We start from the raw sequence: 70,478 nt of genomic DNA, 5'->3' as shown, positions 1-70,478 counted from the left end.
GCGTGAGTTCGAATCCCACCTCAGACAGTGCCCATTGAAACTACCAAGCAAGAACAAAGCAAACACAGTCAAGAGAGCATTACCAGTTGCCAGGATGGCGGAGCGGTCTAAGGCCTTGCGTTCAGGTCGCAGTCTCCCCAGGAGGCGTGGGTGCGAATCCCACCTCAGACAGAGCCCATTGAAAGTACCAAGCAAGAACAAAGCAAACACATTCAAGAGAGCATTACCAGGTGCCAGGATGGCGGAGCGGTCTAAGGCGTTGCGTTCAGGTCGCAGTCTCCCCAGGAGGCGTGGGTTCTAATCCCACCTCAGACAGAGCCCATTGAAAGTACCAAGCAAGAACAAAGCAAAACACATTTAAGAGAGCATTACCAGGTGCCAGGATGGCGGAGCGGTCTAAGGCCTTGCGTTCAGGTCGCAGTCTCCCCAGGAGGCGTGGGTGCGAATCCCACCTCAGACAGAGCCCATTGAAAGTACCAAGCAAGAACAAAGCAAACACATTCAAGAGAGCATTACCAGGTGCCAGGATGGCGGAGCGGTCTAAGGCGTTGCGTTCAGGTCGCAGTCTCCCCAGGAGGCGTGGGTTCTAATCCCACCTCAGACAGAGCCCATTGAAAGTACCAAGCAAGAACAAAGCAAAACACATTTAAGAGAGCATTACCAGGTGCCAGGATGGCGGAGCGGTCTAAGGCGTTGCGTTCAGGTCGCAGTCTCCCCAGGAGTTGTGGGTTCGAATCCCACCTCAGACAGAGCCCATTGAAAGTACCAAGCAATAACAAAGGAAACACGGTCAAGAGAGCATTAGCAGTTGCCAGGATGGCGAAGCGATGTAAGGCGTTGCGTTCAGGTCGCAGTCTCCCCAGGAGGCGTGGGTTCGAATCCCACCTCAGACAGAGCCCATTGAAAGTACCAAGCAAGAATATAGGAAACACAGTAAAGAGACCATTACCAGTTGCCAGGATGGCGGAGCGGTCTAAGGAGTTGCGTTCAGGTCGCAGTCTCCCCAGGAGGCGTGGGTTCGAATCCCACCTCAGACAGAGCCCATTGAAAGTACAAAGCAAACACAGTCAAGAGAGCATTACCAGCTGCCAGGATGGCGGAGCGGTCTAAGGCGTTGCGTTCAAGGTCGCAGTCTCCCCAGTAGGCGTGGGTTCGAATCCCACCTCAGACAGTGCCCATTGAAAGTACCAAGCAAGAACAAAGAAAACACAGTCAAGAGAGCATTACCAGTTGCCAGGATGGCGGAGCGGTCTAAGGCGTTGCGTTCAGGTCGCAGTCTCCCCAGGAGGCGTGGGTTCGAATCCCACCTCAGACAGTGCCCATTGAAAGTACCAAGCAAGAACAAAGCAAACACATTCAAGAGAGCATTACCAGGTGCCAGGATGGCGGAGCGGTCTAAGGCGTTGCGTTCAGGTCGCAGTCTCCCCAGGAGGCGTGGGTTCGAATCCCACCTCAGACAGTGCCCATTGAAAGTACCAAGCAAGAACAAAGCAAACACAGTAAAGAGACCATTACCAGTTGCCAGGATGGCGGAGCGGTCTAAGGCGTTGCGTTCAGGTCGCAGTCTCCCCAGGAGGCGTGGGTTTGAATCCCACCTCAGACAGTGCCCATTGAAAGTACCAAGCAAGAACAAAGAAAACACATTCAAGAGAGCAATACCAGGTGCCAGGATGGCGGAGCGGTCTAAGGCGTTGCGTTCAGGTCGCAGTCTCCCCAGGAGGCGTGAGTTCGAATCCCACCTCAGACAGTGCCCATTGAAACTACCAAGCAAGAACAAAGCAAACACAGTCAAGAGAGCATTACCAGTTGCCAGGATGGCGGAGCGGTCTAAGGCCTTGCGTTCAGGTCGCAGTCTCCCCAGGAGGCGTGGGTGCGAATCCCACCTCAGACAGAGCCCATTGAAAGTACCAAGCAAGAACAAAGCAAACACATTCAAGAGAGCATTACCAGGTGCCAGGATGGCGGAGCGGTCTAAGGCGTTGCGTTCAGGTCGCAGTCTCCCCAGGAGGCGTGGGTTCTAATCCCACCTCAGACAGAGCCCATTGAAAGTACCAAGCAAGAACAAAGCAAAACACATTTAAGAGAGCATTACCAGGTGCCAGGATGGCGGAGCGGTCTAAGGCGTTGCGTTCAGGTCGCAGTCTCCCCAGGAGTTGTGGGTTCGAATCCCACCTCAGACAGAGCCCATTGAAAGTACCAAGCAATAACAAAGGAAACACGGTCAAGAGAGCATTAGCAGTTGCCAGGATGGCGAAGCGGTGTAAGGCGTTGCGTTCAGGTCGCAGTCTCCCCAGGAGGCGTGGGTTCGAATCCCACCTCAGACAGAGCCCATTGAAAGTACCAAGCAAGAATATAGGAAACACAGTAAAGAGACCATTACCAGTTGCCAGGATGGCGGAGCGGTCTAAGGCGTTGCGTTCAGGTCGCAGTCTCCCCAGGAGGCGTGGGTTCGAATCCCACCTCAGACAGAGCCCATTGAAAGTACAAAGCAAACACAGTCAAGAGAGCATTACCAGCTGCCAGGATGGCGGAGCGGTCTAAGGCGTTGCGTTCAGGTCGCAGTCTCCCCAGTAGGCGTGGGTTCGAATCCCACCTCAGACAGTGCCCATTGAAAGTACCAAGCAAGAACAAAGAAAACACAGTCAAGAGAGCATTACCAGTTGCCAGGATGGCGGCGCGGTCTAAGGCGTTGCGTTCAGGTCGCAGTCTCCCCAGGAGGCGTGGGTTCGAATCCCACCTCAGACAGTGCCCATTGAAAGTACCAAGCAAGAACAAAGCAAACACAGTCAAGAGAGCATTACCAGTTGCCAGGATGGCGGAGCGGTCTAAGGTGTTGAGTTCAGGTCGCAGTCTCCCCAGGAGGCGTGGGTTCGAATCCCACTTCAGACAGAGCCCATTGAAAGTACCAAGCCAGAACAAAGCAAACACATTCAAGGGAGCATTACCAGGTGCCAGGATGGCGGAGCGGTCTAAGGCGTTGCGTTCAGGTCGCAGTCTCCCCAGGAGGCGTGGGTTCGAATCCCACCTCAGACAGAGCCCATTGAAAGTACCAAGCAAGAACAAAGCAAGCACATTCAAGAGAGCATTACCAGGTGCCAGGATGGCGGAGCGGTCTAAGGCGTTGCGTTCAGGTCGCAGTCACCCCAGGAGGCGTGGGTTCGAATCCCACCTCAGACAGTGCCCATTGAAAGTACCAAGCAAGAACAAAGCAAACACAGTCAAGAGAGCATTACCAGTTGCCAGGATGGCGGAGCGGTCTAAGGCGTTGCGTTCAGGTCGCAGTCTCCCCAGGAGGCGTGGGTTCGAATCCCACCTCAGACAGTGCCCATTGAAACTACCAAGCAAGAACAAAGCAAACACAGTCAAGAGAGCATTACCAGTTGCCAGGATGGCGGAGCGGTCTAAGGCGTTGCGTTCAGGTCGCAGTCTCCCCAGGAGGCGTGGGTTCGAATCCCACCTCAGACAGAGCCCATTGAAAGTACCAAGCCAGAACAAAGCAAACACATTCAAGAGAGCATTACCAGGTGCCAGGATGGCGGAGCGGTCTAAGGCGTTGCGTTCAGGTCGCAGTCTCCCCAGGAGGCGTGGGTTCGAATCCCACCTCAGACAGAGCCCATTGAAAGTACCAAGCAAGAACAAAGCAAGCACATTCAAGAGAGCATTACCAGGTGCCAGGATGGCGGAGCGGTCTAAGGCGTTGCGTTCAGGTCGCAGTCACCCCAGGAGGCGTGGGTTCGAATCCCACCTCAGACAGTGCCCATTGAAAGTACCAAGCAAGAACAAAGCAAACACAGTCAAGAGAGCATTACCAGTTGCCAGGATGGCGGAGCGGTCTAAGGCGTTGCGTTCAGGTCGCAGTCTCCCCAGGAGGCGTGGGTTCGAATCCCACCTCAGACAGTGCCCATTGAAACTACCAAGCAAGAACAAAGCAAACACAGTCAAGAGAGCATTACCAGTTGCCAGGATGGCGGAGCGGTCTAAGGCGTTGCGTTCAGGTCGCAGTCTCCCCAGGAGGCGTGGGTTCGAATCCCACCTCAGACAGAGCCCATTGAAAGTACCAAGCCAGAACAAAGCAAACACATTCAAGAGAGCATTACCAGGTGCCAGGATGGCGGAGCGGTCTAAGGCGTTGCGTTCAGGTCGCAGTCTCCCCAGGAGGCGTGGGTTCGAATCCCACCTCAGACAGAGCCCATTGAAAGTACCAAGCAAGAACAAAGCAAACAAATTCAAGAGAGCATTACCAGGTGCCAGGATGGCGGAGCGGTCTAAGGCGTTGCGTTCAGGTCGCAGTCACCCCAGGAGGCGTGGGTTCGAATCCCACCTCAGACAGTGCCCATTGAAAGTACCAAGCAAGAACAAAGCAAACACAGTCAAGAGAGCATTACCAGTTGCCAGGATGGCGGAGCGGTCTAAGGCGTTGCGTTCAGGTCGCAGTCTCCCCAGGAGGCGTGGGTTCGAATCCCACCTCAGACAGTGCCCATTGAAACTACCAAGCAAGAACAAAGCAAACACAGTCAAGAGAGCATTACCAGTTGCCAGGATGGCGGAGCGGTCTAAGGCGTTGCGTTCAGGTCGCAGTCTCCCCAGGAGGCGTGGGTTCGAATCCCACCTCAGACAGAGCCCATTGAAAGTACAAAGCAAACACAGTCAAGAGAGCATTACCAGCTGCCAGGATGGCGGGGCGGTCTAAGGCGTTGCGTTCAGGTCGCAGTCTCCCCAGGAGGCGTGGGTTCGAATCCCACCTCAGACAGTGCCCATTGAAAGTACCAAGCAAGAACAAAGAAAACACAGTCAAGAGAGCATTACCAGTTGCCAGGATGGCGGCGCGGTCTAAGGCGTTGCGTTCAGGTCGCAGTCTCCCCAGGAGGCGTGGGTTCGAATCCCACCTCAGACAGAGCCCATTGAAAGTACCAAGCCAGAACAAAGCAAACACATTCAAGAGAGCATTACCAGGTGCCAGGATGGCAAAATTGGTCTAAGGCGTTGCGTTCAGGTCGCAGTCTCCCCAGGAGGCGTGGGTTCGAATCCCACCTCAGACAGAGCCCATTGAAAGTACCAAGCAAGAACAAAGCAAACACATTCAAGAGAGCATTACCAGGTGCCAGGATGGCGGAGCGGTCTAAGGCGTTGCGTTCAGGTCGCAGTCACCCCAGGAGGCGTGGGTTCGAATCCCACCTCAGACAGTGCCCATTGAAAGTACCAAGCAAGAACAAAGCAAACACAGTCAAGAGAGCATTACCAGTTGCCAGGATGGCGGAGCGGTCTAAGGCGTTGCGTTCAGGTCGCAGTCTCCCCAGGAGGCGTGGGTTCGAATCCCACCTCAGACAGTGCCCATTGAAACTACCAAGCAAGAACAAAGCAAACACAGTCAAGAGAGCATTACCAGTTGCCAGGATGGCGGAGCGGTCTAAGGCGTTGCGTTCAGGTCGCAGTCTCCCCAGGAGGCGTGGGTTCGAATCCCACCTCAGACAGTGCCCATTGAAACTACCAAGCAAGAACAAAGCAAACACAGTCAAGAGAGCATTACCAGTTGCCAGGATGGCGGAGCGTTCTAAGGCGTTGCGTTCAGGTCGCAGTCTCCCCAGGAGGCGTGGGTTCGAATCCCACCTCAGACAGAGCCCATTGAAAGTACCAAGCAAGAACAAAGCAAACACATTCAAGAGAGCATTACCAGGTGCCAGGATGGCGGAGCGGTCTAAGGCGTTGCGTTCAGGTCGCAGTCTCCCCAGGAGGCGTGGGTTTGAATCCCACCTCAGACAGTGCCCATTGAAAGTACCAAGCAAAAACAAAGCAAACACATTCAAGAGAGCATTACCAGGTGCCAGGATGGCGGAGCGGTCTAAGGCGTTGAGTTCAGGTCGCAGTCTCCCCAGGAGGCGTGGGTTCGAATCCCACCTCAGACAGTGCCCATTGAAACTACCAAGCAAGAACAAAGCAAACACAGTCAAGAGAGCATTACCAGTTGCCAGGATGGCGGAGCGGTCTAAGGCGTTGCGTTCAGGTCGCAGTCTCCCCAGGAGGCGTGGGTGCGAATCCCACCTCAGACAGAGCCCATTGAAAGTACCAAGCAAGAATATAGGAAACACAGTAAAGAGACCATTACCAGTTGCCAGGATGGCGGAGCGGTCTAAGGCGTTGCGTTCAGGTCGCAGTCTCCCCAGGAGGCGTGGTTTCGAATCCCACCTCAGACAGAGCCCATTGAAAGTACAAAGCAAACACAGTCAAGAGAGCATTACCAGCTGCCAGGATGGCGGAGCGGTCTAAGGCGTTGCGTTCAGGTCGCAGTCTCCCCAGTAGGCGTGGGTTCGAATCCCACCTCAGACAGTGCCCATTGAAAGTACCAAGCAAGAACAAAGAAAACACAGTCAAGAGAGCATTACCAGTTGCCAGGATGGCGGCGCGGTCTAAGGCGTTGCGTTCAGGTCGCAGTCTCCCCAGGAGGCGTGGGTGCGAATCCCACCTCAGACAGAGCCCATTGAAAGTACCAAGCAAGAATATAGGAAACACAGTAAAGAGACCATTACCAGTTGCCAGGATGGCGGAGCGGTCTAAGGCGTTGCGTTCAGGTCGCAGTCTCCCCAGGAGGCGTGGGTTCGAATCCCACCTCAGACAGAGCCCATTGAAAGTACCAAGCAAGAACAAAGCAAACACATTCAAGAGAGCATTACCAGGTGCCAGGATGGCGGAGCGGTCTAAGGCGTTGCGTTCAGGTCGCAGTCTCCCCAGGAGGCATGGGTTCGAATCCCACCTCAGACAGTGCCCATTGAAACTACCAAGCAAGAACAAAGCAAACACAGTCAAGAGAGCATTACCAGTTGCCAGGATGGCGGAGCGGTCTAAGGCGTTGCGTTCAGGTCGCAGTCTCCCCAGGAGGCGTGGGTGCGAATCCCACCTCAGACAGAGCCCATTGAAAGTACCAAGCAAGAACAAAGCAAACACATTCAAGAGAGCATTACCAGGTGCCAGGATGGCGGAGCGGTCTAAGGCGTTGCGTTCAGGTCGCAGTCTCCCCAGGAGGCGTGGGTTCGAATCCCACCTCAGACAGAGCCCATTGAAAGTACAAAGCAAACACAGTCAAGAGAGCATTACCAGTTGCCAGGATGGCGGAGCGGTCTAAGGCGCTGCGTTCAGGTCGCAGTCTCCCCAGGAGGCGTGGGTTCGAATCCCACCTCAGACAGAGCCCATTGAAAGTACCAAGCAAGAACAAAGCAAACGCATTCAAGAGAGCATTACCAGGTGCCAGGATGGTGGAGCGGTCTAAGGCGTTGCGTTCAGGTCGCAGTCTCCCCAGGAGACGTGGGTTCGAATCCCACCTCAGACAGAGCCCATTGAAAGTACCAAGCAAGAACAAAGCAAACACATTCAAGAGAGCATTACCAGGTGCCAGGATGGCGGAGCGGTCTAAGGCGTTGCGTTCAGGTCGCAGTCTCCCCAGGAGGCGTGGGTTCTAATCCCACCTCAGACAGAGCCCATTGAAAGTACCAAGCAAGAACAAAGCAAACACATTCAAGAGAGCATTACCAGGTGCCAGGATGGCGGAGCGGTCTAAGGCGTTGCGTTCAGGTCGCAGTCTCCCCAGGAGGCATGGGTTCGAATCCCACCTCAGACAGTGCCCATTGAAACTACCAAGCAAGAACAAAGCAAACACAGTCAAGAGAGCATTACCAGTTGCCAGGATGGCGGAGCGGTCTAAGGCGTTGCGTTCAGGTCGCAGTCTCCCCAGGAGGCGTGGGTGCGAATCCCACCTCAGACAGAGCCCATTGAAAGTACCAAGCAAGAACAAAGCAAACACATTCAAGAGAGCATTACCAGGTGCCAGGATGGCGGAGCGGTCTAAGGCGTTGCGTTCAGGTCGCAGTCTCCCCAGGAGGCGTGGGTTCTAATCCCACCTCAGACAGAGCCCATTGAAAGTACCAAGCAAGAACAAAGCAAAACACATTTAAGAGAGCATTACCAGGTGCCAGGATGGCGGAGCGGTCTAAGGCGTTGCGTTCAGGTCGCAGTCTCCCCAGGAGTTGTGGGTTCGAATCCCACCTCAGACAGAGCCCATTGAAAGTACCAAGCAATAACAAAGGAAACACGGTCAAGAGAGCATTAGCAGTTGCCAGGATGGCGAAGCGGTGTAAGGCGTTGCGTTCAGGTCGCAGTCTCCCCAGGAGGCGTGGGTTCGAATCACACCTCAGACAGAGCCCATTGAAAGTACCAAGCAAGAATATAGGAAACACAGTAAAGAGACCATTACCAGTTGCCAGGATGGCGGAGCGGTCTAAGGCGTTGCGTTCAGGTCGCAGTCTCCCCAGGAGGCGTGGGTTCGAATCCCACCTCAGACAGAGCCCATTGAAAGTACAAAGCAAGAACAAAGCAAACACATTCAAGAGAGCATTACCAGGTGCCAGGATGGCGGAGCGGTCTAAGGCGTTGCGTTCAGGTCGCAGTCTCCCCAGGAGGCGTGAGTTCGAATCCCACCTCAGACAGTGCCCATTGAAACTACCAAGCAAGAACAAAGCAAACACAGTCAAGAGAGCATTACCAGTTGCCAGGATGGCGGAGCGGTCTAAGGCCTTGCGTTCAGGTCGCAGTCTCCCCAGGAGGCGTGGGTGCGAATCCCACCTCAGACAGAGCCCATTGAAAGTACCAAGCAAGAACAAAGCAAACACATTCAAGAGAGCATTACCAGGTGCCAGGATGGCGGAGCGGTCTAAGGCGTTGCGTTCAGGTCGCAGTCTCCCCAGGAGGCGTGGGTTCTAATCCCACCTCAGACAGAGCCCATTGAAAGTACCAAGCAAGAACAAAGCAAAACACATTTAAGAGAGCATTACCAGGTGCCAGGATGGCGGAGCGGTCTAAGGCCTTGCGTTCAGGTCGCAGTCTCCCCAGGAGGCGTGGGTGCGAATCCCACCTCAGACAGAGCCCATTGAAAGTACCAAGCAAGAACAAAGCAAACACATTCAAGAGAGCATTACCAGGTGCCAGGATGGCGGAGCGGTCTAAGGCGTTGCGTTCAGGTCGCAGTCTCCCCAGGAGGCGTGGGTTCTAATCCCACCTCAGACAGAGCCCATTGAAAGTACCAAGCAAGAACAAAGCAAAACACATTTAAGAGAGCATTACCAGGTGCCAGGATGGCGGAGCGGTCTAAGGCGTTGCGTTCAGGTCGCAGTCTCCCCAGGAGTTGTGGGTTCGAATCCCACCTCAGACAGAGCCCATTGAAAGTACCAAGCAATAACAAAGGAAACACGGTCAAGAGAGCATTAGCAGTTGCCAGGATGGCGAAGCGATGTAAGGCGTTGCGTTCAGGTCGCAGTCTCCCCAGGAGGCGTGGGTTCGAATCCCACCTCAGACAGAGCCCATTGAAAGTACCAAGCAAGAATATAGGAAACACAGTAAAGAGACCATTACCAGTTGCCAGGATGGCGGAGCGGTCTAAGGAGTTGCGTTCAGGTCGCAGTCTCCCCAGGAGGCGTGGGTTCGAATCCCACCTCAGACAGAGCCCATTGAAAGTACAAAGCAAACACAGTCAAGAGAGCATTACCAGCTGCCAGGATGGCGGAGCGGTCTAAGGCGTTGCGTTCAAGGTCGCAGTCTCCCCAGTAGGCGTGGGTTCGAATCCCACCTCAGACAGTGCCCATTGAAAGTACCAAGCAAGAACAAAGAAAACACAGTCAAGAGAGCATTACCAGTTGCCAGGATGGCGGAGCGGTCTAAGGCGTTGCGTTCAGGTCGCAGTCTCCCCAGGAGGCGTGGGTTCGAATCCCACCTCAGACAGTGCCCATTGAAAGTACCAAGCAAGAACAAAGCAAACACATTCAAGAGAGCATTACCAGGTGCCAGGATGGCGGAGCGGTCTAAGGCGTTGCGTTCAGGTCGCAGTCTCCCCAGGAGGCGTGGGTTCGAATCCCACCTCAGACAGTGCCCATTGAAAGTACCAAGCAAGAACAAAGCAAACACAGTAAAGAGACCATTACCAGTTGCCAGGATGGCGGAGCGGTCTAAGGCGTTGCGTTCAGGTCGCAGTCTCCCCAGGAGGCGTGGGTTTGAATCCCACCTCAGACAGTGCCCATTGAAAGTACCAAGCAAGAACAAAGAAAACACATTCAAGAGAGCAATACCAGGTGCCAGGATGGCGGAGCGGTCTAAGGCGTTGCGTTCAGGTCGCAGTCTCCCCAGGAGGCGTGAGTTCGAATCCCACCTCAGACAGTGCCCATTGAAACTACCAAGCAAGAACAAAGCAAACACAGTCAAGAGAGCATTACCAGTTGCCAGGATGGCGGAGCGGTCTAAGGCCTTGCGTTCAGGTCGCAGTCTCCCCAGGAGGCGTGGGTGCGAATCCCACCTCAGACAGAGCCCATTGAAAGTACCAAGCAAGAACAAAGCAAACACATTCAAGAGAGCATTACCAGGTGCCAGGATGGCGGAGCGGTCTAAGGCGTTGCGTTCAGGTCGCAGTCTCCCCAGGAGGCGTGGGTTCTAATCCCACCTCAGACAGAGCCCATTGAAAGTACCAAGCAAGAACAAAGCAAAACACATTTAAGAGAGCATTACCAGGTGCCAGGATGGCGGAGCGGTCTAAGGCGTTGCGTTCAGGTCGCAGTCTCCCCAGGAGTTGTGGGTTCGAATCCCACCTCAGACAGAGCCCATTGAAAGTACCAAGCAATAACAAAGGAAACACGGTCAAGAGAGCATTAGCAGTTGCCAGGATGGCGAAGCGGTGTAAGGCGTTGCGTTCAGGTCGCAGTCTCCCCAGGAGGCGTGGGTTCGAATCCCACCTCAGACAGAGCCCATTGAAAGTACCAAGCAAGAATATAGGAAACACAGTAAAGAGACCATTACCAGTTGCCAGGATGGCGGAGCGGTCTAAGGCGTTGCGTTCAGGTCGCAGTCTCCCCAGGAGGCGTGGGTTCGAATCCCACCTCAGACAGAGCCCATTGAAAGTACAAAGCAAACACAGTCAAGAGAGCATTACCAGCTGCCAGGATGGCGGAGCGGTCTAAGGCGTTGCGTTCAGGTCGCAGTCTCCCCAGTAGGCGTGGGTTCGAATCCCACCTCAGACAGTGCCCATTGAAAGTACCAAGCAAGAACAAAGAAAACACAGTCAAGAGAGCATTACCAGTTGCCAGGATGGCGGCGCGGTCTAAGGCGTTGCGTTCAGGTCGCAGTCTCCCCAGGAGGCGTGGGTTCGAATCCCACCTCAGACAGTGCCCATTGAAAGTACCAAGCAAGAACAAAGCAAACACAGTCAAGAGAGCATTACCAGTTGCCAGGATGGCGGAGCGGTCTAAGGTGTTGAGTTCAGGTCGCAGTCTCCCCAGGAGGCGTGGGTTCGAATCCCACTTCAGACAGAGCCCATTGAAAGTACCAAGCCAGAACAAAGCAAACACATTCAAGGGAGCATTACCAGGTGCCAGGATGGCGGAGCGGTCTAAGGCGTTGCGTTCAGGTCGCAGTCTCCCCAGGAGGCGTGGGTTCGAATCCCACCTCAGACAGAGCCCATTGAAAGTACCAAGCAAGAACAAAGCAAGCACATTCAAGAGAGCATTACCAGGTGCCAGGATGGCGGAGCGGTCTAAGGCGTTGCGTTCAGGTCGCAGTCACCCCAGGAGGCGTGGGTTCGAATCCCACCTCAGACAGTGCCCATTGAAAGTACCAAGCAAGAACAAAGCAAACACAGTCAAGAGAGCATTACCAGTTGCCAGGATGGCGGAGCGGTCTAAGGCGTTGCGTTCAGGTCGCAGTCTCCCCAGGAGGCGTGGGTTCGAATCCCACCTCAGACAGTGCCCATTGAAACTACCAAGCAAGAACAAAGCAAACACAGTCAAGAGAGCATTACCAGTTGCCAGGATGGCGGAGCGGTCTAAGGCGTTGCGTTCAGGTCGCAGTCTCCCCAGGAGGCGTGGGTTCGAATCCCACCTCAGACAGAGCCCATTGAAAGTACCAAGCCAGAACAAAGCAAACACATTCAAGAGAGCATTACCAGGTGCCAGGATGGCGGAGCGGTCTAAGGCGTTGCGTTCAGGTCGCAGTCTCCCCAGGAGGCGTGGGTTCGAATCCCACCTCAGACAGAGCCCATTGAAAGTACCAAGCAAGAACAAAGCAAGCACATTCAAGAGAGCATTACCAGGTGCCAGGATGGCGGAGCGGTCTAAGGCGTTGCGTTCAGGTCGCAGTCACCCCAGGAGGCGTGGGTTCGAATCCCACCTCAGACAGTGCCCATTGAAAGTACCAAGCAAGAACAAAGCAAACACAGTCAAGAGAGCATTACCAGTTGCCAGGATGGCGGAGCGGTCTAAGGCGTTGCGTTCAGGTCGCAGTCTCCCCAGGAGGCGTGGGTTCGAATCCCACCTCAGACAGTGCCCATTGAAACTACCAAGCAAGAACAAAGCAAACACAGTCAAGAGAGCATTACCAGTTGCCAGGATGGCGGAGCGGTCTAAGGCGTTGCGTTCAGGTCGCAGTCTCCCCAGGAGGCGTGGGTTCGAATCCCACCTCAGACAGAGCCCATTGAAAGTACCAAGCCAGAACAAAGCAAACACATTCAAGAGAGCATTACCAGGTGCCAGGATGGCGGAGCGGTCTAAGGCGTTGCGTTCAGGTCGCAGTCTCCCCAGGAGGCGTGGGTTCGAATCCCACCTCAGACAGAGCCCATTGAAAGTACCAAGCAAGAACAAAGCAAACAAATTCAAGAGAGCATTACCAGGTGCCAGGATGGCGGAGCGGTCTAAGGCGTTGCGTTCAGGTCGCAGTCACCCCAGGAGGCGTGGGTTCGAATCCCACCTCAGACAGTGCCCATTGAAAGTACCAAGCAAGAACAAAGCAAACACAGTCAAGAGAGCATTACCAGTTGCCAGGATGGCGGAGCGGTCTAAGGCGTTGCGTTCAGGTCGCAGTCTCCCCAGGAGGCGTGGGTTCGAATCCCACCTCAGACAGTGCCCATTGAAACTACCAAGCAAGAACAAAGCAAACACAGTCAAGAGAGCATTACCAGTTGCCAGGATGGCGGAGCGGTCTAAGGCGTTGCGTTCAGGTCGCAGTCTCCCCAGGAGGCGTGGGTTCGAATCCCACCTCAGACAGAGCCCATTGAAAGTACAAAGCAAACACAGTCAAGAGAGCATTACCAGCTGCCAGGATGGCGGGGCGGTCTAAGGCGTTGCGTTCAGGTCGCAGTCTCCCCAGGAGGCGTGGGTTCGAATCCCACCTCAGACAGTGCCCATTGAAAGTACCAAGCAAGAACAAAGAAAACACAGTCAAGAGAGCATTACCAGTTGCCAGGATGGCGGCGCGGTCTAAGGCGTTGCGTTCAGGTCGCAGTCTCCCCAGGAGGCGTGGGTTCGAATCCCACCTCAGACAGAGCCCATTGAAAGTACCAAGCCAGAACAAAGCAAACACATTCAAGAGAGCATTACCAGGTGCCAGGATGGCAAAATTGGTCTAAGGCGTTGCGTTCAGGTCGCAGTCTCCCCAGGAGGCGTGGGTTCGAATCCCACCTCAGACAGAGCCCATTGAAAGTACCAAGCAAGAACAAAGCAAACACATTCAAGAGAGCATTACCAGGTGCCAGGATGGCGGAGCGGTCTAAGGCGTTGCGTTCAGGTCGCAGTCACCCCAGGAGGCGTGGGTTCGAATCCCACCTCAGACAGTGCCCATTGAAAGTACCAAGCAAGAACAAAGCAAACACAGTCAAGAGAGCATTACCAGTTGCCAGGATGGCGGAGCGGTCTAAGGCGTTGCGTTCAGGTCGCAGTCTCCCCAGGAGGCGTGGGTTCGAATCCCACCTCAGACAGTGCCCATTGAAACTACCAAGCAAGAACAAAGCAAACACAGTCAAGAGAGCATTACCAGTTGCCAGGATGGCGGAGCGGTCTAAGGCGTTGCGTTCAGGTCGCAGTCTCCCCAGGAGGCGTGGGTTCGAATCCCACCTCAGACAGTGCCCATTGAAACTACCAAGCAAGAACAAAGCAAACACAGTCAAGAGAGCATTACCAGTTGCCAGGATGGCGGAGCGTTCTAAGGCGTTGCGTTCAGGTCGCAGTCTCCCCAGGAGGCGTGGGTTCGAATCCCACCTCAGACAGAGCCCATTGAAAGTACCAAGCAAGAACAAAGCAAACACATTCAAGAGAGCATTACCAGGTGCCAGGATGGCGGAGCGGTCTAAGGCGTTGCGTTCAGGTCGCAGTCTCCCCAGGAGGCGTGGGTTTGAATCCCACCTCAGACAGTGCCCATTGAAAGTACCAAGCAAAAACAAAGCAAACACATTCAAGAGAGCATTACCAGGTGCCAGGATGGCGGAGCGGTCTAAGGCGTTGAGTTCAGGTCGCAGTCTCCCCAGGAGGCGTGGGTTCGAATCCCACCTCAGACAGTGCCCATTGAAACTACCAAGCAAGAACAAAGCAAACACAGTCAAGAGAGCATTACCAGTTGCCAGGATGGCGGAGCGGTCTAAGGCGTTGCGTTCAGGTCGCAGTCTCCCCAGGAGGCGTGGGTGCGAATCCCACCTCAGACAGAGCCCATTGAAAGTACCAAGCAAGAATATAGGAAACACAGTAAAGAGACCATTACCAGTTGCCAGGATGGCGGAGCGGTCTAAGGCGTTGCGTTCAGGTCGCAGTCTCCCCAGGAGGCGTGGTTTCGAATCCCACCTCAGACAGAGCCCATTGAAAGTACAAAGCAAACACAGTCAAGAGAGCATTACCAGCTGCCAGGATGGCGGAGCGGTCTAAGGCGTTGCGTTCAGGTCGCAGTCTCCCCAGTAGGCGTGGGTTCGAATCCCACCTCAGACAGTGCCCATTGAAAGTACCAAGCAAGAACAAAGAAAACACAGTCAAGAGAGCATTACCAGTTGCCAGGATGGCGGCGCGGTCTAAGGCGTTGCGTTCAGGTCGCAGTCTCCCCAGGAGGCGTGGGTGCGAATCCCACCTCAGACAGAGCCCATTGAAAGTACCAAGCAAGAATATAGGAAACACAGTAAAGAGACCATTACCAGTTGCCAGGATGGCGGAGCGGTCTAAGGCGTTGCGTTCAGGTCGCAGTCTCCCCAGGAGGCGTGGGTTCGAATCCCACCTCAGACAGAGCCCATTGAAAGTACCAAGCAAGAACAAAGGAAACACAGTAAAGAGAGCATTACCAGTTGCCAGGATGGCGGAGCGGTCTAAGGCGTTGCGTTCAGGTCGCAGTCTCCCCAGGAGGCGTGGGTTCGAATCCCACCTCAGACAGAGCCCATTGAAAGTACCAAGCAAGAACAAAGCAAACACATTCAAGAGAGCATTACCAGGTGCCAGGATGGCGGAGCGGTCTAAGGCGTTGCGTTCAGGTCGCAGTCTCCCCAGGAGGCGTGGGTTCTAATCCCACCTCAGACAGAGCCCATTGAAAGTACCAAGCAAGAACAAAGCAAACACATTCAAGAGAGCATTACCAGGTGCCAGGATGGCGGAGCGGTCTAAGGCGTTGCGTTCAGGTCGCAGTCTCCCCAGGAGGCATGGGTTCGAATCCCACCTCAGACAGTGCCCATTGAAACTACCAAGCAAGAACAAAGCAAACACAGTCAAGAGAGCATTACCAGTTGCCAGGATGGCGGAGCGGTCTAAGGCGTTGCGTTCAGGTCGCAGTCTCCCCAGGAGGCGTGGGTGCGAATCCCACCTCAGACAGAGCCCATTGAAAGTACCAAGCAAGAACAAAGCAAACACATTCAAGAGAGCATTACCAGGTGCCAGGATGGCGGAGCGGTCTAAGGCGTTGCGTTCAGGTCGCAGTCTCCCCAGGAGGCGTGGGTTCTAATCCCACCTCAGACAGAGCCCATTGAAAGTACCAAGCAAGAACAAAGCAAAACACATTTAAGAGAGCATTACCAGGTGCCAGGATGGCGGAGCGGTCTAAGGCGTTGCGTTCAGGTCGCAGTCTCCCCAGGAGTTGTGGGTTCGAATCCCACCTCAGACAGAGCCCATTGAAAGTACCAAGCAATAACAAAGGAAACACGGTCAAGAGAGCATTAGCAGTTGCCAGGATGGCGAAGCGGTGTAAGGCGTTGCGTTCAGGTCGCAGTCTCCCCAGGAGGCGTGGGTTCGAATCACACCTCAGACAGAGCCCATTGAAAGTACCAAGCAAGAATATAGGAAACACAGTAAAGAGACCATTACCAGTTGCCAGGATGGCGGAGCGGTCTAAGGCGTTGCGTTCAGGTCGCAGTCTCCCCAGGAGGCGTGGGTTCGAATCCCACCTCAGACAGAGCCCATTGAAAGTACAAAGCAAGAACAAAGCAAACACATTCAAGAGAGCATTACCAGGTGCCAGGATGGCGGAGCGGTCTAAGGCGTTGCGTTCAGGTCGCAGTCTCCCCAGGAGGCGTGAGTTCGAATCCCACCTCAGACAGTGCCCATTGAAACTACCAAGCAAGAACAAAGCAAACACAGTCAAGAGAGCATTACCAGTTGCCAGGATGGCGGAGCGGTCTAAGGCCTTGCGTTCAGGTCGCAGTCTCCCCAGGAGGCGTGGGTGCGAATCCCACCTCAGACAGAGCCCATTGAAAGTACCAAGCAAGAACAAAGCAAACACATTCAAGAGAGCATTACCAGGTGCCAGGATGGCGGAGCGGTCTAAGGCGTTGCGTTCAGGTCGCAGTCTCCCCAGGAGGCGTGGGTTCTAATCCCACCTCAGACAGAGCCCATTGAAAGTACCAAGCAAGAACAAAGCAAAACACATTTAAGAGAGCATTACCAGGTGCCAGGATGGCGGAGCGGTCTAAGGCCTTGCGTTCAGGTCGCAGTCTCCCCAGGAGGCGTGGGTGCGAATCCCACCTCAGACAGAGCCCATTGAAAGTACCAAGCAAGAACAAAGCAAACACATTCAAGAGAGCATTACCAGGTGCCAGGATGGCGGAGCGGTCTAAGGCGTTGCGTTCAGGTCGCAGTCTCCCCAGGAGGCGTGGGTTCTAATCCCACCTCAGACAGAGCCCATTGAAAGTACCAAGCAAGAACAAAGCAAAACACATTTAAGAGAGCATTACCAGGTGCCAGGATGGCGGAGCGGTCTAAGGCGTTGCGTTCAGGTCGCAGTCTCCCCAGGAGTTGTGGGTTCGAATCCCACCTCAGACAGAGCCCATTGAAAGTACCAAGCAATAACAAAGGAAACACGGTCAAGAGAGCATTAGCAGTTGCCAGGATGGCGAAGCGATGTAAGGCGTTGCGTTCAGGTCGCAGTCTCCCCAGGAGGCGTGGGTTCGAATCCCACCTCAGACAGAGCCCATTGAAAGTACCAAGCAAGAATATAGGAAACACAGTAAAGAGACCATTACCAGTTGCCAGGATGGCGGAGCGGTCTAAGGAGTTGCGTTCAGGTCGCAGTCTCCCCAGGAGGCGTGGGTTCGAATCCCACCTCAGACAGAGCCCATTGAAAGTACAAAGCAAACACAGTCAAGAGAGCATTACCAGCTGCCAGGATGGCGGAGCGGTCTAAGGCGTTGCGTTCAAGGTCGCAGTCTCCCCAGTAGGCGTGGGTTCGAATCCCACCTCAGACAGTGCCCATTGAAAGTACCAAGCAAGAACAAAGAAAACACAGTCAAGAGAGCATTACCAGTTGCCAGGATGGCGGCGCGGTCTAAGGCGTTGCGTTCAGGTCGCAGTCTCCCCAGGAGGCGTGGGTTCGAATCCCACCTCAGACAGTGCCCATTGAAAGTACCAAGCAAGAACAAAGCAAACACAGTCAAGAGAGCATTACCAGTTGCCAGGATGGCGGAGCGGTCTAAGGCGTTGCGTTCAGGTCGCAGTCTCCCCAGGAGGCGTGGGTTCGAATCCCACCTCAGACAGTGCCCATTGAAAGTACCAAGCAAGAACAAAGCAAACACATTCAAGAGAGCATTACCAGGTGCCAGGATGGCGGAGCGGTCTAAGGCGTTGCGTTCAGGTCGCAGTCTCCCCAGGAGGCGTGGGTTCGAATCCCACCTCAGACAGTGCCCATTGAAAGTACCAAGCAAGAACAAAGCAAACACAGTAAAGAGACCATTACCAGTTGCCAGGATGGCGGAGCGGTCTAAGGCGTTGCGTTCAGGTCGCAGTCTCCCCAGGAGGCGTGGGTTCTAATCCCACCTCAGACAGAGCCCATTGAAAGTACCAAGCAAGAACAAAGCAAAACACATTTAAGAGAGCATTACCAGGTGCCAGGATGGCGGAGCGGTCTAAGGCGTTGCGTTCAGGTCGCAGTCTCCCCAGGAGTTGTGGGTTCGAATCCCACCTCAGACAGAGCCCATTGAAAGTACCAAGCAAGAACAAAGCAAACACATTCAAGAGAGCATTACCAGGTGCCAGGATGGCGGAGCGGTCTAAGGCGTTGCGTTCAGGTCGCAGTCTCCCCAGGAGGCGTGGGTTCTAATCCCACCTCAGACAGAGCCCATTGAAAGTACCAAGCAAGAACAAAGCAAAACACATTTAAGAGAGCATTACCAGGTGCCAGGATGGCGGAGCGGTCTAAGGCCTTGCGTTCAGGTCGCAGTCTCCCCAGGAGGCGTGGGTGCGAATCCCACCTCAGACAGAGCCCATTGAAAGTACCAAGCAAGAACAAAGCAAACACATTCAAGAGAGCATTACCAGGTGCCAGGATGGCGGAGCGGTCTAAGGCGTTGCGTTCAGGTCGCAGTCTCCCCAGGAGGCGTGGGTTCTAATCCCACCTCAGACAGAGCCCATTGAAAGTACCAAGCAAGAACAAAGCAAAACACATTTAAGAGAGCATTACCAGGTGCCAGGATGGCGGAGCGGTCTAAGGCGTTGCGTTCAGGTCGCAGTCTCCCCAGGAGTTGTGGGTTCGAATCCCACCTCAGACAGAGCCCATTGAAAGTACCAAGCAATAACAAAGGAAACACGGTCAAGAGAGCATTAGCAGTTGCCAGGATGGCGAAGCGATGTAAGGCGTTGCGTTCAGGTCGCAGTCTCCCCAGGAGGCGTGGGTTCGAATCCCACCTCAGACAGAGCCCATTGAAAGTACCAAGCAAGAATATAGGAAACACAGTAAAGAGACCATTACCAGTTGCCAGGATGGCGGAGCGGTCTAAGGAGTTGCGTTCAGGTCGCAGTCTCCCCAGGAGGCGTGGGTTCGAATCCCACCTCAGACAGAGCCCATTGAAAGTACAAAGCAAACACAGTCAAGAGAGCATTACCAGCTGCCAGGATGGCGGAGCGGTCTAAGGCGTTGCGTTCAAGGTCGCAGTCTCCCCAGTAGGCGTGGGTTCGAATCCCACCTCAGACAGTGCCCATTGAAAGTACCAAGCAAGAACAAAGAAAACACAGTCAAGAGAGCATTACCAGTTGCCAGGATGGCGGCGCGGTCTAAGGCGTTGCGTTCAGGTCGCAGTCTCCCCAGGAGGCGTGGGTTCGAATCCCACCTCAGACAGTGCCCATTGAAAGTACCAAGCAAGAACAAAGCAAACACAGTCAAGAGAGCATTACCAGTTGCCAGGATGGCGGAGCGGTCTAAGGCGTTGCGTTCAGGTCGCAGTCTCCCCAGGAGGCGTGGGTTCGAATCCCACCTCAGACAGTGCCCATTGAAAGTACCAAGCAAGAACAAAGCAAACACATTCAAGAGAGCATTACCAGGTGCCAGGATGGCGGAGCGGTCTAAGGCGTTGCGTTCAGGTCGCAGTCTCCCCAGGAGGCGTGGGTTCGAATCCCACCTCAGACAGTGCCCATTGAAAGTACCAAGCAAGAACAAAGCAAACACAGTAAAGAGACCATTACCAGTTGCCAGGATGGCGGAGCGGTCTAAGGCGTTGCGTTCAGGTCGCAGTCTCCCCAGGAGGCGTGGGTTTGAATCCCACCTCAGACAGTGCCCATTGAAAGTACCAAGCAAGAACAAAGCAAACACATTCAAGAGAGCATTACCAGGTGCCAGGATGGCGGAGCGGTCTAAGGCGTTGCGTTCAGGTCGCAGTCTCCCCAGGAGGCGTGAGTTCGAATCCCACCTCAGACAGTGCCCATTGAAACTACCAAGCAAGAACAAAGCAAACACAGTCAAGAGAGCATTACCAGTTGCCAGGATGGCGGAGCGGTCTAAGGCCTTGTGTTCAGGTCGCAGTCTCCCCAGGAGGCGTGGGTGCGAATCCCACCTCAGACAGAGCCCATTGAAAGTACCAAGCAAGAACAAAGCAAACACATTCAAGAGAGCATTACCAGGTGCCAGGATGGCGGAGCGGTCTAAGGCGTTGCGTTCAGGTCGCAGTCTCCCCAGGAGGCGTGGGTTCTAATCCCACCTCAGACAGAGCCCATTGAAAGTACCAAGCAAGAACAAAGCAAAACACATTTAAGAGAGCATTACCAGGTGCCAGGATGGCGGAGCGGTCTAAGGCGTTGCGTTCAGGTCGCAGTCTCCCCAGGAGTTGTGGGTTCGAATCCCACCTCAGACAGAGCCCATTGAAAGTACCAAGCAATAACAAAGGAAACACGGTCAAGAGAGCATTAGCAGTTGCCAGGATGGCGAAGCGGTGTAAGGCGTTGCGTTCAGGTCGCAGTCTCCCCAGGAGGCGTGGGTTCGAATCCCACCTCAGACAGAGCCCATTGAAAGTACCAAGCAAGAATATAGGAAACACAGTAAAGAGACCATTACCAGTTGCCAGGATGGCGGAGCGGTCTAAGGCGTTGCGTTCAGGTCGCAGTCTCCCCAGGAGGCGTGGGTTCGAATCCCACCTCAGACAGAGCCCATTGAAAGTACAAAGCAAACACAGTCAAGAGAGCATTACCAGCTGCCAGGATGGCGGAGCGGTCTAAGGCGTTGCGTTCAGGTCGCAGTCTCCCCAGTAGGCGTGGGTTCGAATCCCACCTCAGACAGTGCCCATTGAAAGTACCAAGCAAGAACAAAGCAAACACAGTCAAGAGAGCATTACCAGGTGCCAGGATGGCGGAGCGGTCTAAGGCGTTGCGTTCAGGTCGCAGTCTCCCCAGGAGGCGTGGGTTCTAATCCCACCTCAGACAGAGCCCATTGAAAGTACCAAGCAAGAACAAAGCAAACACATTCAAGAGAGCATTACCAGGTGCCAGGATGGCGGAGCGGTCTAAGGCGTTGCGTTCAGGTCGCAGTCTCCCCAGGAGGCATGGGTTCGAATCCCACCTCAGACAGTGCCCATTGAAACTACCAAGCAAGAACAAAGCAAACACAGTCAAGAGAGCATTACCAGTTGCCAGGATGGCGGAGCGGTCTAAGGCGTTGCGTTCAGGTCGCAGTCTCCCCAGGAGGCGTGGGTGCGAATCCCACCTCAGACAGAGCCCATTGAAAGTACCAAGCAAGAACAAAGCAAACACATTCAAGAGAGCATTACCAGGTGCCAGGATGGCGGAGCGGTCTAAGGCGTTGCGTTCAGGTCGCAGTCTCCCCAGGAGGCGTGGGTTCTAATCCCACCTCAGACAGAGCCCATTGAAAGTACCAAGCAAGAACAAAGCAAAACACATTTAAGAGAGCATTACCAGGTGCCAGGATGGCGGAGCGGTCTAAGGCGTTGCGTTCAGGTCGCAGTCTCCCCAGGAGTTGTGGGTTCGAATCCCACCTCAGACAGAGCCCATTGAAAGTACCAAGCAATAACAAAGGAAACACGGTCAAGAGAGCATTAGCAGTTGCCAGGATGGCGAAGCGGTGTAAGGCGTTGCGTTCAGGTCGCAGTCTCCCCAGGAGGCGTGGGTTCGAATCACACCTCAGACAGAGCCCATTGAAAGTACCAAGCAAGAATATAGGAAACACAGTAAAGAGACCATTACCAGTTGCCAGGATGGCGGAGCGGTCTAAGGCGTTGCGTTCAGGTCGCAGTCTCCCCAGGAGGCGTGGGTTCGAATCCCACCTCAGACAGAGCCCATTGAAAGTACAAAGCAAGAACAAAGCAAACACATTCAAGAGAGCATTACCAGGTGCCAGGATGGCGGAGCGGTCTAAGGCGTTGCGTTCAGGTCGCAGTCTCCCCAGGAGGCGTGAGTTCGAATCCCACCTCAGACAGTGCCCATTGAAACTACCAAGCAAGAACAAAGCAAACACAGTCAAGAGAGCATTACCAGTTGCCAGGATGGCGGAGCGGTCTAAGGCCTTGCGTTCAGGTCGCAGTCTCCCCAGGAGGCGTGGGTGCGAATCCCACCTCAGACAGAGCCCATTGAAAGTACCAAGCAAGAACAAAGCAAACACATTCAAGAGAGCATTACCAGGTGCCAGGATGGCGGAGCGGTCTAAGGCGTTGCGTTCAGGTCGCAGTCTCCCCAGGAGGCGTGGGTTCTAATCCCACCTCAGACAGAGCCCATTGAAAGTACCAAGCAAGAACAAAGCAAAACACATTTAAGAGAGCATTACCAGGTGCCAGGATGGCGGAGCGGTCTAAGGCCTTGCGTTCAGGTCGCAGTCTCCCCAGGAGGCGTGGGTGCGAATCCCACCTCAGACAGAGCCCATTGAAAGTACCAAGCAAGAACAAAGCAAACACATTCAAGAGAGCATTACCAGGTGCCAGGATGGCGGAGCGGTCTAAGGCGTTGCGTTCAGGTCGCAGTCTCCCCAGGAGGCGTGGGTTCTAATCCCACCTCAGACAGAGCCCATTGAAAGTACCAAGCAAGAACAAAGCAAAACACATTTAAGAGAGCATTACCAGGTGCCAGGATGGCGGAGCGGTCTAAGGCGTTGCGTTCAGGTCGCAGTCTCCCCAGGAGTTGTGGGTTCGAATCCCACCTCAGACAGAGCCCATTGAAAGTACCAAGCAATAACAAAGGAAACACGGTCAAGAGAGCATTAGCAGTTGCCAGGATGGCGAAGCGATGTAAGGCGTTGCGTTCAGGTCGCAGTCTCCCCAGGAGGCGTGGGTTCGAATCCCACCTCAGACAGAGCCCATTGAAAGTACCAAGCAAGAATATAGGAAACACAGTAAAGAGACCATTACCAGTTGCCAGGATGGCGGAGCGGTCTAAGGAGTTGCGTTCAGGTCGCAGTCTCCCCAGGAGGCGTGGGTTCGAATCCCACCTCAGACAGAGCCCATTGAAAGTACAAAGCAAACACAGTCAAGAGAGCATTACCAGCTGCCAGGATGGCGGAGCGGTCTAAGGCGTTGCGTTCAAGGTCGCAGTCTCCCCAGTAGGCGTGGGTTCGAATCCCACCTCAGACAGTGCCCATTGAAAGTACCAAGCAAGAACAAAGAAAACACAGTCAAGAGAGCATTACCAGTTGCCAGGATGGCGGCGCGGTCTAAGGCGTTGCGTTCAGGTCGCAGTCTCCCCAGGAGGCGTGGGTTCGAATCCCACCTCAGACAGTGCCCATTGAAAGTACCAAGCAAGAACAAAGCAAACACATTCAAGAGAGCATTACCAGGTGCCAGGATGGCGGAGCGGTCTAAGGCGTTGCGTTCAGGTCGCAGTCTCCCCAGGAGGCGTGGGTTCGAATCCCACCTCAGACAGTGCCCATTGAAAGTACCAAGCAAGAACAAAGCAAACACAGTAAAGAGACCATTACCAGTTGCCAGGATGGCGGAGCGGTCTAAGGCGTTGCGTTCAGGTCGCAGTCTCCCCAGGAGGCGTGGGTTTGAATCCCACCTCAGACAGTGCCCATTGAAAGTACCAAGCAAGAACAAAGCAAACACATTCAAGAGAGCATTACCAGGTGCCAGGATGGCGGAGCGGTCTAAGGCGTTGCGTTCAGGTCGCAGTCTCCCCAGGAGGCGTGAGTTCGAATCCCACCTCAGACAGTGCCCATTGAAACTACCAAGCAAGAACAAAGCAAACACAGTCAAGAGAGCATTACCAGTTGCCAGGATGGCGGAGCGGTCTAAGGCCTTGTGTTCAGGTCGCAGTCTCCCCAGGAGGCGTGGGTGCGAATCCCACCTCAGACAGAGCCCATTGAAAGTACCAAGCAAGAACAAAGCAAACACATTCAAGAGAGCATTACCAGGTGCCAGGATGGCGGAGCGGTCTAAGGCGTTGCGTTCAGGTCGCAGTCTCCCCAGGAGGCGTGGGTTCTAATCCCACCTCAGACAGAGCCCATTGAAAGTACCAAGCAAGAACAAAGCAAAACACATTTAAGAGAGCATTACCAGGTGCCAGGATGGCGGAGCGGTCTAAGGCGTTGCGTTCAGGTCGCAGTCTCCCCAGGAGTTGTGGGTTCGAATCCCACCTCAGACAGAGCCCATTGAAAGTACCAAGCAATAACAAAGGAAACACGGTCAAGAGAGCATTAGCAGTTGCCAGGATGGCGAAGCGGTGTAAGGCGTTGCGTTCAGGTCGCAGTCTCCCCAGGAGGCGTGGGTTCGAATCCCACCTCAGACAGAGCCCATTGAAAGTACCAAGCAAGAATATAGGAAACACAGTAAAGAGACCATTACCAGTTGCCAGGATGGCGGAGCGGTCTAAGGCGTTGCGTTCAGGTCGCAGTCTCCCCAGGAGGCGTGGGTTCGAATCCCACCTCAGACAGAGCCCATTGAAAGTACAAAGCAAACACAGTCAAGAGAGCATTACCAGCTGCCAGGATGGCGGAGCGGTCTAAGGCGTTGCGTTCAGGTCGCAGTCTCCCCAGTAGGCGTGGGTTCGAATCCCACCTCAGACAGTGCCCATTGAAAGTACCAAGCAAGAACAAAGAAAACACAGTCAAGAGAGCATTACCAGTTTCCAGGATGGCGGCGCGGTCTAAGGCGTTGCGTTCAGGTCGCAGTCTCCCCAGGAGGCGTGGGTTCGAATCCCACCTCAGACAGTGCCCATTGAAAGTACCAAGCAAGAACAAAGCAAACACAGTCAAGAGAGCATTACCAGTTGCCAGGATGGCGGAGCGGTCTAAGGTGTTGAGTTCAGGTCGCAGTCTCCCCAGGAGGCGTGGGTTCGAATCCCACTTCAGACAGAGCCCATTGAAAGTACCAAGCCAGAACAAAGCAAACACATTCAAGGGAGCATTACCAGGTGCCAGGATGGCGGAGCGGTCTAAGGCGTTGCGTTCAGGTCGCAATCTCCCCAGGAGGCGTGGGTTCGAATCCCACCTCAGACAGAGCCCATTGAAAGTACCAAGCAAGAACAAAGCAAACACATTCAAGAGAGCATTACCAGGTGCCAGGATGGCGGAGCGGTCTAAGGCGTTGCGTTCAGGTCGCAGTCTCCCCAGGAGGCGTGGGTTCGAATCCCACCTCAGACAGAGCCCATTGAAAGTACCAAGCAATAACAAAGGAAACACGGTCAAGAGAGCATTAGCAGTTGCCAGGATGGCGAAGCGGTGTAAGGCGTTGCGTTCAGGTCGCAGTCTCCCCAGGAGGCGTGGGTTCGAATCCCACCTCAGACAGAGCCCATTGAAAGTACCAAGCAAGAATATAGGAAACACAGTAAAGAGACCATTACCAGTTGCCAGGATGGCGGAGCGGTCTAAGGAGTTGCGTTCAGGTCGCAGTCTCCCCAGGAGGCGTGGGTTCGAATCCCACCTAGGACAGAGCCCATTGAAAGTACAAAGCAAACACAGTCAAGAGAGCATTACCAGCTGCCAGGATGGCGGAGCGGTCTAAGGCGTTGCGTTCAGGTCGCAGTCTCCCCAGTAGGCGTGGGTTCGAATCCCACCTCAGACAGTGCCCATTGAAAGTACCAAGCAAGAACAAAGAAAACACAGTCAAGAGAGCATTACCAGTTGCCAGGATGGCGGCGCGGTCTAAGGCGTTGCGTTCAGGTCGCAGTCTCCCCAGGAGGCGTGGGTTCGAATCCCACCTCAGACAGTGCCCATTGAAAGTACCAAGCAAGAACAAAGCAAACACAGTCAAGAGAGCATTACCAGTTGCCAGGATGGCGGAGCGGTCTAAGGCGTTGCGTTCAGGTCGCAGTCTCCCCAGGAGGCGTGGGTTCGAATCCCACCTCAGACAGTGCCCATTGAAAGTACCAAGCAAGAACAAAGCAAACACATTCAAGAGAGCATTACCAGGTGCCAGGATGGCGGAGCGGTCTAAGGCGTTGCGTTCAGGTCGCAGTCTCCCCAGGAGGCGTGGGTTCGAATCCCACCTCAGACAGTGCCCATTGAAAGTACCAAGCAAGAACAAAGCAAACACAGTAAAGAGACCATTACCAGTTGCCAGGATGGCGGAGCGGTCTAAGGCGTTGCGTTCAGGTCGCAGTCTCCCCAGGAGGCGTGGGTTTGAATCCCACCTCAGACAGTGCCCATTGAAAGTACCAAGCAAGAACAAAGCAAACACATTCAAGAGAGCATTACCAGGTGCCAGGATGGCGGAGCGGTCTAAGGCGTTGCGTTCAGGTCGCAGTCTCCCCAGGAGGCGTGAGTTCGAATCCCACCTCAGACAGTGCCCATTGAAACTACCAAGCAAGAACAAAGCAAACACAGTCAAGAGAGCATTACCAGTTGCCAGGATGGCGGAGCGGTCTAAGGCCTTGCGTTCAGGTCGCAGTCTCCCCAGGAGGCGTGGGTGCGAATCCCACCTCAGACAGAGCCCATTGAAAGTACCAAGCAAGAACAAAGCAAACACATTCAAGAGAGCATTACCAGGTGCCAGGATGGCGGAGCGGTCTAAGGCGTTGCGTTCAGGTCGCAGTCTCCCCAGGAGGCGTGGGTTCTAATCCCACCTCAGACAGAGCCCATTGAAAGTACCAAGCAAGAACAAAGCAAAACACATTTAAGAGAGCATTACCAGGTGCCAGGATGGCGGAGCGGTCTAAGGCGTTGCGTTCAGGTCGCAGTCTCCCCAGGAGTTGTGGGTTCGAATCCCACCTCAGACAGAGCCCATTGAAAGTACCAAGCAATAACAAAGGAAACACGGTCAAGAGAGCATTAGCAGTTGCCAGGATGGCGAAGCGGTGTAAGGCGTTGCGTTCAGGTCGCAGTCTCCCCAGGAGGCGTGGGTTCGAATCTCACCTCAGACAGTGCCCATTGAAAGTACCAAGCCAGAACAAAGCAAACACAGTCAAGAGAGCATTACCAGTTGCCAGGATGGCAGAGCGGTCTCAGGCGCTGCGTTCAGGTCGCAGTCTCCCCAGGAGGTGTGGGTTCGAATCCCACCTCAGACAGAGCCCATTGAAAGTACCAAGCAATAACAAAGGAAACACGGTCAAGAGAGCATTACCAGTTGCCAGGATGGCGAAGCGGTCTAAGGCGTTGCGTTCAGGTCGCAGTCTCCCCAGGAGGCGTGGGTTCGAATCCCACCTCAGACAGAGCCCATTGAAAGTACCAAGCAAGAACAAAGGAAACACAGTAAAGAGAGCATTACCAGTTGCCAGGATGGCGGAGCGGTCTAAGGCGTTGCGTTCAGGTCGCAGTCTCCCCAGGAGGCGTGGGTTCGAATCCCACCTCAGACAGAGCCCATTGAAAGTACAAAGCAAACACAGTCAAGAGAGCATTACCAGTTGCCAGGATGGCGGAGCGGTCTAAGGCGCTGCGTTCAGGTCGCAGTCTCCCCAGGAGGCGTGGGTTCGAATCCCACCTCAGACAGAGCCCATTGAAAGTACCAAGCAAGAACAAAGCAAACGCATTCAAGAGAGCATTACCAGGTGCCAGGATGGCGGAGCGGTCTAAGGCGTTGCGTTCAGGTCGCAGTCTCCCCAGGAGACGTGGGTTCGAATCCCACCTCAGACAGAGCCCATTGAAAGTACCAAGCAAGAACAAAGCAAACACATTCAAGAGAGCATTACCAGGTGCCAGGATGGCGGAGCGGTCTAAGGCGTTGCGTTCAGGTCGCAGTCTCCCCAGGAGGCGTGGGTTCTAATCCCACCTCAGACAGAGCCCATTGAAAGTACCAAGCAAGAACAAAGCAAACACATTCAAGAGAGCATTACCAGGTGCCAGGATGGCGGAGCGGTCTAAGGCGTTGCGTTCAGGTCGCAGTCTCCCCAGGAGGCATGGGTTCGAATCCCACCTCAGACAGTGCCCATTGAAACTACCAAGCAAGAACAAAGCAAACACAGTCAAGAGAGCATTACCAGTTGCCAGGATGGCGGAGCGGTCTAAGGCGTTGCGTTCAGGTCGCAGTCTCCCCAGGAGGCGTGGGTGCGAATCCCACCTCAGACAGAGCCCATTGAAAGTACCAAGCAAGAACAAAGCAAACACATTCAAGAGAGCATTACCAGGTGCCAGGATGGCGGAGCGGTCTAAGGCGTTGCGTTCAGGTCGCAGTCTCCCCAGGAGGCGTGGGTTCTAATCCCACCTCAGACAGAGCCCATTGAAAGTACCAAGCAAGAACAAAGCAAAACACATTTAAGAGAGCATTACCAGGTGCCAGGATGGCGGAGCGGTCTAAGGCGTTGCGTTCAGGTCGCAGTCTCCCCAGGAGTTGTGGGTTCGAATCCCACCTCAGACAGAGCCCATTGAAAGTACCAAGCAATAACAAAGGAAACACGGTCAAGAGAGCATTAGCAGTTGCCAGGATGGCGAAGCGGTGTAAGGCGTTGCGTTCAGGTCGCAGTCTCCCCAGGAGGCGTGGGTTCGAATCACACCTCAGACAGAGCCCATTGAAAGTACCAAGCAAGAATATAGGAAACACAGTAAAGAGACCATTACCAGTTGCCAGGATGGCGGAGCGGTCTAAGGCGTTGCGTTCAGGTCGCAGTCTCCCCAGGAGGCGTGGGTTCGATTCCCACCTCAGACAGAGCCCATTGAAAGTACAAAGCAAGAACAAAGCAAACACATTCAAGAGAGCATTACCAGGTGCCAGGATGGCGGAGCGGTCTAAGGCGTTGCGTTCAGGTCGCAGTCTCCCCAGGAGGCGTGAGTTCGAATCCCACCTCAGACAGTGCCCATTGAAACTACCAAGCAAGAACAAAGCAAACACAGTCAAGAGAGCATTACCAGTTGCCAGGATGGCGGAGCGGTCTAAGGCCTTGCGTTCAGGTCGCAGTCTCCCCAGGAGGCGTGGGTGCGAATCCCACCTCAGACAGAGCCCATTGAAAGTACCAAGCAAGAACAAAGCAAACACATTCAAGAGAGCATTACCAGGTGCCAGGATGGCGGAGCGGTCTAAGGCGTTGCGTTCAGGTCGCAGTCTCCCCAGGAGGCGTGGGTTCTAATCCCACCTCAGACAGAGCCCATTGAAAGTACCAAGCAAGAACAAAGCAAAACACATTTAAGAGAGCATTACCAGGTGCCAGGATGGCGGAGCGGTCTAAGGCGTTGCGTTCAGGTCGCAGTCTCCCCAGGAGTTGTGGGTTCGAATCCCACCTCAGACAGAGCCCATTGAAAGTACCAAGCAATAACAAAGGAAACACGGTCAAGAGAGCATTAGCAGTTGCCAGGATGGCGAAGCGGTGTAAGGCGTTGCGTTCAGGTCGCAGTCTCCCCAGGAGGCGTGGGTTCGAATCCCACCTCAGACAGAGCCCATTGAAAGTACCAAGCAAGAATATAGGAAACACAGTAAAGAGACCATTACCAGTTGCCAGGATGGCGGAGCGGTCTAAGGAGTTGCGTTCAGGTCGCAGTCTCCCCAGGAGGCGTGGGTTCGAATCCCACCTCAGACAGAGCCCATTGAAAGTACAAAGCAAACACAGTCAAGAGAGCATTACCAGCTGCCAGGATGGCGGAGCGGTCTAAGGCGTTGCGTTCAGGTCGCAGTCTCCCCAGTAGGCGTGGGTTCGAATCCCACCTCAGACAGTGCCCATTGAAAGTACCAAGCAAGAACAAAGAAAACACAGTCAAGAGAGCATTACCAGTTGCCAGGATGGCGGCGCGGTCTAAGGCGTTGCGTTCAGGTCGCAGTCTCCCCAGGAGGCGTGGGTTCGAATCCCACCTCAGACAGTGCCCATTGAAAGTACCAAGCAAGAACAAAGCAAACACAGTCAAGAGAGCATTACCAGTTGCCAGGATGGCGGAGCGGTCTAAGGCGTTGCGTTCAGGTCGCAGTCTCCCCAGGAGGCGTGGGTTCGAATCCCACCTCAGACAGTGCCCATTGAAAGTACCAAGCAAGAACAAAGCAAACACATTCAAGAGAGCATTACCAGGTGCCAGGATGGCGGAGCGGTCTAAGGCGTTGCGTTCAGGTCGCAGTCTCCCCAGGAGGCGTGGGTTCGAATCCCACCTCAGACAGTGCCCATTGAAAGTACCAAGCAAGAACAAAGCAAACACAGTAAAGAGACCATTACCAGTTGCCAGGATGGCGGAGCGGTCTAAGGCGTTGCGTTCAGGTCGCAGTCTCCCCAGGAGGCGTGGGTTTGAATCCCACCTCAGACAGTGCCCATTGAAAGTACCAAGCAAGAACAAAGAAAACACATTCAAGAGAGCATTACCAGGTGCCAGGATGGCGGAGCGGTCTAAGGCGTTGCGTTCAGGTCGCAGTCTCCCCAGGAGGCGTGAGTTCGAATCCCACCTCAGACAGTGCCCATTGAAAGTACCAAGCAAGAACAAAGCAAACACAGTAAAGAGACCATTACCAGTTGCCAGGATGGCGGAGCGGTCTAAGGCGTTGCGTTCAGGTCGCAGTCTCCCCAGGAGGCGTGGGTTTGAATCCCACCTCAGACAGTGCCCATTGAAAGTACCAAGCAAGAACAAAGCAAACACATTCAAGAGAGCATTACCAGGTGCCAGGATGGCGGAGCGGTCTAAGGCGTTGCGTTCAGGTCGCAGTCTCCCCAGGAGGCGTGAGTTCGAATCCCACCTCAGACAGTGCCCATTGAAACTACCAAGCAAGAACAAAGCAAACACAGTCAAGAGAGCATTACCAGTTGCCAGGATGGCGGAGCGGTCTAAGGCCTTGCGTTCAGGTCGCAGTCTCCCCAGGAGGCGTGGGTGCGAATCCCACCTCAGACAGAGCCCATTGAAAGTACCAAGCAAGAACAAAGCAAACACATTCAAGAGAGCATTACCAGGTGCCAGGATGGCGGAGCGGTCTAAGGCGTTGCGTTCAGGTCGCAGTCTCCCCAGGAGGCGTGGGTTCTAATCCCACCTCAGACAGAGCCCATTGAAAGTACCAAGCAAGAACAAAGCAAAACACATTTAAGAGAGCATTACCAGGTGCCAGGATGGCGGAGCGGTCTAAGGCGTTGCGTTCAGGTCGCAGTCTCCCCAGGAGTTGTGGGTTCGAATCCCACCTCAGACAGAGCCCATTGAAAGTACCAAGCAATAACAAAGGAAACACGGTCAAGAGAGCATTAGCAGTTGCCAGGATGGCGAAGCGGTGTAAGGCGTTGCGTTCAGGTCGCAGTCTCCCCAGGAGGCGTGGGTTCGAATCTCACCTCAGACAGTGCCCATTGAAAGTACCAAGCCAGAACAAAGCAAACACAGTCAAGAGAGCATTACCAGTTGCCAGGATGGCAGAGCGGTCTCAGGCGCTGCGTTCAGGTCGCAGTCTCCCCAGGAGGTGTGGGTTCGAATCCCACCTCAGACAGAGCCCATTGAAAGTACCAAGCAATAACAAAGGAAACACGGTCAAGAGAGCATTACCAGTTGCCAGGATGGCGAAGCGGTCTAAGGCGTTGCGTTCAGGTCGCAGTCTCCCCAGGAGGCGTGGGTTCGAATCCCACCTCAGACAGAGCCCATTGAAAGTACCAAGCAAGAACAAAGGAAACACAGTAAAGAGAGCATTACCAGTTGCCAGGATGGCGGAGCGGTCTAAGGCGTTGCGTTCAGGTCGCAGTCTCCCCAGGAGGCGTGGGTTCGAATCCCACCTCAGACAGAGCCCATTGAAAGTACAAAGCAAACACAGTCAAGAGAGCATTACCAGTTGCCAGGATGGCGGAGCGGTCTAAGGCGCTGCGTTCAGGTCGCAGTCTCCCCAGGAGGCGTGGGTTCGAATCCCACCTCAGACAGAGCCCATTGAAAGTACCAAGCAAGAACAAAGCAAACGCATTCAAGAGAGCATTACCAGGTGCCAGGATGGCGGAGCGGTCTAAGGCGTTGCGTTCAGGTCGCAGTCTCCCCAGGAGACGTGGGTTCGAATCCCACCTCAGACAGAGCCCATTGAAAGTACCAAGCAAGAACAAAGCAAACACATTCAAGAGAGCATTACCAGGTGCCAGGATGGCGGAGCGGTCTAAGGCGTTGCGTTCAGGTCGCAGTCTCCCCAGGAGGCGTGGGTTCTAATCCCACCTCAGACAGAGCCCATTGAAAGTACCAAGCAAGAACAAAGCAAACACATTCAAGAGAGCATTACCAGGTGCCAGGATGGCGGAGCGGTCTAAGGCGTTGCGTTCAGGTCGCAGTCTCCCCAGGAGGCATGGGTTCGAATCCCACCTCAGACAGTGCCCATTGAAACTACCAAGCAAGAACAAAGCAAACACAGTCAAGAGAGCATTACCAGTTGCCAGGATGGCGGAGCGGTCTAAGGCGTTGCGTTCAGGTCGCAGTCTCCCCAGGAGGCGTGGGTGCGAATCCCACCTCAGACAGAGCCCATTGAAAGTACCAAGCAAGAACAAAGCAAACACATTCAAGAGAGCATTACCAGGTGCCAGGATGGCGGAGCGGTCTAAGGCGTTGCGTTCAGGTCGCAGTCTCCCCAGGAGGCGTGGGTTCTAATCCCACCTCAGACAGAGCCCATTGAAAGTACCAAGCAAGAACAAAGCAAAACACATTTAAGAGAGCATTACCAGGTGCCAGGATGGCGGAGCGGTCTAAGGCGTTGCGTTCAGGTCGCAGTCTCCCCAGGAGTTGTGGGTTCGAATCCCACCTCAGACAGAGCCCATTGAAAGTACCAAGCAATAACAAAGGAAACACGGTCAAGAGAGCATTAGCAGTTGCCAGGATGGCGAAGCGGTGTAAGGCGTTGCGTTCAGGTCGCAGTCTCCCCAGGAGGCGTGGGTTCGAATCACACCTCAGACAGAGCCCATTGAAAGTACCAAGCAAGAATATAGGAAACACAGTAAAGAGACCATTACCAGTTGCCAGGATGGCGGAGCGGTCTAAGGCGTTGCGTTCAGGTCGCAGTCTCCCCAGGAGGCGTGGGTTCGATTCCCACCTCAGACAGAGCCCATTGAAAGTACAAAGCAAGAACAAAGCAAACACATTCAAGAGAGCATTACCAGGTGCCAGGATGGCGGAGCGGTCTAAGGCGTTGCGTTCAGGTCGCAGTCTCCCCAGGAGGCGTGAGTTCGAATCCCACCTCAGACAGTGCCCATTGAAACTACCAAGCAAGAACAAAGCAAACACAGTCAAGAGAGCATTACCAGTTGCCAGGATGGCGGAGCGGTCTAAGGCCTTGCGTTCAGGTCGCAGTCTCCCCAGGAGGCGTGGGTGCGAATCCCACCTCAGACAGAGCCCATTGAAAGTACCAAGCAAGAACAAAGCAAACACATTCAAGAGAGCATTACCAGGTGCCAGGATGGCGGAGCGGTCTAAGGCGTTGCGTTCAGGTCGCAGTCTCCCCAGGAGGCGTGGGTTCTAATCCCACCTCAGACAGAGCCCATTGAAAGTACCAAGCAAGAACAAAGCAAAACACATTTAAGAGAGCATTACCAGGTGCCAGGATGGCGGAGCGGTCTAAGGCGTTGCGTTCAGGTCGCAGTCTCCCCAGGAGTTGTGGGTTCGAATCCCACCTCAGACAGAGCCCATTGAAAGTACCAAGCAATAACAAAGGAAACACGGTCAAGAGAGCATTAGCAGTTGCCAGGATGGCGAAGCGGTGTAAGGCGTTGCGTTCAGGTCGCAGTCTCCCCAGGAGGCGTGGGTTCGAATCCCACCTCAGACAGAGCCCATTGAAAGTACCAAGCAAGAATATAGGAAACACAGTAAAGAGACCATTACCAGTTGCCAGGATGGCGGAGCGGTCTAAGGAGTTGCGTTCAGGTCGCAGTCTCCCCAGGAGGCGTGGGTTCGAATCCCACCTCAGACAGAGCCCATTGAAAGTACAAAGCAAACACAGTCAAGAGAGCATTACCAGCTGCCAGGATGGCGGAGCGGTCTAAGGCGTTGCGTTCAGGTCGCAGTCTCCCCAGTAGGCGTGGGTTCGAATCCCACCTCAGACAGTGCCCATTGAAAGTACCAAGCAAGAACAAAGAAAACACAGTCAAGAGAGCATTACCAGTTGCCAGGATGGCGGCGCGGTCTAAGGCGTTGCGTTCAGGTCGCAGTCTCCCCAGGAGGCGTGGGTTCGAATCCCACCTCAGACAGTGCCCATTGAAAGTACCAAGCAAGAACAAAGCAAACACAGTCAAGAGAGCATTACCAGTTGCCAGGATGGCGGAGCGGTCTAAGGCGTTGCGTTCAGGTCGCAGTCTCCCCAGGAGGCGTGGGTTCGAATCCCACCTCAGACAGTGCCCATTGAAAGTACCAAGCAAGAACAAAGCAAACACATTCAAGAGAGCATTACCAGGTGCCAGGATGGCGGAGCGGTCTAAGGCGTTGCGTTCAGGTCGCAGTCTCCCCAGGAGGCGTGGGTTCGAATCCCACCTCAGACAGTGCCCATTGAAAGTACCAAGCAAGAACAAAGCAAACACAGTAAAGAGACCATTACCAGTTGCCAGGATGGCGGAGCGGTCTAAGGCGTTGCGTTCAGGTCGCAGTCTCCCCAGGAGGCGTGGGTTTGAATCCCACCTCAGACAGTGCCCATTGAAAGTACCAAGCAAGAACAAAGAAAACACATTCAAGAGAGCATTACCAGGTGCCAGGATGGCGGAGCGGTCTAAGGCGTTGCGTTCAGGTCGCAGTCTCCCCAGGAGGCGTGAGTTCGAATCCCACCTCAGACAGTGCCCATTGAAACTACCAAGCAAGAACAAAGCAAACACAGTCAAGAGAGCATTACCAGTTGCCAGGATGGCGGAGCGGTCTAAGGCCTTGCGTTCAGGTCGCAGTCTCCCCAGGAGGCGTGGGTGCGAATCCCACCTCAGACAGAGCCCATTGAAAGTACCAAGCAAGAACAAAGCAAACACATTCAAGAGAGCATTACCAGGTGCCAGGATGGCGGAGCGGTCTAAGGCGTTGCGTTCAGGTCGCAGTCTCCCCAGGAGGCGTGGGTTCTAATCCCACCTCAGACAGAGCCCATTGAAAGTACCAAGCAAGAACAAAGCAAAACACATTTAAGAGAGCATTACCAGGTGCCAGGATGGCGGAGCGGTCTAAGGCGTTGCGTTCAGGTCGCAGTCTCCCCAGGAGTTGTGGGTTCGAATCCCACCTCAGACAGAGCCCATTGAAAGTACCAAGCAATAACAAAGGAAACACGGTCAAGAGAGCATTAGCAGTTGCCAGGATGGCGAAGCGGTGTAAGGCGTTGCGTTCAGGTCGCAGTCTCCCCAGGAGGCGTGGGTTCGAATCCCACCTCAGACAGAGCCCATTGAAAGTACCAAGCAAGAATATAGGAAACACAGTAAAGAGACCATTACCAGTTGCCAGGATGGCGGAGCGGTCTAAGGCGTTGCGTTCAGGTCGCAGTCTCCCCAGGAGGCGTGGGTTCGAATCCCACCTCAGACAGAGCCCATTGAAAGTACAAAGCAAACACAGTCAAGAGAGCATTACCAGCTGCCAGGATGGCGGAGCGGTCTAAGGCGTTGCGTTCAGGTCGCAGTCTCCCCAGTAGGCGTGGGTTCGAATCCCACCTCAGACAGTGCCCATTGAAAGTACCAAGCAAGAACAAAGAAAACACAGTCAAGAGAGCATTACCAGTTGCCAGGATGGCGGCGCGGTCTAAGGCGTTGCGTTCAGGTCGCAGTCTCCCCAGGAGGCGTGGGTTCGAATCCCACCTCAGACAGTGCCCATTGAAAGTACCAAGCAAGAACAAAGCAAACACAGTCAAGAGAGCATTACCAGTTGCCAGGATGGCGGAGCGGTCTAAGGTGTTGAGTTCAGGTCGCAGTCTCCCCAGGAGGCGTGGGTTCGAATCCCACTTCAGACAGAGCCCATTGAAAGTACCAAGCCAGAACAAAGCAAACACATTCAAGGGAGCATTACCAGGTGCCAGGATGGCGGAGCGGTCTAAGGCGTTGCGTTCAGGTCGCAGTCTCCCCAGGAGGCGTGGGTTCGAATCCCACCTCAGACAGAGCCCATTGAAAGTACAAAGCAAACACAGTCAAGAGAGCATTACCAGCTGCCAGGATGGCGGAGCGGTCTAAGGCGTTGCGTTCAGGTCGCAGTCTCCCCAGTAGGCGTGGGTTCGAATCCCACCTCAGACAGTGCCCATTGAAAGTACCAAGCAAGAACAAAGAAAACACAGTCAAGAGAGCATTACCAGTTTCCAGGATGGCGGCGCGGTCTAAGGCGTTGCGTTCAGGTCGCAGTCTCCCCAGGAGGCGTGGGTTCGAATCCCACCTCAGACAGTGCCCATTGAAAGTACCAAGCAAGAACAAAGCAAACACAGTCAAGAGAGCATTACCAGTTGCCAGGATGGCGGAGCGGTCTAAGGTGTTGAGTTCAGGTCGCAGTCTCCCCAGGAGGCGTGGGTTCGAATCCCACTTCAGACAGAGCCCATTGAAAGTACCAAGCCAGAACAAAGCAAACACATTCAAGGGAGCATTACCAGGTGCCAGGATGGCGGAGCGGTCTAAGGCGTTGCGTTCAGGTCGCAATCTCCCCAGGAGGCGTGGGTTCGAATCCCACCTCAGACAGAGCCCATTGAAAGTACCAAGCAAGAACAAAGCAAACACATTCAAGAGAGCATTACCAGGTGCCAGGATGGCGGAGCGGTCTAAGGCGTTGCGTTCAGGTCGCAGTCTCCCCAGGAGGCGTGGGTTCTAATCCCACCTCAGACAGAGCCCATTGAAAGTACCAAGCAAGAACAAAGCAAAACACATTTAAGAGAGCATTACCAGGTGCCAGGATGGCGGAGCGGTCTAAGGCGTTGCGTTCAGGTCGCAGTCTCCCCAGGAGTTGTGGGTTCGAATCCCACCTCAGACAGAGCCCATTGAAAGTACCAAGCAATAACAAAGGAAACACGGTCAAGAGAGCATTAGCAGTTGCCAGGATGGCGAAGCGGTGTAAGGCGTTGCGTTCAGGTCGCAGTCTCCCCAGGAGGCGTGGGTTCGAATCCCACCTCAGACAGAGCCCATTGAAAGTACCAAGCAAGAATATAGGAAACACAGTAAAGAGACCATTACCAGTTGCCAGGATGGCGGAGCGGTCTAAGGAGTTGCGTTCAGGTCGCAGTCTCCCCAGGAGGCGTGGGTTCGAATCCCACCTCAGACAGAGCCCATTGAAAGTACAAAGCAAACACAGTCAAGAGAGCATTACCAGCTGCCAGGATGGCGGAGCGGTCTAAGGCGTTGCGTTCAGGTCGCAGTCTCCCCAGTAGGCGTGGGTTCGAATCCCACCTCAGACAGTGCCCATTGAAAGTACCAAGCAAGAACAAAGAAAACACAGTCAAGAGAGCATTACCAGTTGCCAGGATGGCGGCGCGGTCTAAGGCGTTGCGTTCAGGTCGCAGTCTCCCCAGGAGGCGTGGGTTCGAATCCCACCTCAGACAGTGCCCATTGAAAGTACCAAGCAAGAACAAAGCAAACACAGTCAAGAGAGCATTACCAGTTGCCAGGATGGCGGAGCGGTCTAAGGCGTTGCGTTCAGGTCGCAGTCTCCCCAGGAGGCGTGGGTTCGAATCCCACCTCAGACAGTGCCCATTGAAAGTACCAAGCAAGAACAAAGCAAACACATTCAAGAGAGCATTACCAGGTGCCAGGATGGCGGAGCGGTCTAAGGCGTTGCGTTCAGGTCGCAGTCTCCCCAGGAGGCGTGGGTTCGAATCCCACCTCAGACAGTGCCCATTGAAAGTACCAAGCAAGAACAAAGCAAACACAGTAAAGAGACCATTACCAGTTGCCAGGATGGCGGAGCGGTCTAAGGCGTTGCGTTCAGGTCGCAGTCTCCCCAGGAGGCGTGGGTTTGAATCCCACCTCAGACAGTGCCCATTGAAAGTACCAAGCAAGAACAAAGCAAACACATTCAAGAGAGCATTACCAGGTGCCAGGATGGCGGAGCGGTCTAAGGCGTTGCGTTCAGGTCGCAGTCTCCCCAGGAGGCGTGAGTTCGAATCCCACCTCAGACAGTGCCCATTGAAACTACCAAGCAAGAACAAAGCAAACACAGTCAAGAGAGCATTACCAGTTGCCAGGATGGCGGAGCGGTCTAAGGCCTTGCGTTCAGGTCGCAGTCTCCCCAGGAGGCGTGGGTGCGAATCCCACCTCAGACAGAGCCCATTGAAAGTACCAAGCAAGAACAAAGCAAACACATTCAAGAGAGCATTACCAGGTGCCAGGATGGCGGAGCGGTCTAAGGCGTTGCGTTCAGGTCGCAGTCTCCCCAGGAGGCGTGGGTTCTAATCCCACCTCAGACAGAGCCCATTGAAAGTACCAAGCAAGAACAAAGCAAAACACATTTAAGAGAGCATTACCAGGTGCCAGGATGGCGGAGCGGTCTAAGGCGTTGCGTTCAGGTCGCAGTCTCCCCAGGAGTTGTGGGTTCGAATCCCACCTCAGACAGAGCCCATTGAAAGTACCAAGCAATAACAAAGGAAACACGGTCAAGAGAGCATTAGCAGTTGCCAGGATGGCGAAGCGGTGTAAGGCGTTGCGTTCAGGTCGCAGTCTCCCCAGGAGGCGTGGGTTCGAATCTCACCTCAGACAGTGCCCATTGAAAGTACCAAGCCAGAACAAAGCAAACACAGTCAAGAGAGCATTACCAGTTGCCAGGATGGCAGAGCGGTCTCAGGCGCTGCGTTCAGGTCGCAGTCTCCCCAGGAGGTGTGGGTTCGAATCCCACCTCAGACAGAGCCCATTGAAAGTACCAAGCAATAACAAAGGAAACACGGTCAAGAGAGCATTACCAGTTGCCAGGATGGCGAAGCGGTCTAAGGCGTTGCGTTCAGGTCGCAGTCTCCCCAGGAGGCGTGGGTTCGAATCCCACCTCAGACAGAGCCCATTGAAAGTACCAAGCAAGAACAAAGGAAACACAGTAAAGAGAGCATTACCAGTTGCCAGGATGGCGGAGCGGTCTAAGGCGTTGCGTTCAGGTCGCAGTCTCCCCAGGAGGCGTGGGTTCGAATCCCACCTCAGACAGAGCCCATTGAAAGTACAAAGCAAACACAGTCAAGAGAGCATTACCAGTTGCCAGGATGGCGGAGCGGTCTAAGGCGCTGCGTTCAGGTCGCAGTCTCCCCAGGAGGCGTGGGTTCGAATCCCACCTCAGACAGAGCCCATTGAAAGTACCAAGCAAGAACAAAGCAAACGCATTCAAGAGAGCATTACCAGGTGCCAGGATGGCGGAGCGGTCTAAGGCGTTGCGTTCAGGTCGCAGTCTCCCCAGGAGACGTGGGTTCGAATCCCACCTCAGACAGAGCCCATTGAAAGTACCAAGCAAGAACAAAGCAAACACATTCAAGAGAGCATTACCAGGTGCCAGGATGGCGGAGCGGTCTAAGGCGTTGCGTTCAGGTCGCAGTCTCCCCAGGAGGCGTGGGTTCTAATCCCACCTCAGACAGAGCCCATTGAAAGTACCAAGCAAGAACAAAGCAAACACATTCAAGAGAGCATTACCAGGTGCCAGGATGGCGGAGCGGTCTAAGGCGTTGCGTTCAGGTCGCAGTCTCCCCAGGAGGCATGGGTTCGAATCCCACCTCAGACAGTGCCCATTGAAACTACCAAGCAAGAACAAAGCAAACACAGTCAAGAGAGCATTACCAGTTGCCAGGATGGCGGAGCGGTCTAAGGCGTTGCGTTCAGGTCGCAGTCTCCCCAGGAGGCGTGGGTGCGAATCCCACCTCAGACAGAGCCCATTGAAAGTACCAAGCAAGAACAAAGCAAACACATTCAAGAGAGCATTACCAGGTGCCAGGATGGCGGAGCGGTCTAAGGCGTTGCGTTCAGGTCGCAGTCTCCCCAGGAGGCGTGGGTTCTAATCCCACCTCAGACAGAGCCCATTGAAAGTACCAAGCAAGAACAAAGCAAAACACATTTAAGAGAGCATTACCAGGTGCCAGGATGGCGGAGCGGTCTAAGGCGTTGCGTTCAGGTCGCAGTCTCCCCAGGAGTTGTGGGTTCGAATCCCACCTCAGACAGAGCCCATTGAAAGTACCAAGCAATAACAAAGGAAACACGGTCAAGAGAGCATTAGCAGTTGCCAGGATGGCGAAGCGGTGTAAGGCGTTGCGTTCAGGTCGCAGTCTCCCCAGGAGGCGTGGGTTCGAATCACACCTCAGACAGAGCCCATTGAAAGTACCAAGCAAGAATATAGGAAACACAGTAAAGAGACCATTACCAGTTGCCAGGATGGCGGAGCGGTCTAAGGCGTTGCGTTCAGGTCGCAGTCTCCCCAGGAGGCGTGGGTTCGATTCCCACCTCAGACAGAGCCCATTGAAAGTACAAAGCAAGAACAAAGCAAACACATTCAAGAGAGCATTACCAGGTGCCAGGATGGCGGAGCGGTCTAAGGCGTTGCGTTCAGGTCGCAGTCTCCCCAGGAGGCGTGAGTTCGAATCCCACCTCAGACAGTGCCCATTGAAACTACCAAGCAAGAACAAAGCAAACACAGTCAAGAGAGCATTACCAGTTGCCAGGATGGCGGAGCGGTCTAAGGCCTTGCGTTCAGGTCGCAGTCTCCCCAGGAGGCGTGGGTGCGAATCCCACCTCAGACAGAGCCCATTGAAAGTACCAAGCAAGAACAAAGCAAACACATTCAAGAGAGCATTACCAGGTGCCAGGATGGCGGAGCGGTCTAAGGCGTTGCGTTCAGGTCGCAGTCTCCCCAGGAGGCGTGGGTTCTAATCCCACCTCAGACAGAGCCCATTGAAAGTACCAAGCAAGAACAAAGCAAAACACATTTAAGAGAGCATTACCAGGTGCCAGGATGGCGGAGCGGTCTAAGGCGTTGCGTTCAGGTCGCAGTCTCCCCAGGAGTTGTGGGTTCGAATCCCACCTCAGACAGAGCCCATTGAAAGTACCAAGCAATAACAAAGGAAACACGGTCAAGAGAGCATTAGCAGTTGCCAGGATGGCGAAGCGGTGTAAGGCGTTGCGTTCAGGTCGCAGTCTCCCCAGGAGGCGTGGGTTCGAATCCCACCTCAGACAGTGCCCATTGAAAGTACCAAGCAAGAACAAAGAAAACACAGTCAAGAGAGCATTACCAGTTGCCAGGATGGCGGCGCGGTCTAAGGCGTTGCGTTCAGGTCGCAGTCTCCCCAGGAGGCGTGGGTTCGAATCCCACCTCAGACAGTGCCCATTGAAAGTACCAAGCAAGAACAAAGCAAACACAGTCAAGAGAGCATTACCAGTTGCCAGGATGGCGGAGCGGTCTAAGGTGTTGAGTTCAGGTCGCAGTCTCCCCAGGAGGCGTGGGTTCGAATCCCACTTCAGACAGAGCCCATTGAAAGTACCAAGCCAGAACAAAGCAAACACATTCAAGGGAGCATTACCAGGTGCCAGGATGGCGGAGCGGTCTAAGGCGTTGCGTTCAGGTCGCAGTCTCCCCAGGAGGCGTGGGTTCGAATCCCACCTCAGACAGAGCCCATTGAAAGTACCAAGCAAGAACAAAGCAAGCACATTCAAGAGAGCATTACCAGGTGCCAGGATGGCGGAGCGGTCTAAGGCGTTGCGTTCAGGTCGCAGTCACCCCAGGAGGCGTGGGTTCGAATCCCACCTCAGACAGTGCCCATTGAAAGTACCAAGCAAGAACAAAGCAAACACAGTCAAGAGAGCATTACCAGTTGCCAGGATGGCGGAGCGGTCTAAGGCGTTGCGTTCAGGTCGCAGTCTCCCCAGGAGGCGTGGGTTCGAATCCCACCTCAGACAGTGCCCATTGAAACTACCAAGCAAGAACAAAGCAAACACAGTCAAGAGAGCATTACCAGTTGCCAGGATGGCGGAGCGGTCTAAGGCGTTGCGTTCAGGTCGCAGTCTCCCCAGGAGGCGTGGGTTCGAATCCCACCTCAGACAGAGCCCATTGAAAGTACCAAGCCAGAACAAAGCAAACACATTCAAGAGAGCATTACCAGGTGCCAGGATGGCGGAGCGGTCTAAGGCGTTGCGTTCAGGTCGCAGTCTCCCCAGGAGGCGTGGGTTCGAATCCCACCTCAGACAGAGCCCATTGAAAGTACCAAGCAAGAACAAAGCAAACAAATTCAAGAGAGCATTACCAGGTGCCAGGATGGCGGAGCGGTCTAAGGCGTTGCGTTCAGGTCGCAGTCACCCCAGGAGGCGTGGGTTCGAATCCCACCTCAGACAGTGCCCATTGAAAGTACCAAGCAAGAACAAAGCAAACACAGTCAAGAGAGCATTACCAGTTGCCAGGATGGCGGAGCGGTCTAAGGCGTTGCGTTCAGGTCGCAGTCTCCCCAGGAGGCGTGGGTTCGAATCCCACCTCAGACAGTGCCCATTGAAACTACCAAGCAAGAACAAAGCAAACACAGTCAAGAGAGCATTACCAGTTGCCAGGATGGCGGAGCGGTCTAAGGCGTTGCGTTCAGGTCGCAGTCTCCCCAGGAGGCGTGGGTTCGAATCCCACCTCAGACAGAGCCCATTGAAAGTACAAAGCAAACACAGTCAAGAGAGCATTACCAGCTGCCAGGATGGCGGGGCGGTCTAAGGCGTTGCGTTCAGGTCGCAGTCTCCCCAGGAGGCGTGGGTTCGAATCCCACCTCAGACAGTGCCCATTGAAAGTACCAAGCAAGAACAAAGAAAACACAGTCAAGAGAGCATTACCAGTTGCCAGGATGGCGGCGCGGTCTAAGGCGTTGCGTTCAGGTCGCAGTCTCCCCAGGAGGCGTGGGTTCGAATCCCACCTCAGACAGAGCCCATTGAAAGTACCAAGCCAGAACAAAGCAAACACATTCAAGAGAGCATTACCAGGTGCCAGGATGGCAAAATTGGTCTAAGGCGTTGCGTTCAGGTCGCAGTCTCCCCAGGAGGCGTGGGTTCGAATCCCACCTCAGACAGAGCCCATTGAAAGTACCAAGCAAGAACAAAGCAAACACATTCAAGAGAGCATTACCAGGTGCCAGGATGGCGGAGCGGTCTAAGGCGTTGCGTTCAGGTCGCAGTCACCCCAGGAGGCGTGGGTTCGAATCCCACCTCAGACAGTGCCCATTGAAAGTACCAAGCAAGAACAAAGCAAACACAGTCAAGAGAGCATTACCAGCTGCCAGGATGGCGGAGCGGTCTAAGGCGTTGCGTTCAGGTCGCAGTCTCCCCAGTAGGCGTGGGTTCGAATCCCACCTCAGACAGTGCCCATTGAAAGTACCAAGCAAGAACAAAGAAAACACAGTCAAGAGAGCATTACCAGTTTCCAGGATGGCGGCGCGGTCTAAGGCGTTGCGTTCAGGTCGCAGTCTCCCCAGGAGGCGTGGGTTCGAATCCCACCTCAGACAGTGCCCATTGAAAGTACCAAGCAAGAACAAAGCAAACACAGTCAAGAGAGCATTACCAGTTGCCAGGATGGCGGAGCGGTCTAAGGTGTTGAGTTCAGGTCGCAGTCTCCCCAGGAGGCGTGGGTTCGAATCCCACTTCAGACAGAGCCCATTGAAAGTACCAAGCCAGAACAAAGCAAACACATTCAAGGGAGCATTACCAGGTGCCAGGATGGCGGAGCGGTCTAAGGCGTTGCGTTCAGGTCGCAATCTCCCCAGGAGGCGTGGGTTCGAATCCCACCTCAGACAGAGCCCATTGAAAGTACCAAGCAAGAACAAAGCAAACACATTCAAGAGAGCATTACCAGGTGCCAGGATGGCGGAGCGGTCTAAGGCGTTGCGTTCAGGTCGCAGTCTCCCCAGGAGGCGTGGGTTCTAATCCCACCTCAGACAGAGCCCATTGAAAGTACCAAGCAAGAACAAAGCAAAACACATTTAAGAGAGCATTACCAGGTGCCAGGATGGCGGAGCGGTCTAAGGCGTTGCGTTCAGGTCGCAGTCTCCCCAGGAGTTGTGGGTTCGAATCCCACCTCAGACAGAGCCCATTGAAAGTACCAAGCAATAACAAAGGAAACACGGTCAAGAGAGCATTAGCAGTTGCCAGGATGGCGAAGCGGTGTAAGGCGTTGCGTTCAGGTCGCAGTCTCCCCAGGAGGCGTGGGTTCGAATCCCACCTCAGACAGAGCCCATTGAAAGTACCAAGCAAGAATATAGGAAACACAGTAAAGAGACCATTACCAGTTGCCAGGATGGCGGAGCGGTCTAAGGAGTTGCGTTCAGGTCGCAGTCTCCCCAGGAGGCGTGGGTTCGAATCCCACCTCAGACAGAGCCCATTGAAAGTACAAAGCAAACACAGTCAAGAGAGCATTACCAGCTGCCAGGATGGCGGAGCGGTCTAAGGCGTTGCGTTCAGGTCGCAGTCTCCCCAGTAGGCGTGGGTTCGAATCCCACCTCAGACAGTGCCCATTGAAAGTACCAAGCAAGAACAAAGAAAACACAGTCAAGAGAGCATTACCAGTTGCCAGGATGGCGGCGCGGTCTAAGGCGTTGCGTTCAGGTCGCAGTCTCCCCAGGAGGCGTGGGTTCGAATCCCACCTCAGACAGTGCCCATTGAAAGTACCAAGCAAGAACAAAGCAAACACAGTCAAGAGAGCATTACCAGTTGCCAGGATGGCGGAGCGGTCTAAGGCGTTGCGTTCAGGTCGCAGTCTCCCCAGGAGGCGTGGGTTCGAATCCCACCTCAGACAGTGCCCATTGAAAGTACCAAGCAAGAACAAAGCAAACACATTCAAGAGAGCATTACCAGGTGCCAGGATGGCGGAGCGGTCTAAGGCGTTGCGTTCAGGTCGCAGTCTCCCCAGGAGGCGTGGGTTCGAATCCCACCTCAGACAGTGCCCATTGAAAGTACCAAGCAAGAACAAAGCAAACACAGTAAAGAGACCATTACCAGTTGCCAGGATGGCGGAGCGGTCTAAGGCGTTGCGTTCAGGTCGCAGTCTCCCCAGGAGGCGTGGGTTTGAATCCCACCTCAGACAGTGCCCATTGAAAGTACCAAGCAAGAACAAAGCAAACACATTCAAGAGAGCATTACCAGGTGCCAGGATGGCGGAGCGGTCTAAGGCGTTGCGTTCAGGTCGCAGTCTCCCCAGGAGGCGTGAGTTCGAATCCCACCTCAGACAGTGCCCATTGAAACTACCAAGCAAGAACAAAGCAAACACAGTCAAGAGAGCATTACCAGTTGCCAGGATGGCGGAGCGGTCTAAGGCCTTGCGTTCAGGTCGCAGTCTCCCCAGGAGGCGTGGGTGCGAATCCCACCTCAGACAGAGCCCATTGAAAGTACCAAGCAAGAACAAAGCAAACACATTCAAGAGAGCATTACCAGGTGCCAGGATGGCGGAGCGGTCTAAGGCGTTGCGTTCAGGTCGCAGTCTCCCCAGGAGGCGTGGGTTCTAATCCCACCTCAGACAGAGCCCATTGAAAGTACCAAGCAAGAACAAAGCAAAACACATTTAAGAGAGCATTACCAGGTGCCAGGATGGCGGAGCGGTCTAAGGCGTTGCGTTCAGGTCGCAGTCTCCCCAGGAGTTGTGGGTTCGAATCCCACCTCAGACAGAGCCCATTGAAAGTACCAAGCAATAACAAAGGAAACACGGTCAAGAGAGCATTAGCAGTTGCCAGGATGGCGAAGCGGTGTAAGGCGTTGCGTTCAGGTCGCAGTCTCCCCAGGAGGCGTGGGTTCGAATCTCACCTCAGACAGTGCCCATTGAAAGTACCAAGCCAGAACAAAGCAAACACAGTCAAGAGAGCATTACCAGTTGCCAGGATGGCAGAGCGGTCTCAGGCGCTGCGTTCAGGTCGCAGTCTCCCCAGGAGGTGTGGGTTCGAATCCCACCTCAGACAGAGCCCATTGAAAGTACCAAGCAATAACAAAGGAAACACGGTCAAGAGAGCATTACCAGTTGCCAGGATGGCGAAGCGGTCTAAGGCGTTGCGTTCAGGTCGCAGTCTCCCCAGGAGGCGTGGGTTCGAATCCCACCTCAGACAGAGCCCATTGAAAGTACCAAGCAAGAACAAAGGAAACACAGTAAAGAGAGCATTACCAGTTGCCAGGATGGCGGAGCGGTCTAAGGCGTTGCGTTCAGGTCGCAGTCTCCCCAGGAGGCGTGGGTTCGAATCCCACCTCAGACAGAGCCCATTGAAAGTACAAAGCAAACACAGTCAAGAGAGCATTACCAGTTGCCAGGATGGCGGAGCGGTCTAAGGCGCTGCGTTCAGGTCGCAGTCTCCCCAGGAGGCGTGGGTTCGAATCCCACCTCAGACAGAGCCCATTGAAAGTACCAAGCAAGAACAAAGCAAACGCATTCAAGAGAGCATTACCAGGTGCCAGGATGGCGGAGCGGTCTAAGGCGTTGCGTTCAGGTCGCAGTCTCCCCAGGAGACGTGGGTTCGAATCCCACCTCAGACAGAGCCCATTGAAAGTACCAAGCAAGAACAAAGCAAACACATTCAAGAGAGCATTACCAGGTGCCAGGATGGCGGAGCGGTCTAAGGCGTTGCGTTCAGGTCGCAGTCTCCCCAGGAGGCGTGGGTTCTAATCCCACCTCAGACAGAGCCCATTGAAAGTACCAAGCAAGAACAAAGCAAACACATTCAAGAGAGCATTACCAGGTGCCAGGATGGCGGAGCGGTCTAAGGCGTTGCGTTCAGGTCGCAGTCTCCCCAGGAGGCATGGGTTCGAATCCCACCTCAGACAGTGCCCATTGAAACTACCAAGCAAGAACAAAGCAAACACAGTCAAGAGAGCATTACCAGTTGCCAGGATGGCGGAGCGGTCTAAGGCGTTGCGTTCAGGTCGCAGTCTCCCCAGGAGGCGTGGGTGCGAATCCCACCTCAGACAGAGCCCATTGAAAGTACCAAGCAAGAACAAAGCAAACACATTCAAGAGAGCATTACCAGGTGCCAGGATGGCGGAGCGGTCTAAGGCGTTGCGTTCAGGTCGCAGTCTCCCCAGGAGGCGTGGGTTCTAATCCCACCTCAGACAGAGCCCATTGAAAGTACCAAGCAAGAACAAAGCAAAACACATTTAAGAGAGCATTACCAGGTGCCAGGATGGCGGAGCGGTCTAAGGCGTTGCGTTCAGGTCGCAGTCTCCCCAGGAGTTGTGGGTTCGAATCCCACCTCAGACAGAGCCCATTGAAAGTACCAAGCAATAACAAAGGAAACACGGTCAAGAGAGCATTAGCAGTTGCCAGGATGGCGAAGCGGTGTAAGGCGTTGCGTTCAGGTCGCAGTCTCCCCAGGAGGCGTGGGTTCGAATCACACCTCAGACAGAGCCCATTGAAAGTACCAAGCAAGAATATAGGAAACACAGTAAAGAGACCATTACCAGTTGCCAGGATGGCGGAGCGGTCTAAGGCGTTGCGTTCAGGTCGCAGTCTCCCCAGGAGGCGTGGGTTCGATTCCCACCTCAGACAGAGCCCATTGAAAGTACAAAGCAAGAACAAAGCAAACACATTCAAGAGAGCATTACCAGGTGCCAGGATGGCGGAGCGGTCTAAGGCGTTGCGTTCAGGTCGCAGTCTCCCCAGGAGGCGTGAGTTCGAATCCCACCTCAGACAGTGCCCATTGAAACTACCAAGCAAGAACAAAGCAAACACAGTCAAGAGAGCATTACCAGTTGCCAGGATGGCGGAGCGGTCTAAGGCCTTGCGTTCAGGTCGCAGTCTCCCCAGGAGGCGTGGGTGCGAATCCCACCTCAGACAGAGCCCATTGAAAGTACCAAGCAAGAACAAAGCAAACACATTCAAGAGAGCATTACCAGGTGCCAGGATGGCGGAGCGGTCTAAGGCGTTGCGTTCAGGTCGCAGTCTCCCCAGGAGGCGTGGGTTCTAATCCCACCTCAGACAGAGCCCATTGAAAGTACCAAGCAAGAACAAAGCAAAACACATTTAAGAGAGCATTACCAGGTGCCAGGATGGCGGAGCGGTCTAAGGCGTTGCGTTCAGGTCGCAGTCTCCCCAGGAGTTGTGGGTTCGAATCCCACCTCAGACAGAGCCCATTGAAAGTACCAAGCAATAACAAAGGAAACACGGTCAAGAGAGCATTAGCAGTTGCCAGGATGGCGAAGCGGTGTAAGGCGTTGCGTTCAGGTCGCAGTCTCCCCAGGAGGCGTGGGTTCGAATCCCACCTCAGACAGAGCCCATTGAAAGTACCAAGCAAGAATATAGGAAACACAGTAAAGAGACCATTACCAGTTGCCAGGATGGCGGAGCGGTCTAAGGAGTTGCGTTCAGGTCGCAGTCTCCCCAGGAGGCGTGGGTTCGAATCCCACCTCAGACAGAGCCCATTGAAAGTACAAAGCAAACACAGTCAAGAGAGCATTACCAGCTGCCAGGATGGCGGAGCGGTCTAAGGCGTTGCGTTCAGGTCGCAGTCTCCCCAGTAGGCGTGGGTTCGAATCCCACCTCAGACAGTGCCCATTGAAAGTACCAAGCAAGAACAAAGAAAACACAGTCAAGAGAGCATTACCAGTTGCCAGGATGGCGGCGCGGTCTAAGGCGTTGCGTTCAGGTCGCAGTCTCCCCAGGAGGCGTGGGTTCGAATCCCACCTCAGACAGTGCCCATTGAAAGTACCAAGCAAGAACAAAGCAAACACAGTCAAGAGAGCATTACCAGTTGCCAGGATGGCGGAGCGGTCTAAGGCGTTGCGTTCAGGTCGCAGTCTCCCCAGGAGGCGTGGGTTCGAATCCCACCTCAGACAGTGCCCATTGAAAGTACCAAGCAAGAACAAAGCAAACACATTCAAGAGAGCATTACCAGGTGCCAGGATGGCGGAGCGGTCTAAGGCGTTGCGTTCAGGTCGCAGTCTCCCCAGGAGGCGTGGGTTCGAATCCCACCTCAGACAGTGCCCATTGAAAGTACCAAGCAAGAACAAAGCAAACACAGTAAAGAGACCATTACCAGTTGCCAGGATGGCGGAGCGGTCTAAGGCGTTGCGTTCAGGTCGCAGTCTCCCCAGGAGGCGTGGGTTTGAATCCCACCTCAGACAGTGCCCATTGAAAGTACCAAGCAAGAACAAAGAAAACACATTCAAGAGAGCATTACCAGGTGCCAGGATGGCGGAGCGGTCTAAGGCGTTGCGTTCAGGTCGCAGTCTCCCCAGGAGGCGTGAGTTCGAATCCCACCTCAGACAGTGCCCATTGAAACTACCAAGCAAGAACAAAGCAAACACAGTCAAGAGAGCATTACCAGTTGCCAGGATGGCGGAGCGGTCTAAGGCCTTGCGTTCAGGTCGCAGTCTCCCCAGGAGGCGTGGGTGCGAATCCCACCTCAGACAGAGCCCATTGAAAGTACCAAGCAAGAACAAAGCAAACACATTCAAGAGAGCATTACCAGGTGCCAGGATGGCGGAGCGGTCTAAGGCGTTGCGTTCAGGTCGCAGTCTCCCCAGGAGGCGTGGGTTCTAATCCCACCTCAGACAGAGCCCATTGAAAGTACCAAGCAAGAACAAAGCAAAACACATTTAAGAGAGCATTACCAGGTGCCAGGATGGCGGAGCGGTCTAAGGCGTTGCGTTCAGGTCGCAGTCTCCCCAGGAGTTGTGGGTTCGAATCCCACCTCAGACAGAGCCCATTGAAAGTACCAAGCAATAACAAAGGAAACACGGTCAAGAGAGCATTAGCAGTTGCCAGGATGGCGAAGCGGTGTAAGGCGTTGCGTTCAGGTCGCAGTCTCCCCAGGAGGCGTGGGTTCGAATCCCACCTCAGACAGAGCCCATTGAAAGTACCAAGCAAGAATATAGGAAACACAGTAAAGAGACCATTACCAGTTGCCAGGATGGCGGAGCGGTCTAAGGCGTTGCGTTCAGGTCGCAGTCTCCCCAGGAGGCGTGGGTTCGAATCCCACCTCAGACAGAGCCCATTGAAAGTACAAAGCAAACACAGTCAAGAGAGCATTACCAGCTGCCAGGATGGCGGAGCGGTCTAAGGCGTTGCGTTCAGGTCGCAGTCTCCCCAGTAGGCGTGGGTTCGAATCCCACCTCAGACAGTGCCCATTGAAAGTACCAAGCAAGAACAAAGAAAACACAGTCAAGAGAGCATTACCAGTTGCCAGGATGGCGGCGCGGTCTAAGGCGTTGCGTTCAGGTCGCAGTCTCCCCAGGAGGCGTGGGTTCGAATCCCACCTCAGACAGTGCCCATTGAAAGTACCAAGCAAGAACAAAGCAAACACAGTCAAGAGAGCATTACCAGTTGCCAGGATGGCGGAGCGGTCTAAGGTGTTGAGTTCAGGTCGCAGTCTCCCCAGGAGGCGTGGGTTCGAATCCCACTTCAGACAGAGCCCATTGAAAGTACCAAGCCAGAACAAAGCAAACACATTCAAGGGAGCATTACCAGGTGCCAGGATGGCGGAGCGGTCTAAGGCGTTGCGTTCAGGTCGCAGTCTCCCCAGGAGGCGTGGGTTCGAATCCCACCTCAGACAGAGCCCATTGAAAGTACCAAGCAAGAACAAAGCAAGCACATTCAAGAGAGCATTACCAGGTGCCAGGATGGCGGAGCGGTCTAAGGCGTTGCGTTCAGGTCGCAGTCACCCCAGGAGGCGTGGGTTCGAATCCCACCTCAGACAGTGCCCATTGAAAGTACCAAGCAAGAACAAAGCAAACACAGTCAAGAGAGCATTACCAGTTGCCAGGATGGCGGAGCGGTCTAAGGCGTTGCGTTCAGGTCGCAGTCTCCCCAGGAGGCGTGGGTTCGAATCCCACCTCAGACAGTGCCCATTGAAACTACCAAGCAAGAACAAAGCAAACACAGTCAAGAGAGCATTACCAGTTGCCAGGATGGCGGAGCGGTCTAAGGCGTTGCGTTCAGGTCGCAGTCTCCCCAGGAGGCGTGGGTTCGAATCCCACCTCAGACAGAGCCCATTGAAAGTACCAAGCCAGAACAAAGCAAACACATTCAAGAGAGCATTACCAGGTGCCAGGATGGCGGAGCGGTCTAAGGCGTTGCGTTCAGGTCGCAGTCTCCCCAGGAGGCGTGGGTTCGAATCCCACCTCAGACAGAGCCCATTGAAAGTACCAAGCAAGAACAAAGCAAACAAATTCAAGAGAGCATTACCAGGTGCCAGGATGGCGGAGCGGTCTAAGGCGTTGCGTTCAGGTCGCAGTCACCCCAGGAGGCGTGGGTTCGAATCCCACCTCAGACAGTGCCCATTGAAAGTACCAAGCAAGAACAAAGCAAACACAGTCAAGAGAGCATTACCAGTTGCCAGGATGGCGGAGCGGTCTAAGGCGTTGCGTTCAGGTCGCAGTCTCCCCAGGAGGCGTGGGTTCGAATCCCACCTCAGACAGTGCCCATTGAAACTACCAAGCAAGAACAAAGCAAACACAGTCAAGAGAGCATTACCAGTTGCCAGGATGGCGGAGCGGTCTAAGGCGTTGCGTTCAGGTCGCAGTCTCCCCAGGAGGCGTGGGTTCGAATCCCACCTCAGACAGAGCCCATTGAAAGTACAAAGCAAACACAGTCAAGAGAGCATTACCAGCTGCCAGGATGGCGGGGCGGTCTAAGGCGTTGCGTTCAGGTCGCAGTCTCCCCAGGAGGCGTGGGTTCGAATCCCACCTCAGACAGTGCCCATTGAAAGTACCAAGCAAGAACAAAGAAAACACAGTCAAGAGAGCATTACCAGTTGCCAGGATGGCGGCGCGGTCTAAGGCGTTGCGTTCAGGTCGCAGTCTCCCCAGGAGGCGTGGGTTCGAATCCCACCTCAGACAGAGCCCATTGAAAGTACCAAGCCAGAACAAAGCAAACACATTCAAGAGAGCATTACCAGGTGCCAGGATGGCAAAATTGGTCTAAGGCGTTGCGTTCAGGTCGCAGTCTCCCCAGGAGGCGTGGGTTCGAATCCCACCTCAGACAGAGCCCATTGAAAGTACCAAGCAAGAACAAAGCAAACACATTCAAGAGAGCATTACCAGGTGCCAGGATGGCGGAGCGGTCTAAGGCGTTGCGTTCAGGTCGCAGTCACCCCAGGAGGCGTGGGTTCGAATCCCACCTCAGACAGTGCCCATTGAAAGTACCAAGCAAGAACAAAGCAAACACAGTCAAGAGAGCATTACCAGTTGCCAGGATGGCGGAGCGGTCTAAGGCGTTGCGTTCAGGTCGCAGTCTCCCCAGGAGGCGTGGGTTCGAATCCCACCTCAGACAGTGCCCATTGAAACTACCAAGCAAGAACAAAGCAAACACAGTCAAGAGAGCATTACCAGTTGCCAGGATGGCGGAGCGGTCTAAGGCGTTGCGTTCAGGTCGCAGTCTCCCCAGGAGGCGTGGGTTCGAATCCCACCTCAGACAGTGCCCATTGAAACTACCAAGCAAGAACAAAGCAAACACAGTCAAGAGAGCATTACCAGTTGCCAGGATGGCGGAGCGTTCTAAGGCGTTGCGTTCAGGTCGCAGTCTCCCCAGGAGGCGTGGGTTCGAATCCCACCTCAGACAGAGCCCATTGAAAGTACCAAGCAAGAACAAAGCAAACACATTCAAGAGAGCATTACCAGGTGCCAGGATGGCGGAGCGGTCTAAGGCGTTGCGTTCAGGTCGCAGTCTCCCCAGGAGGCGTGGGTTTGAATCCCACCTCAGACAGTGCCCATTGAAAGTACCAAGCAAAAACAAAGCAAACACATTCAAGAGAGCATTACCAGGTGCCAGGATGGCGGAGCGGTCTAAGGCGTTGAGTTCAGGTCGCAGTCTCCCCAGGAGGCGTGGGTTCGAATCCCACCTCAGACAGTGCCCATTGAAACTACCAAGCAAGAACAAAGCAAACACAGTCAAGAGAGCATTACCAGTTGCCAGGATGGCGGAGCGGTCTAAGGCGTTGCGTTCAGGTCGCAGTCTCCCCAGGAGGCGTGGGTGCGAATCCCACCTCAGACAGAGCCCATTGAAAGTACCAAGCAAGAATATAGGAAACACAGTAAAGAGACCATTACCAGTTGCCAGGATGGCGGAGCGGTCTAAGGCGTTGCGTTCAGGTCGCAGTCTCCCCAGGAGGCGTGGTTTCGAATCCCACCTCAGACAGAGCCCATTGAAAGTACAAAGCAAACACAGTCAAGAGAGCATTACCAGCTGCCAGGATGGCGGAGCGGTCTAAGGCGTTGCGTTCAGGTCGCAGTCTCCCCAGTAGGCGTGGGTTCGAATCCCACCTCAGACAGTGCCCATTGAAAGTACCAAGCAAGAACAAAGCAAACACAGTAAAGAGACCATTACCAGTTGCCAGGATGGCGGAGCGGTCTAAGGCGTTGCGTTCAGGTCGCAGTCTCCCCAGGAGGCGTGGGTTTGAATCCCACCTCAGACAGTGCCCATTGAAAGTACCAAGCAAGAACAAAGAAAACACATTCAAGAGAGCATTACCAGGTGCCAGGATGGCGGAGCGGTCTAAGGCGTTGCGTTCAGGTCGCAGTCTCCCCAGGAGGCGTGAGTTCGAATCCCACCTCAGACAGTGCCCATTGAAACTACCAAGCAAGAACAAAGCAAACACAGTCAAGAGAGCATTACCAGTTGCCAGGATGGCGGAGCGGTCTAAGGCCTTGCGTTCAGGTCGCAGTCTCCCCAGGAGGCGTGGGTGCGAATCCCACCTCAGACAGAGCCCATTGAAAGTACCAAGCAAGAACAAAGCAAACACATTCAAGAGAGCATTACCAGGTGCCAGGATGGCGGAGCGGTCTAAGGCGTTGCGTTCAGGTCGCAGTCTCCCCAGGAGGCGTGGGTTCTAATCCCACCTCAGACAGAGCCCATTGAAAGTACCAAGCAAGAACAAAGCAAAACACATTTAAGAGAGCATTACCAGGTGCCAGGATGGCGGAGCGGTCTAAGGCGTTGCGTTCAGGTCGCAGTCTCCCCAGGAGTTGTGGGTTCGAATCCCACCTCAGACAGAGCCCATTGAAAGTACCAAGCAATAACAAAGGAAACACGGTCAAGAGAGCATTAGCAGTTGCCAGGATGGCGAAGCGGTGTAAGGCGTTGCGTTCAGGTCGCAGTCTCCCCAGGAGGCGTGGGTTCGAATCCCACCTCAGACAGAGCCCATTGAAAGTACCAAGCAAGAATATAGGAAACACAGTAAAGAGACCATTACCAGTTGCCAGGATGGCGGAGCGGTCTAAGGCGTTGCGTTCAGGTCGCAGTCTCCCCAGGAGGCGTGGGTTCGAATCCCACCTCAGACAGAGCCCATTGAAAGTACAAAGCAAACACAGTCAAGAGAGCATTACCAGCTGCCAGGATGGCGGAGCGGTCTAAGGCGTTGCGTTCAGGTCGCAGTCTCCCCAGTAGGCGTGGGTTCGAATCCCACCTCAGACAGTGCCCATTGAAAGTACCAAGCAAGAACAAAGAAAACACAGTCAAGAGAGCATTACCAGTTGCCAGGATGGCGGCGCGGTCTAAGGCGTTGCGTTCAGGTCGCAGTCTCCCCAGGAGGCGTGGGTTCGAATCCCACCTCAGACAGAGCCCATTGAAAGTACCAAGCCAGAACAAAGCAAACACATTCAAGAGAGCATTACCAGGTGCCAGGATGGCAAAATTGGTCTAAGGCGTTGCGTTCAGGTCGCAGTCTCCCCAGGAGGCGTGGGTTCGAATCCCACTTCAGACAGAGCCCATTGAAAGTACCAAGCCAGAACAAAGCAAACACATTCAAGGGAGCATTACCAGGTGCCAGGATGGCGGAGCGGTCTAAGGCGTTGCGTTCAGGTCGCAGTCTCCCCAGGAGGCGTGGGTTCGAATCCCACCTCAGACAGAGCCCATTGAAAGTACCAAGCAAGAACAAAGCAAGCACATTCAAGAGAGCATTACCAGGTGCCAGGATGGCGGAGCGGTCTAAGGCGTTGCGTTCAGGTCGCAGTCACCCCAGGAGGCGTGGGTTCGAATCCCACCTCAGACAGTGCCCATTGAAAGTACCAAGCAAGAACAAAGCAAACACAGTCAAGAGAGCATTACCAGTTGCCAGGATGGCGGAGCGGTCTAAGGCGTTGCGTTCAGGTCGCAGTCTCCCCAGGAGGCGTGGGTTCGAATCCCACCTCAGACAGTGCCCATTGAAACTACCAAGCAAGAACAAAGCAAACACAGTCAAGAGAGCATTACCAGTTGCCAGGATGGCGGAGCGGTCTAAGGCGTTGCGTTCAGGTCGCAGTCTCCCCAGGAGGCGTGGGTTCGAATCCCACCTCAGACAGAGCCCATTGAAAGTACCAAGCCAGAACAAAGCAAACACATTCAAGAGAGCATTACCAGGTGCCAGGATGGCGGAGCGGTCTAAGGCGTTGCGTTCAGGTCGCAGTCTCCCCAGGAGGCGTGGGTTCGAATCCCACCTCAGACAGAGCCCATTGAAAGTACCAAGCAAGAACAAAGCAAACAAATTCAAGAGAGCATTACCAGGTGCCAGGATGGCGGAGCGGTCTAAGGCGTTGCGTTCAGGTCGCAGTCACCCCAGGAGGCGTGGGTTCGAATCCCACCTCAGACAGTGCCCATTGAAAGTACCAAGCAAGAACAAAGCAAACACAGTCAAGAGAGCATTACCAGTTGCCAGGATGGCGGAGCGGTCTAAGGCGTTGCGTTCAGGTCGCAGTCTCCCCAGGAGGCGTGGGTTCGAATCCCACCTCAGACAGTGCCCATTGAAACTACCAAGCAAGAACAAAGCAAACACAGTCAAGAGAGCATTACCAGTTGCCAGGATGGCGGAGCGGTCTAAGGCGTTGCGTTCAGGTCGCAGTCTCCCCAGGAGGCGTGGGTTCGAATCCCACCTCAGACAGAGCCCATTGAAAGTACAAAGCAAACACAGTCAAGAGAGCATTACCAGCTGCCAGGATGGCGGAGCGGTCTAAGGCGTTGCGTTCAGGTCGCAGTCTCCCCAGGAGGCGTGGGTTCGAATCCCACCTCAGACAGTGCCCATTGAAAGTACCAAGCAAGAACAAAGAAAACACAGTCAAGAGAGCATTACCAGTTGCCAGGATGGCGGCGCGGTCTAAGGCGTTGCGTTCAGGTCGCAGTCTCCCCAGGAGGCGTGGGTTCGAATCCCACCTCAGACAGAGCCCATTGAAAGTACCAAGCCAGAACAAAGCAAACACATTCAAGAGAGCATTACCAGGTGCCAGGATGGCAAAATTGGTCTAAGGCGTTGCGTTCAGGTCGCAGTCTCCCCAGGAGGCGTGGGTTCGAATCCCACCTCAGACAGAGCCCATTGAAAGTACCAAGCAAGAACAAAGCAAACACATTCAAGAGAGCATTACCAGGTGCCAGGATGGCGGAGCGGTCTAAGGCGTTGCGTTCAGGTCGCAGTCACCCCAGGAGGCGTGGGTTCGAATCCCACCTCAGACAGTGCCCATTGAAAGTACCAAGCAAGAACAAAGCAAACACAGTCAAGAGAGCATTACCAGTTGCCAGGATGGCGGAGCGGTCTAAGGCGTTGCGTTCAGGTCGCAGTCTCCCCAGGAGGCGTGGGTTCGAATCCCACCTCAGACAGTGCCCATTGAAACTACCAAGCAAGAACAAAGCAAACACAGTCAAGAGAGCATTACCAGTTGCCAGGATGGCGGAGCGGTCTAAGGCGTTGCGTTCAGGTCGCAGTCTCCCCAGGAGGCGTGGGTTCGAATCCCACCTCAGACAGTGCCCATTGAAACTACCAAGCAAGAACAAAGCAAACACAGTCAAGAGAGCATTACCAGTTGCCAGGATGGCGGAGCGTTCTAAGGCGTTGCGTTCAGGTCGCAGTCTCCCCAGGAGGCGTGGGTTCGAATCCCACCTCAGACAGAGCCCATTGAAAGTACCAAGCAAGAACAAAGCAAACACATTCAAGAGAGCATTACCAGGTGCCAGGATGGCGGAGCGGTCTAAGGCGTTGCGTTCAGGTCGCAGTCTCCCCAGGAGGCGTGGGTTTGAATCCCACCTCAGACAGTGCCCATTGAAAGTACCAAGCAAAAACAAAGCAAACACATTCAAGAGAGCATTACCAGGTGCCAGGATGGCGGAGCGGTCTAAGGCGTTGAGTTCAGGTCGCAGTCTCCCCAGGAGGCGTGGGTTCGAATCCCACCTCAGACAGTGCCCATTGAAACTACCAAGCAAGAACAAAGCAAACACAGTCAAGAGAGCATTACCAGTTGCCAGGATGGCGGAGCGGTCTAAGGCGTTGCGTTCAGGTCGCAGTCTCCCCAGGAGGCGTGGGTGCGAATCCCACCTCAGACAGAGCCCATTGAAAGTACCAAGCAAGAATATAGGAAACACAGTAAAGAGACCATTACCAGTTGCCAGGATGGCGGAGCGGTCTAAGGCGTTGCGTTCAGGTCGCAGTCTCCCCAGGAGGCGTGGTTTCGAATCCCACCTCAGACAGAGCCCATTGAAAGTACAAAGCAAACACAGTCAAGAGAGCATTACCAGCTGCCAGGATGGCGGAGCGGTCTAAGGCGTTGCGTTCAGGTCGCAGTCTCCCCAGTAGGCGTGGGTTCGAATCCCACCTCAGACAGTGCCCATTGAAAGTACCAAGCAAGAACAAAGAAAACACAGTCAAGAGAGCATTACCAGTTGCCAGGATGGCGGCGCGGTCTAAGGCGTTGCGTTCAGGTCGCAGTCTCCCCAGGAGGCGTGGGTTCGAATCTCACCTCAGACAGTGCCCATTGAAAGTACCAAGCAAGAACAAAGCAAACACAGTCAAGAGAGCATTACCAGTTGCCAGGATGGCGGAGCGGTCTAAGGTGTTGAGTTCAGGTCGCAGTCTCCCCAGGAGGCGTGGGTTCGAATCCCACCTCAGACAGAGCCCATTGAAAGTACCAAGCCAGAACAAAGCAAACACATTCAAGAGAGCATTACCAGGTGCCAGGATGGCGGAGCGGTCTAAGGCGTTGCGTTCAGGTCGCAGTCTCCCCAGGAGGCGTGGGTTCGAATCCCACCTCAGACAGAGCCCATTGAAAGTACCAAGCAAGAACAAAGCAAACACATTCAAGAGAGCATTACCAGGTGCCAGGATGGCGGAGCGGTCTAAGGCGTTGCGTTCAGGTCGCAGTCACCCCAGGAGGCGTGGGTTCGAATCCCACCTCAGACAGTGCCCATTGAAAGTACCAAGCAAGAACAAAGCAAACACAGTCAAGAGAGCATTACCAGTTGCCAGGATGGCGGAGCGGTCTAAGGCGTTGCGTTCAGGTCGCGGTCTCCCCAGGAGGCGTGGGTTCGAATCCCACCTCAGACAGTGCCCATTGAAACTACCAAGCAAGAACAAAGCAAACACAGTCAAGAGAGCATTACCAGTTGCCAGGATGGCGGAGCGGTCTAAGGCGTTGCGTTCAGGTCGCAGTCTCCCCAGGAGGCGTGGGTTCGAATCCCACCTCAGACAGTGCCCATTGAAACTACCAAGCAAGAACAAAGCAAACACAGTCAAGAGAGCATTACCAGTTGCCAGGATGGCGGAGCGGTCTAAGGCGTTGCGTTCAGGTCGCAGTCTCCCCAGGAGGCGTGGGTTCGAATCCCACCTCAGACAGAGCCCATTGAAAGTACCAAGCAAGAACAAAGCAAACACATTCAAGAGAGCATTACCAGGTGCCAGGATGGCGGAGCGGTCTAAGGCGTTGCGTTCAGGTCGCAGTCTCCCCAGGAGGCGTGGGTTTGAATCCCACCTCAGACAGTGCCCATTGAAAGTACCAAGCAAGAACAAAGCAAACACATTCAAGAGAGCATTACCAGGTGCCAGGATGGCGGAGCGGTCTAAGGCGTTGCGTTCAGGTCGCAGTCTCCCCAGGAGGCGTGGGTTCGAATCCCACCTCAGACAGTGCCCATTGAAACTACCAAGCAAGAACAAAGCAAACACAGTCAAGAGAGCATTACCAGTTGCCAGGATGGCGGAGCGGTCTAAGGCCTTGCGTTCAGGTCGCAGTCTCCCCAGGAGGTGTGGGTGCGAATCCCACCTCAGACAGAGCCCATTGAAAGTACCAAGCAAGAACAAAGCAAACACATTCAAGAGAGCATTACCAGGTGCCAGGATGGCGGAGCGGTCTAAGGCGTTGCGTTCAGGTCGCAGTCTCCCCAGGAGGCGTGGGTTCTAATCCCACCTCAGACAGAGCCCATTGAAAGTACCAAGCAAGAACAAAGCAAAACACATTTAAGAGAGCATTACCAGGTGCCAGGATGGCGGAGCGGTCTAAGGCGTTGCGTTCAGGTCGCAGTCTCCCCAGGAGTTGTGGGTTCGAATCCCACCTCAGACAGAGCCCATTGAAAGTACCAAGCAATAACAAAGGAAACACGGTCAAGAGAGCATTAGCAGTTGCCAGGATGGCGAAGCGGTGTAAGGCGTTGCGTTCAGGTCGCAGTCTCCCCAGGAGGCGTGGGTTCGAATCCCACCTCAGACAGAGCCCATTGAAAGTACCAAGCAAGAATATAGGAAACACAGTCAAGAGACCATTACCAGTTGCCAGGATGGCGGAGCGGTCTAAGGCGTTGCGTTCAGGTCGCAGTCGCCCCAGGAGGCGTGGGTTCGAATCCCACCTCAGACAGAGCCCATTGAAAGTACAAAGCAAACTGTGAGAGTATGTAAATAGTTTGTGTATTTTTAATCATGTTTTTTATACACTATTTGTATCAATGATAATTACACACACACTCACAGACACGCACATCATTGCTTCAGCACACATGCGCACACCCACACGCTTGTTTTAAGTTTCACTTTCCATAGGTTTCGTTTTTCTCTGAATAAAGTCCAGAGGGATGGGCGAAGAAGTCAGTGAGAGTGCGGGAGAGTGAACTGGCAAGACGTCTACTTCACTTCCTGGCTTCTCCTCCCATCGCGATGGAGAAAAGACAAAACCTTCCCTGGTTATTCCTCTGGTTCTCTGCATTTAATTCAGTCTAATGAAGGCGTCAGGACCTTTTAAACCTGACATTTATTGGTGCCGGTCAACCCGGGAGCCACACCCGGACGGGCGAACGTCGCTGGATATTTCGGGGGCCAACGAATATGACGTCAGCGCTTCACCATTTGAAAGCGGGTCCCTGAGCTGCGGCGCGGCCGTCCGCCCGGATGTCGGTTCCCTGTCGGACCAGGCGGATCCGGAGGAAGCCAGGTATTGTTTTTCAAATTATTTTGTGCCACCATTTTAAAATTTAAAATATTAACACAATTCGTAAGGGGTGATTTATGTGAGTAAGGAAGAGCGCGCCGGCCGTTTTGCAGTAGTTCGGTCGAAAAGAAAAGAAACTGGATCGTGCTCGTCTAAGGAGTTATAGAAAAATAATTAGGCCATAACTCATTGAGAAACTGGGTTTCTCGTGAGACTGGGTCTCCCTTACGGAAAGCACGGTTGCGTTGATTGACGGTTCTGCGGTCCGTCTGATAAAAAAAAAAGAAGAAAAGAAAAAAACCGGATCGCGTTATTCAAGGAGTTACAAATAGTATTAGGCCGTAACTCATTGAGAAACTGGGTTTCTCGGGAGACTGGGTCTCCCTTACAGATAACGCGGTGGTAAAAAAGAACGTCCTGCGGTACGTCTAAACCGGATCGTGTTGTTTAGGGAGTTACAAAAAGAAGAAATTAGGTCGTAACTCGTTCAAACCGACAGCACGGTAGAGTCTATTAAAAGTTCCTCGGTGTCGATAAATAGAAATTATCGACGACTTAGAGGTCTACTCACAATTTCACATTGAAATTTAGGGAATAATAAGGCATTATTTTTGGTGGTTTTTATTATTTTTATTTGAATATTCTTTGTAGCTGCGCAGCTGTGTGTGTGTGTGGGTGTATGAGGACAAAGAGAAAAAAAAAAAAGGTGAGAAAGAGCATACGTGCGTGAGTGTGCGTGCGTGCGTGCGTGTGTGCGTGTGTGTGTGGGTTTGGAGAAGTAGCTGACCAGACAACAGCAAAAGAAGAGGTCTGGCTGGGCCAAGCCTGAAGGATCAGGTTTCAGGGTAGTGAGAGAAGAATTTGCAGAGAAGCTGAAGAAAAAAAAAAAAAAAAAAAAACCCGCACACACAACACCAGATGTGGAATGATCATTTTGCTGTATGCAAAGTGAGTGAATGGTGTGATTGGGGATTACAAATACCATTTGGTATTTTATCCCGTATAATGCAATAAGGGTTATAAACAGGAATAGTATTTGAGGATGACAGAGAGTGTTGTTGAAGAAGGTAAAGAAGGGGCGGGGTTGCAACTGCCCCCTGCATCCTGAATTACCCCCCCACCACCCACATTATCAGGTAACGCCACATAGAATGAGAACTAGATCAGACAGAACTGCATCGATAAGACAAAAAACCCCAATAAAAGATAGATAAACCAAAAAAGCGCTCACCTCAATGTGCTGCGTGTATAAGTGACAGTGTGCATTTGTGGCAGAGGCTGCACTCGCCCTACAGGGCTGCACATACATAATTATGAGCGATATTAGATAAATTAAAGTATTTATTATGGGCAAAAGATAAAGATGGATTGTGTTGCTGTTATGACTAACATGTTATTCTTGTTTGAAGTTGTTCAGTGTTGAGAACTGTGTGTGTCGTTTTGTGGGCCCGTGTATATGTCTGTGTGTCTGTCTGAGTGTCTGTCTGTGTGTCTAAATGTCAGGGAGAGTGATCAAAGTGGTTGGAATTATGCTAAAAGGATTGATGAAGTAGAGATAAAATGGAATCAAGGATTAGTAACCAACAAAAGGCTACTTATGAGTGACGAGATCTTATTGAGAAAAATAATTCCCAAATTTACAAAAGAAATTAATAAAGAAGATGATTTGAGGAGATAAATTCATTTAAATTTGAAATTAAATAAAATAACTTATACAACGGGATAGGCTTAAAAGAAAAGAGAGAAATAGCCTGATGTGCGTTTTCTGAAAAATAAAGAAATTGAACCCAGACGCCTAGGCTGGTTTAAAAAGATGAGTGAAGATAAGGAAGTTCATAAAAAAAACAGGATCTTGATAAAATTCAGTATTTAGACTCATGGAAAGCTGAACATAGTTTTAATGGTCAGTTAAAAACACGAAAAATAGCCGCATTGCAGAAATCAATCATAGCAAAGACAAAGAAAGACCACAAAAAGATTAAGAAAAATAGTAATAAATCTTTGCCAGACCACTTTTGTGTAAACGTCTTCCTTGGGACTTTCATGACCTCCATTAAGTCCCTGACCTTTCATAGATAAAGTTGGAGCCCAAAGTCTCTCAGGGCTGTAATTTATGCGGCAGAGAAAGAGCCCAACAGGTTTAGGGTGAGTTTAAAACAATAGTATCATGGCCATAAAATGGGTTGTGTATGTTGGAACTTGTGGAGATACACTGCAAGATTGTATTTACAAAGCATCTTAATGCACTACCAAATTATTATTATAAGCCATTTGGGCAAACAGTGACTGCAAAAAATGGCTTCATGGACTTGTGTTGCTGCAGAAACACAGGAAAGTGAATCCATTTGCATATTAGTCACAACAATTTGGATTTCGTGGCAGAGAACCACTTAAGAGTGTGATCAAGAGCTTTCACTGCTGCTTTAAGGAATGAAAAAATGACATTCCATCACACGACATTCACATTGCACGGCGATTTAATTGTAACATTACATTAATAAGGTGCGATGCATTTAAGCCCAGCGTCATTCTTTTTCCACGCACCATTTAGAAGGCGCCACACGACTGTGGAGCCGTCCAAATTTTCACCAAACCCATGACTTGACTTTTTGACATTTTTTCCTCCCGACTGGAGGAGTTAAGACGTGTAAAGACATGAAGACCAGGTGCACCTTCCAGACTGATAAGAAAGTGTCTGAGAACCAAGATTGTAGGAAGAAATCACGCTGACTTTTATGCGATGGGAGTATTAGTAGTGCGATACCAACAGATAACTTGTAAAAGAGAGAAATTGTTAGGATAAGCAGGAAGAGCGTAGGCGGTTGTGAGCTAATTAAAATTTGGAGTTTCCCATCTTGTATGAGCTGTATGGTTACAATGTGAACTCACAGTCAAGATAAAATGTTCTTGTGTTCTGTTGATTTTGGGCGAACGGGTGCTTTAAAAATCACAAAAGATAAAAGAAAAGTTGCGCATAAAGCACGTCTAAGTAAGTATTTGTAAATAAAAAAAATTTCTGAACAGAAAATGACACGATTACGATTGAATAAAGGCTGGAGCCAAGCCATAACCTCAGAGTCAACATAGCACAAGAGGTTTCATGAAAGCACACACACACACACACACACACACACACACACACACACACAGTAAATCAACTTGACAAGTTGATCTCAGGCCAGGGAAAAAGGCACCACTAATTGAACATGCATATTGGGTGGACAATGATGCAAACATTGAGTGACACACGAGCAGATAGTCGTGTGTCAACAGGGGGAAGTATGATATGAAATTGTTCCCACATACAGACTTTTCAACAAAAAAAAATTTTTTTTTGGACACTGTTATTTGTTTGGGTTGCAATATTGTTTGACTATGATTGATATGTTTTCAAAATGGATCAAGCTGTTTCCAACAACACATGCTGATGCTAAAAACGATTGGGAAAAGTGTTGTGTAATCAAATTATCCTGACATTTGGAATTTCAAGAAGTGATTTGAAGTGAAAATGATGCATTTTGTGAATGATGTTGTAACAAGTGGGACAGTTGTTAAAAATGGACTCAAAGCGTCACTGTGCATACAGTCTGCAGGACTTGTGGAACGCACTAATGAAAAAAAAAAAAAAAAAAAAAGGAGACAATGGCCAGACTGTGTTTCAATCACAGCAATGAGGACAATGCCAGCCGAAGGAAGGACACTATCCCCTATAGACTCTCAGGTTCATCAGAACCACCAACAAAAAACATGTTTGACCGAAAAAGATGCAAAAGACGCAAATACTGGTCAAGTGTTTTTCTGATTCACAGAGAATTCACGTCCGTGTGGAAGACCAACTCTTCTTCAAGGTGTTGAAACGACTCCGTTGGGGGGAAGTGAATGCTGAGATGGCCCTCGCCAGATGATGGCGGTGACCCCGACGCTGCAAAGGTCGCGGGGCGTGGCAGCTGGATCCACCAGTTGCAGTACAAGCTTCACCGGTTTCCAGCTAAAGGCCTAGCAACGCGAATCCCTCCCCGAGTCACAATCTCGGACCACACGCACATCAGAACCACACCACCAGCCACAGATACGAATGTTGAAGCCACAGAATAAAAAGATTAGATATGGTTTGGAAATTAATGACGTACATAAAGAAATTTGAACCTTGATTGAAGAACATAATTGCATTTAAAGTTTTAAAAATGAAACAATTATTGATGTTATGACCACTATGAAGAATTTGAAAGACACAATATATATCGGGATAATTATGGTTTTCATTTTTTGTTATGTGTAGTCTGTTTTTGTTGCATTATTTTTATGACAAAAATGATGATTAATTGCATGTTTGTTGCCCAAAAGTAACATTACAATCTGATTGATGTTGAGTATGACAAACTCGAACTGGACAATGACGAACTCGAACTGGACACTGAAACGTAAAATGAATATGGACTTGTCGCCCAAGCCCCACACACGAAGATCCGGGAGGTAAAGACGGCTGTCTCCTCCTACAGCGAGGCAAGGGGCCTGCATCGAGTCCCCCAGAGACAAGCTCTGCGTGGAGACAGTTTTGTTATTTTTCACTAGGCACATTGAAATGTATTTTTATATGTTTTATTCCCTGATGACTCATCTTAAAGCCGTATGGACATGATTTAAATCCGACAAACAGGGGGGAAATGTGAGAGTATGTAAATAGTTTGTGTATTTTTAATCATGTTTTTTATACACTATTTGTATCAATGATAATTACACACACACTCACAGACACGCACATCATTGCTTCAGCACACATGCGCACACCCACACGCTTGTTTTAAGTTTCACTTTCCATAGGTTTCGTTTTTCTCTGAATAAAGTCCAGAGGGATGGGCGAAGAAGTCAGTGAGAGTGCGGGAGAGTGAACTGGCAAGACGTCTACTTCACTTCCTGGCTTCTCCTACCATCGCGATGGAGAAAAGACAAAACCTTCCCTGGTTATTCCTCTGGTTCTCTGCATTTAATTCAGTCTAATGAAGGCGTCAGGACCTTTTAAACCTGACACAAACACAGTCAAGAGAGCATTACCAGCTGCCAGGATGGCGGAGCGGTCTAAGGCGTTGCGTTCAGGTCGCAGTCTCCCCAGTAGGCGTGGGTTCGAATCCCACCTCAGACAGTGCCCATTGAAAGTACCAAGCAAGAACAAAGAAAACACAGTCAAGAGAGCATTACCAGTTGCCAGGATGGCGGCGCGGTCTAAGGCGTTGCGTTCAGGTCGCAGTCTCCCCAGGAGGCGTGGGTTCGAATCCCACCTCAGACAGTGCCCATTGAAAGTACCAAGCAAGAACAAAGCAAACACAGTCAAGAGAGCATTACCAGTTGCCAGGATGGCGGCGCGGTCTAAGGCGTTGAGTTCAGGTCGCAGTCTCCCCAGGAGGCGTGGGTTCGAATCCCACCTCAGACAGAGCCCATTGAAAGTACCAAGCCGGAACAAAGCAAACACATTCAAGAGAGCATTACCAGGTGCCAGGATGGCGGAGCGGTCTAAGGCGTTGCGTTCAGGTCGCAGTCTCCCCAGGAGGCGTGGGTTCGAATCCCACCTCAGACAGAGCCCATTGAAAGTACCAAGCAAGAACAAAGCAAACACATTCAAGAGAGCATTACCAGGTGCCAGGATGGCGGAGCGGTCTAAGGCGTTGCGTTCAGGTCGCAGTCACCCCAGGAGGCGTGGGTTCGAATCCCACCTCAGACAGTGCCCATTGAAAGTACCAAGCAAGAACAAAGCAAACACAGTCAAGAGAGCATTACCAGTTGCCAGGATGGCGGAGCGGTCTAAGGCGTTGCGTTCAGGTCGCAGTCTCCCCAGGAGGCGTGGGTTCGAATCCCACCTCAGACAGTGCCCATTGAAACTACCAAGCAAGAACAAAGCAAACACAGTCAAGAGAGCATTACCAGTTGCCAGGATGGCGGAGCGGTCTAAGGCGTTGCGTTCAGGTCGCAGTCTCCCCAGGAGGCGTGGGTTCGAATCCCACCTCAGACAGTGCCCATTGAAACTACCAAGCAAGAACAAAGCAAACACAGTCAAGAGAGCATTACCAGTTGCCAGGATGGCGGAGCGGTCTAAGGCGTTGCGTTCAGGTCGCAGTCTCCCCAGGAGGCGTGGGTTCGAATCCCACCTCAGACAGAGCCCATTGAAAGTACCAAGCAAGAACAAAGCAAACACATTCAAGAGAGCATTACCAGGTGCCAGGATGGCGGAGCGGTCTAAGGCGTTGCGTTCAGGTCGCAGTCTCCCCAGGAGGCGTGGGTTTGAATCCCACCTCAGACAGTGCCCATTGAAAGTACCAAGCAAGAACAAAGCAAACACATTCAAGAGAGCATTACCAGGTGCCAGGATGGCGGAGCGGTCTAAGGCGTTGCGTTCAGGTCGCAGTCTCCCCAGGAGGCGTGGGTTCGAATCCCACCTCAGACAGAGCCCATTGAAAGTACAAAGCAAACACAGTCAAGAGAGCATTACCAGCTGCCAGGATGGCGGAGCGGTCTAAGGCGTTGCGTTCAGGTCGCAGTCTCCCCAGTAGGCGTGGGTTCGAATCCCACCTCAGACAGTGCCCATTGAAAGTACCAAGCAAGAACAAAGAAAACACAGTCAAGAGAGCATTACCAGTTGCCAGGATGGCGGCGCGGTCTAAGGCGTTGCGTTCAGGTCGCAGTCTCCCCAGGAGGCGTGGGTTCGAATCTCACCTCAGACAGTGCCCATTGAAAGTACCAAGCAAGAACAAAGCAAACACAGTCAAGAGAGCATTACCAGTTGCCAGGATGGCGGAGCGGTCTAAGGTGTTGAGTTCAGGTCGCAGTCTCCCCAGGAGGCGTGGGTTCGAATCCCACCTCAGACAGAACCCATTGAAAGTACCAAGCCAGAACAAAGCAAACACATTCAAGAGAGCATTACCAGGTGCCAGGATGGCGGTGCGGTCTAAGGCGTTGCGTTCAGGTCGCAGTCTCCCCAGGAGGCGTGGGTTCGAATCCCACCTCAGACAGAGCCCATTGAAAGTACCAAGCAAGAACAAAGCAAACACATTCAAGAGAGCATTACCAGGTGCCAGGATGGCGGAGCGGTCTAAGGCGTTGCGTTCAGGTCGCAGTCACCCCAGGAGGCGTGGGTTCGAATCCCACCTCAGACAGTGCCCATTGAAAGTACCAAGCAAGAACAAAGCAAACACAGTCAAGAGAGCATTACCAGTTGCCAGGATGGCGGAGCGGTCTAAGGCGTTGCGTTCAGGTCGCGGTCTCCCCAGGAGGCGTGGGTTCGAATCCCACCTCAGACAGTGCCCATTGAAACTACCAAGCAAGAACAAAGCAAACACAGTCAAGAGAGCATTACCAGTTGCCAGGATGGCGGAGCGGTCTAAGGCGTTGCGTTCAGGTCGCAGTCTCCCCAGGAGGCGTGGGTTCGAATCCCTCCTCAGACAGTGCCCATTGAAACTACCAAGCAAGAACAAAGCAAACACAGTCAAGAGAGCATTACCAGTTGCCAGGATGGCGGAGTTGTCTAAGGCGTTGCGTTCAGGTCGCAGTCTCCCCAGGAGGCGTGGGTTCGAATCCCACCTCAGACAGAGCCCATTGAAAGTACCAAGCAAGAACAAAGCAAACACATTCAAGAGAGCATTACCAGGTGCCAGGATGGCGGAGCGGTCTAAGGCGTTGCGTTCAGGTCGCAGTCTCCCCAGGAGGCGTGGGTTTGAATCCCACCTCAGACAGTGCCCATTGAAAGTACCAAGCAAGAACAAAGCAAACACATTCAAGAGAGCATTACCAGGTGCCAGGATGGCGGAGCGGTCTAAGGCGTTGCGTTCAGGTCGCAGTCTCCCCAGGAGGCGTGGGTTCGAATCCCACCTCAGACAGTGCCCATTGAAACTACCAAGCAAGAACAAAGCAAACACAGTCAAGAGAGCATTACCAGTTGCCAGGATGGCGGAGCGGTCTAAGGCCTTGCGTTCAGGTCGCAGTCTCCCCAGGAGGCGTGGGTGCGAATCCCACCTCAGACAGAGCCCATTGAAAGTACCAAGCAAGAACAAAGCAAACACATTCAAGAGAGCATTACCAGGTGCCAGGATGGCGGAGCGGTCTAAGGCGTTGCGTTCAGGTCGCAGTCTCCCCAGGAGGCGTGGGTTCTAATCCCACCTCAGACAGAGCCCATTGAAAGTACCAAGCAAGAACAAAGCAAAACACATTTAAGAGAGCATTACCAGGTGCCAGGATGGCGGAGCGGTCTAAGGCGTTGCGTTCAGGTCGCAGTCTCCCCAGGAGTTGTGGGTTCGAATCCCACCTCAGACAGAGCCCATTGAAAGTACCAAGCAATAACAAAGGAAACACGGTCAAGAGAGCATTAGCAGTTGCCAGGATGGCGAAGCGGTGTAAGGCGTTGCGTTCAGGTCGCAGTCTCCCCAGGAGGCGTGGGTTCGAATCCCACCTCAGACAGAGCCCATTGAAAGTACCAAGCAAGAATATAGGAAACACAGTCAAGAGACCATTACCAGTTGCCAGGATGGCGGAGCGGTCTAAGGCGTTGCGTTCAGGTCGCAGTCGCCCCAGGAGGCGTGGGTTCGAATCCCACCTCAGACAGAGCCCATTGAAAGTACAAAGCAAACACAGTCAAGAGAGCATTACCAGCTGCCAGGATGGCGGAGCGGTCTAAGGCGTTGCGTTCAGGTCGCAGTCTCCCCAGTAGGCGTGGGTTCGAATCCCACCTCAGACAGTGCCCATTGAAAGTACCAAGCAAGAACAAAGAAAACACAGTCAAGAGAGCATTACCAGTTGCCAGGATGGCGGCGCGGTCTAAGGCGTTGCGTTCAGGTCGCAGTCTCCCCAGGAGGCGTGGGTTCGAATCCCACCTCAGACAGTGCCCATTGAAAGTACCAAGCAAGAACAAAGCAAACACAGTCTAGAGAGCATTACCAGTTGCCAGGATGGCAGAGCGGTCTAAGGTGTTGAGTTCAGGTCGCAGTCTCCCCAGGAGGCGTGGGTTCGAATCCCACCTCAGACAGAGCCCATTGAAAGTACCAAGCCAGAACAAAGCAAACACATTCAAGAGAGCATTACCAGGTGCCAGGATGGCGGAGCGGTCTAAGGCGTTGCGTTCAGGTCGCAGTCTCCCCAGGAGGCGTGGGTTCGAATCCCACCTCAGACAGAGCCCATTGAAAGTACCAAGCAAGAACAAAGCAAACACATTCAAGAGAGCATTACCAGGTGCCAGGATGGCGGAGCGGTCTAAGGCGTTGCGTTCAGGTCGCAGTCACCCCAGGAGGCGTGGGTTCGAATCCCACCTCAGACAGTGCCCATTGAAAGTACCAAGCAAGAACAAAGCAAACACAGTCAAGAGAGCATTACCAGTTGCCAGGATGGCGGAGCGGTCTAAGGCGTTGCGTTCAGGTCGCAGTTTCCCCAGGAGGCGTGGGTTCGAATCCCACCTCAGACAGTGCCCATTGAAACTACCAAGCAAGAGCAAAGCAAACACAGTCAAGAGAGCATTACCAGTTGCCAGGATGGCGGAGCGTTCTAAGGCGTTGCGTTCAGGTCGCAGTCTCCCCAGTGGGCGTGGGTTCGAATCCCACCTCAGACAGTGCCCATTGAAAGTACCAAGCAAGAACAAAGAAAACACAGTCAAGAGAGCATTACCAGTTGCCAGGATGGCGGCGCGGTCTAAGGCGTTGCGTTCAGGTCGCAGTCTCCCCAGGAGGCGTGGGTTCGAATCCCACCTCAGACAGTGCCCATTGAAAGTACCAAGCAAGAACAAAGCAAACACAGTCAGGAGAGCATTACCAGGTGCCAGGATGGCGGAGCGGTCTAAGGCGTTGCGTTCAGGTCGCAGTCTCCCCAGGAGGCGTGGGTTCGAATCCCACCTCAGACAGAGCCCATTGAAAGTACCAAGCAAGAACAAAGCAAACACATTCAAGAGAGCATTACCAGCTGCCAGGATGGCGGAGCGGTCTAAGGCGTTGCGTTCAGGTCGCAGTCTCCCCAGTAGGCGTGGGTTCGAATCCCACCTCAGACAGTGCCCATTGAAAGTACCAAGCAAGAACAAAGAAAACACAGTCAAGAGAGCATTACCAGTTGCCAGGATGGCGGTGCGGTCTAAGGCGTTGCGTTCAGGTCGCAGTCTCCCCAGGAGGCGTGGGTTCGAATCCCACCTCAGACAGTGCCCATTGAAAGTACCAAGCAAGAACAAAGCAAACACAGTCAAGAGAGCATTACCAGTTGCCAGGATGGCAGAGCGGTCTAAGGTGTTGAGTTCAGGTCGCAGTCTCCCCAGGAGGCGTGGGTTCGAATCCCACCTCAGACAGAGCCCATTGAAAGTACCAAGCCAGAACAAAGCAAACACATTCAAGAGAGCATTACCAGGTGCCAGGATGGCGGAGCGGTCTAAGGCGTTGCGTTCAGGTCGCAGTCTCCCCAGGAGGCGTGGGTTCGAATCCCACCTCAGACAGAGCCCATTGAAAGTACCAAGCAAGAACAAAGCAAACACATTCAAGAGAGCATTACCAGGTGCCAGGATGGCGGAGCGGTCTAAGGCGTTGCGTTCAGGTCGCAGTCACCCCAGGAGGCGTGGGTTCGAATCCCACCTCAGACAGTGCCCATTGAAAGTACCAAGCAAGAACAAAGCAAACACAGTCAAGAGAGCATTACCAGTTGCCAGGATGGCGGAGCGGTGTAAGGCGTTGCGTTCAGGTCGCAGTTTCCCCAGGAGGCGTGGGTTCGAATCCCACC

The sequence above is a fragment of the Idiotropiscis lumnitzeri genome, chromosome 22 (genome assembly GCF_059441095.1).
Source record: "Idiotropiscis lumnitzeri isolate Australia: NSW breed Sydney's pygmy pipehorse chromosome 22, RoL_Ilum_1.0, whole genome shotgun sequence".
Lineage (NCBI taxonomy): Eukaryota > Metazoa > Chordata > Actinopteri > Syngnathiformes > Syngnathidae > Idiotropiscis > Idiotropiscis lumnitzeri.
Note: the sequence above shows the minus strand (reverse complement) of the source record.